The 72089-nt window shown below is 39.6% G+C and overlaps 3 protein-coding genes across 7 annotated transcripts; all 3 read left to right on the top strand.

The window, feature by feature from the left end:
- Positions 1-33060: 33060 nt before the first annotated feature.
- sp8b (sp8 transcription factor b) lies at positions 33061-40165 on the top strand. 3 transcript variants are annotated; one of them, XM_008432475.3, is made up of 2 exons: positions 33061-33880; positions 37853-40165. In XM_008432475.3, the coding sequence occupies exon 2, from the start codon at positions 37886-37888 to the stop codon at positions 39188-39190; it is 1305 nt and encodes a 434-aa protein (XP_008430697.1). In that variant the 5' UTR covers positions 33061-33880; positions 37853-37885; the 3' UTR covers positions 39191-40165. The 3 variants fall into 3 exon arrangements, with proteins under 3 accessions (XP_008430697.1, XP_008430695.1, XP_008430696.1); XM_008432473.3 differs by lacking the exon at positions 33061-33880 and adding an exon at positions 37309-37414; XM_008432474.3 differs by lacking the exon at positions 33061-33880 and adding an exon at positions 37317-37639.
- A 4365-nt stretch (positions 40166-44530) lies between these two features.
- macc1 (MET transcriptional regulator MACC1) lies at positions 44531-51784 on the top strand. 3 transcript variants are annotated; one of them, XM_017309282.2, is made up of 6 exons: positions 44531-45065; positions 45773-45821; positions 47546-47668; positions 47747-49800; positions 49935-50123; positions 51025-51784. In XM_017309282.2, the coding sequence occupies exons 2-6, from the start codon at positions 45809-45811 to the stop codon at positions 51226-51228; spliced, it is 2583 nt and encodes an 860-aa protein (XP_017164771.1). In that variant the 5' UTR covers positions 44531-45065; positions 45773-45808; the 3' UTR covers positions 51229-51784. The 3 variants fall into 3 exon arrangements, with proteins under 3 accessions (XP_017164771.1, XP_008430698.2, XP_017164769.1); XM_017309280.2 differs by lacking the exon at positions 44531-45065 and adding an exon at positions 45072-45666; XM_008432476.3 differs by lacking the exon at positions 45773-45821.
- An 18062-nt stretch (positions 51785-69846) lies between these two features.
- twist1b (twist family bHLH transcription factor 1b) lies at positions 69847-71437 on the top strand. The gene is made up of 2 exons (XM_081597629.1): positions 69847-70608; positions 70786-71437. The coding sequence occupies exon 1, from the start codon at positions 70040-70042 to the stop codon at positions 70547-70549; it is 510 nt and encodes a 169-aa protein (XP_081453755.1). The 5' UTR covers positions 69847-70039; the 3' UTR covers positions 70550-70608; positions 70786-71437.
- Positions 71438-72089: the final 652 nt, after the last annotated feature.

Raw genomic sequence — 72089 nt, 5'->3', positions numbered from 1 at the left:
AGCATTTTCAACGTTATGTCCAAACAAGTTGTTTCTGAATGCCGAAGGCCAGTGCAACGAGCAGCTTGTGACATGACTTTAAATACAGAGTCTCAAGCACAAATTCAACCGATTGTAAAACTAAAAGCAGCTTATATAAAATAAACTATTGAGAATACAATGGTTAGCTTAAACATACAATATGTATGATGAGTCAAAAGAAGGAATGGGGTTTAAATAAGCAAAGGGACACATTTGCTGGGAGTGTTGTGAACTCAAAAGAATTGAGTTCATTTGCCTTCCTGTATTTACTTCACTTTTGTTTGTTTGTATTTCAACATAATATATTTTTTTTCTGTGGAGCACCTTATGATTTTTAAAATCTAAGATCTATTTAATTACTTGTTTGCAATGTTGTCCATTGTGGCACGAGAGATAAACCTCAGACTGACAAGGAGACAAACACTGAGCCACTTACGAGAACACGTCCTGAAGGATCTCTGCACTCGCACAAAAGGTCGAGAAATGCTGGAAGATGAACTTAAAGTGCTTCAGAGACAAGGCTGTCACCAGAGATGTGAAAGGAGGAAACAAAAGGCAAACAGAGGCTGAGAGGCCGACTTTGTCTTTCAGATTAAAACCCGAGCAACAACCGGCAACAAAGACATTTCTGACAGGAGGAGGAAATGAAATGTTTACAGTAGAGGGGGGACTGATAAGTGAGGTCGCACAAGACATTGGAGGGGGACTTGTTTGGATTGTCTATTTTGCTTCAGATTGGGAGTGGTCATTCTTAAAACAGGTGTCACTTCGGGGGCATTGAGAAATGGCAAGTGGTGCACTCCCCCATTTTATTTAGGCCATTTGTATGTCAACCAACCCCCCCCCGCCCCCCAACACTTTCTATTCACCTCAGTGTTCACATCCCCCACATTTGTTTTGTCTTTAGAGAGAAACTGAAATACTGAGAGAGCATGTTAGTGATTATTTTCACATTTACACTGGAGTGGTTTAGCTGCAGCCACAGAGGATGCTTCTATTATGCAAACCTGAGAGACTGGGGGGACTTTTGAATTATTTACGTCGGTTGTCAGAGCCTGGTGTGATTTCAAAGAACATGCACCCCAAGGCCAATTACTCTACACATGTTAGCTAGAGGGAGATGAGATATTTTCTCTGTGAAAGGCTATTTTTTTTCCTGATCCTTCCAGGAAGAAAAACATCATGTTAATTTAATGTTTTCAGGCCAAAACGATAAACCATCCTCAAAAAAAAAAAAAAAAAAAAAGGTTCTAGTCTGCGTAATCACAGCGCAAAGGAGCAGAGGGCACACGTCCCCTGTGCCTCGTTCCAGGGCTAATCTTTCATTTCATAGGCCATCTCTCCATATCAAACAACACAAATGGCTCAATTTGCATGACAGGATTTGTAACATGGCAAATCAGGTGTCAGACTCGATTAAACATTACACCGGCGCACTATCATAATCAGCTGTCTAATGAGTGTGAGAGGCTTGGATGGATCAGGGAGAAGGGCTTCTCCACGCTGCCCAGCGGGGGGCTAGTGGCTAAGGGATTAAATTTAGAGATGCGGTCCCTCCTGATGTGCTGAGGCTAGAGCTGTGTTGTGCTGTCAAGGCACAGAGGACACTGACCACACACACATATCCGTTTGGGAGAGCCTCTGTTAGGATGAAACACACAAGACAGCCATGGAACAACATTTGAGGACCGCTTTTCCTCCGCTTTTCTTGAGCTTTGAATACTAATGCTCTGTTTGTTACAGAGCAGACCACACTGTGGAAATAATCATTAGGATGTAGCAGACACCCTGAGTGATTATTAGTCTTACAACACAGGTTGAGCCATATTATTGAGCACCCTCCTCCTTGCTATCATCTTTAACCCCTTTCTTCAGTTTACAGGTTGCCACCCACATCTTCCAGCACATATTGTTTGCTGCAGAATTTGCTCTGATGCTAATTCAGTTACCAGCCGTGTAGATGTGCTTCATGCGCTGTAGCGACTTCCCTGTAAGCATCAATGCACTCCTCCTCCCACCCCCCTTCCCCGCTTCCCCCACCCACTGCCCTGCTCCCCATTCGGGATGACCCGGGTGCTGTTCCGAGGGTTCCTCACACCCCAGAAGCTGTCAGCGGCCTCCTTCCTTCCCATGAGTGGAACACACAATAGAGAAAGGGCTCCGGCTGAGAGGTTCAGTAGCCATTAACCCCTACCAGCTGTTCCTGCCGAGGGTATTCTGTGCCACAATGCGTGCCCCCCGAGGGGGCCCTCACGTCCACTAATCTAGCCATTGTTGACGAGGAATGCTGACAGAAGAAAAGAAATTTTTCTTGTGTCCATGCAAGCGTGTGTATCCATGTGTGAGAGCCGAGAAACGTAGGGCTAATTTCTATAGTTGCCTGTGACGAAGGGGGACCATGAAGAATACCCTATTTAGCTGCATGACAAAATTCTGCTGCTTCAAATTGCACAAAAAAAATAACAATAGCAATTGTTTTCTAGTGGACTTCTTCTCACTGTCCATGACTCTGAATATAAACAGACCAAAACAGATCCATGTCGTTTGACCAAAAACTTAAAGTAACTTTATATTTTGATGCATGGCCACACAAAGAGTAGGAAGCATCAACAATTTCCAAAGCCAAAGAAGTCTGAGGAAAATTATTCCATTTTGGTTCTTTGGATTGAGAATATATTAACAATTAGTCCATTTCAATTAACATGGAAATTAAAACAGTATTTTCCAGTCAATTTAACCGGGTGCAGCCATTAGGGGCTTCTGGTGTGCTAAGCATGTTTGCTATTCCAGTCTATCAACATGAAAAATGGAGAGAATCATTCCTGCTGAAAAGTGAAAAAAAAAAAGCAGTTTTGATATTCAAGTAAATTTAGCAGTCTACTTTTTATGTGACGTGAACATCAAGAACAAACACAAAACAAATATCAAATTTAAAAAAGCTACCATGGAAAAATTAGAATTGTTGATCACTTGTTTAGATGTGGTTTTTCATTAAACAGTGATAAATGAAAACTGTTCAGTTTGCACACATTTAATCTGGTTGGATTTTAAGAACTAGATATAAGTGGTAACTTTAATAGCAAAAAGAAACCTAAATGAATTACTAAAATGTACTCTCACATCAAAATATTGTTATCCCAAATTGATTTCACTCCATTACATAATTTTACTTACGGATTCAATTTCTTTGATTCTAACTTTTTTTTTTTATTATTCAAATTATTGAAAACAAGGCAATTTTTTTCCCAATTAACAAATGTATTGTTAATCATATAAAGCATGAACATTTGGCACAGTTTATTAGCACCAGAATTATAACACAAGCATGCAAGCATGTTCAACGTTAGCAGTAGTATTAAATAATTAAAGCCTGACAAAAACATAAACTCTCTCCAAACAGAAACTTTGTCAAACAGAACTTGCATAAATTTCTAACAATTTTTTTAATACTTCAACATCTATAAAACGGTCCGGTTTGGTACATTTAATGCTTCTTTCAGACCACTGTAATGCAAATTGAATGAATGATGAGAAAAGTCAAGTTTACATTAAAAACTTTATAACTCAATAACTTAGTTAGCTACTTAGAAATTGTTAGTCACACATGCTTTTGCTATTAAGCTGCAAACAGTTTTTAACATGGTAAGTCATACAATATGCCATTAATATAATTGTCAAGGTATTTTAGTTAAAATCTGTGTTTTACCAACTGGACCTATTTTAAATTAGCACTCTGCTGAAGAAGCTAATGGATAAAGTCAACAAGAATGTTTTAACAAGAATGTGCCTTTGTGTTTCTGCACCCTACCATAGACTACTCTTAGGAAATAGCTATATGACTCTAATAAATTAGAATAATGCTTGAATTACCCAACATCATAAGCTGCCCTCACTTCTAATTACATGTATGATTTTTTTATTTTTTTACCAAAACAAAAAAATTATTCTTCTCATAATTTATCCACTGTCTGGAAAATAACATTACATCTTCAGTTTTTTTGTTCTGTTGTTAGACCCGTCCCTCTTTGGTTCCATTAATACATTTTCAGTGAAAATGTTTTTAAAAAAGCATGTAACTTTAATTAAATGGTGCAAACCTATGCTTGGGATGCTTTCGTATTTTATTTACGGTATTTTCTGAACAGTGAAATTCAGGAAGATACAAGATTTCTGTCAGACAGTGACGACTTGCAAACTTCTCTAGTTGATTTTGATGGAAGTCATTTTAAGACCAATATTTGACTCCTTCATGCTGTCTGTGTAAGCTTATAAGAGAGAATGTCAGATTGTCATTCGCTCCCTACTGTGTAAAGTCAACAGCTGCGATATCAGCACCGTTGACAGGAACAGGAAGCAGAACTCCATAGCTGTCGGCAGCCTGTGGGATGCAACGTTTGCATGAGGTAAAGTAAACACAACAACACCCAAAGGCAGGAGGAGGGACGCTTTTAAAAAGAAGGTCTGTTAGGTACGTTTAAAAGAGAGTAGGTATTTTTCTTTGCCTGCACCCTGCTCCACAGTTTGCACTGTGTTGTGACAGCCGGGGAATCCGCGTCAGTCAATTATACGTCCCAACAGACTTTTGTGCTAATGAGTTGGTGCGGCTATCGGCAGACTTCCCCTGTCCTCCAGAAAAGATCACTTTCATTGCTTGCAGAACTAATTCAGAGCACAAAAGTGGGAGCTTCACCATTGCAGCCTCTTTTACTGCTCCTTTTGTGGGGGCTTTAGAAGTGCGCTGAAGAGAGGGCCCAGCGCTCAGGCCTCTTCATCTCCAGTCCATTGCCTGTCATTAACATACATATCCATATGAAAAGTGTGGTAAGGCAGGAACAGCTGTCCAGTAAAGAGGCAGTGATTCCCTCTCCCAAAACGCTGACAGAAGCCTTTAGCCTTCCTTGGGCAATAATAAACCAAACCATTTAAACAGTCATTCAGACAGTGAGAAAGAGTTTGGGCCCTTAGAGGTTCATTCACAGGCAGCAGTGGCTCTCACTGGCCTACAACAAATTCAGCAAACCTTAGAGAATAATTGGAGGAAATGAATAAATGTAAATAGGCTGACAGCAGATAAAAAAACCCTGCTTTTAAAGAAGGGCTGATGCTTATAAGTTCTGGATAAAAAAGCCAAAAATGTTTGTGAAACTGTTGCAGGTTCAGTAGCTTCTGTTTGCTGTGCTGTGAGCGGCTGAGTACTCGTATAAAAATGGTGCATTTGTTTGCAGAGGGAGCTTTGTGTTGAGGGCTTTTCACCCTGGGCAAAGTGACTTGGTCTGAAGGCGGTCTTAAAGAGCAAACTGAGCAATCCTCCTGTTTAAAGTCGAGCAGTGGGCATGGAGACAGAGGTTAAGTGGCTTGCCCCAGGTCACATGCGAAGTCATTTACTTGAGGTGGATTTTCTCATCTAAACCCTCATCCACTTAGACCAGGAGGTTTTTCAACATTTGCTTGGTCCCTTTACTGAATTATTTTTATGGTGCGCTGTGTGTAAAAAGATTTTTTTTTTAAATTATGTTCACTTATCCTTTTCTTTTCTCCTTAAAATATCTCAAAATTACTCTTGACAGATATTTCCTGATGTTAAGAATATTTAGAATATTATTCAAGCTGGGGAAAAAAATCATACATAAAAAAAAACAAAAAAACAAATGTGAGAACAAGATGTAAAAAGAAGATGAATGAAAAATAATTTATGGTTTTACTACATATTCTTATTTAGCTGGTGGATTCTGGTTTGATAAAACTGTATTATGAATGTAATTAAATCCTGTTTTTTATGTATTATCAGACTTTCCCATACATTTTTCTTTTCCAAAGTAAAATGTAGAAATTATTTCCTAAACAAAATGTATGCTTCTGAATTTGTGTTTGGCTGTGCTTGCAGAATTTGTTAAACTATGTTTTTTTATTTTATTTTTTATTTTAAAAATGACTTTCCCTGAGTGTTGGTGGGCTTTGAGGACCTTTTTTTTTTTTTTTTTTTTTACAATTTGCGTCCTTCCACTGAGTGATTTTCTATGCTTGAGGTGCTTCGTCCTCTGCTGAAGAAAGTTAAGGAAGAAGCCAAATCTAATGAATAAGAAAGGCCTTTCGGTTAAAAGGGATCTGGTTTGTCTCCATGGATCGTTTTTTCATTCAGCTTTAGAAAGAGGAGGAATCCTGATTGATAAATCCCCTCTCTCGCCCCCCTGGTGCCTGTGACCCCAGAGTCATCACATACAATGCATCGCACGTTAGGTTTCCAAATCTGCAATAGGAAAATAGAAGAAGCAAATTTGTGTCCAATGAGGGAGCCTCGACGCCCTTTTGCTGCGACAATTATTCAGAGGCTGCGTGCCTCCCTTACTACACCACCTCCCGTGTGTGGATCAGCACCATCCGAGGACTATACAGTAATGGCACTTGTTGCAAGTGCTTAAAGCCATCAGAAGTGATTTTTTTGTTCTTCTGGAATAGCAGCCAACACCTCAGGCCTTTACCTATAACACTCGTCTTTATGGTCTGTCCTTTATTTATCACAGTTCCGTTGTTTGTTGTTTCTGTAAACTCCCACTATTCATTAAAAAAAAGGAAAAGGGGGTAGGGAGCAGAGAAAAGCGGAGCGACAGAGTATGAAGAAGCAGATCCAGCCAGGGGCTGTTGTGAGGGAGCAGGGGGTAAAGGGGAGGGATTAGGATGACTTCTTGAACACATTTTCTCCCTTTTGCTGCAATTAAACAAAGTAGGCCTGTGATTAGTGCAGCGCGGGGAGCACAGAAAAAGACACCCTTGAATCCCAATGGAGGGACCTGACTGAGCATTATTTCCTGACAATGCCTGAGTTTATTGCTGAAACCTGCTTACTCTCCTGCATGGCAAACCATGGGAACTCCAGTCAGGTGGAAACTTCTTCTCCTTTTCTTTTCCCGCTCTCGGTCCCCCCATCTCCCCACCTCCGATCGTGGAAGCCCTCTAGGAGCTCACAGTATGGCTGAAGCCACACAGCTCCCCCCTAGTAACTGAGATGTTTAGGATAAGCTCTGCCCGGGTTTTGTGCATGAGCTCACACTTGTCTGCTGTTGTTCGTACACAGTTAATGATGAGCTTCCTCTGTTTTTTCCACACCCCTTCCCTCTCTCCTGTCCTCCTCCTCCTCCACCTCCTCTCTCTGCTCCTTTTCTTCTTTCTTATTTGAGGCTAAGCGGCTGTTTAAGTGGAGTGCCTCCTCCCTCTGGCTCTTGGGAATGCTCTCAAGGGGCCCTTGCCTGGCACTGTGTGCATGACACATAATGAAAACAATTTTACGCTGCAGAGGGAAGTATGAGGCAATTACGGATGTGACAGCCACCTGCAGATTTACCCCCCTGCAGGCTCCCAACTGCACTCTCTCCCAACCACCACAGCATTGCTACAACCACTGCACAGTGTCACCGCACTGGTACACCCTCCTCTTCCCCCCACTGCTTCATGAATATGTGATGGCTTGATGATGTTGTGAATGGCTGGGGCAGGTGAGGAGGGGCCGAGAGAGAAACTGGGGCTGTAATAAGTTGCCCAGCTGGAGATGGTGTTGCGGCTCTGTCGCCCTGTGGCAGTCCATAGAGGCATCTCTCCACAAGCTCTGACCCCGGGATCAGCCTCCTGAGGGGAGCCAAGAGATGACGTGACAGGAGTGTGCAAAGCGTTCCCCCAAATCTCTTGTTGACCAATTTTACACATGAAGCCAGGCCCAAAAGCCCAAGTGGCAGGCCTAACAGAGCCCCTGATTTAATTTGATAACCTGCTTAGTGAATGTGAATTAAATGAGTATTTCAAATACAAATTATCTCCTTTCACCGCCACGGTTTAAAGAATTACTCTTTTGGTGTGCAAAACACGTGTCTCTGGGCTGCTTCCTTATTTCACGTTGGCTTTGTTTTACACCTCCGGCTACGCAAATCTGAGCTAGTTATTCCTATCTCACTCAAATGTAGTCACAAACGAGATGATATCCAACGCCCTCACCAAAATGTTTCGGTTCAAACTTTTAAAATTGTACCAGCTGAGCCAATTATGTAATGTATGCTTATTTTTAGTCAGGTTTTGGCGCATTTTCTGCCTCGCACTGACCTCGCATGTGGTTCACATATTACTGATCCCTTTGGTACTTAAATAGATGGACACATATAACTGGTTGCTTTGGTGTTGAAAAGCATATTAAAAAGAGAAAAAATATATTGCTGTCTCCTTGTACTGCCAAACGTAGTTTGCACAACAATCAACAAACCCAACTGTTTTTTTTCCCACTTTCAAATAGACACTAGCCTTCCATGAGAAATCACACTCGCCATTAGCAGCACTCTAATTTGCTTGTGCCTTCAGAGGACTCTAGTTGTTTTACAGCCCAAAGCTCCGGGACACGCACCTTTGACCTGCAGATTATTCAGTGAGGCCAAAGGGAGTGTTTAATGTCTACCAGTCCCCCTGTGAACTGTGTCTTGAAAGCCTGATGTGTCATTAATAGTCATGGTTTACAGCAGAGACAGCAGCATGATGAGTGGATCCCCTGCAACATCTGACACACAGGACGCCGGCTGATAACAGCCGCGCAGCGCGCAGGCGAGGATGTCTTACATGACACAGAGCACAAGGGTATGAACAAAGACACCTGCTGGAGATGTAAACACAAAGCAAATCATGAGTGCTGATCACATGAAACACAGGTGGGAGCATGGTGAAAAATGGCCCGCTGAGAGTTGACATTATGCAATGGTTTCTGTAACCATCAATCCAATAAGGAATGGGGACTTTATCCCTCCAGCGCTCGGAAGTAGTGTAATGTAATAGATGAGAGGATCAAGGTGAAACTGGAATGAATGAGTGAAAACAGCATATCTAAGCACGAGAGATATCATGGGAGACAGTGCAGACGGTAAACTAAGGAGCAAAGAGATGAGAAGTGGTAAATTAATCTCGGAGCAATATCTCACGGAAGAGAAAAGTGCACCGGTCTTTATTTCTTATAACAACTCAAGACAAATGACCGCCGCCGGTGCATTAGTTCTAAGGGACATGCAAGAAAGACAATGGCTTTCAATTCCTGATTTAATCAACCCCTGGCATGATGTACTTCTGGAAATAACAACACAAATTAATCAGGAATCAAGACATGGAGAGAAGGGGGTGCAAGGGCAAGTGCCTGACTGCTCTGCATGGCTGTGTGATGAAATATACATAGTGCAATAAAGGGTCCGCTGCTGGCAGCACAGCCTGCCACGGGGATCGGCACCTGTGAGATTGAAGCCGTGGACAGCGTATCGCCAAAATCCCGACTGTACTGAATTAATGAGGCCAAAGCATCAGTGTGCGCACGTTTGATCCGGGGAGTCCTAATTTATTTTCCCTTTCCAGCTCATCCTTTACAAAAATGACAGTGTCCTCTTATCGATTTTACACTCAGAGATCAATCAACCTTGCCCTGACTCAGAGAAAATTTACGCGCCCCCCCCCCAACAACCCCCAACCTCGATATTCCCATTCAGAGGAAGAGCTGTAGAAGACCCCCACCACACACAATCACTCAGATATGCACACAAAAACCGCTCCCTCCTTCCTTGGATAGGAACCTAGTGTATTTAAAATGAGCTAATCTACAGTGGAGGAGTTCCGGCTGATTTGAGTCCTTTTCATAACTTGCTGTCTGTACCACACTCCCTCACCTCGGGCGAAGCACAAAAGAAATCAGAGGGAGAGCTCTTTATGTATACGAGTAACTGCACACTGACAGCTGCCAGAGGATAGCATGACTGGACTAAAAAAATAAAGTATCTCGGAGCCTCCAGACTGTCACTTTTATATTTCATACGCTGCTAAAAGATCCTTTGACATGCTGATGAAGATGGCAACGGTGCCAGGGGCCGCTGCTCCTTGTGATCCCGGCTCAGTGGGATGGTGGGATATTACCCCTGCCTGTCGGCCTGGCACTGGTACCCAAACGCCAGCTGTACAGAGATAGCTGTGCTGACATACTGCCCCTCAGATAGGAAGAACTGTGCCAGAGATTCAGTGGTACTGGCACTGGGCAGCCATTAGCCATGACCATTGCTTCGCATTGGGTTAATCCAGGGTTAATTCTATTGGCTTGTCCAGCACAGGAGAGATGGACAGACCAACAGCTATTCAGCTAATTCACAAACTAAAGGCCAGGTATGCCTGGCATTATCACGCCTGAGGAAAAAAAAACAAAAAAACAGACATTTCTGGTTGTCAATTACATATAAAAAAAACCTTAAAAGAAACAGAAACCTGTCATTTCAATTAAGTCAGGTGGAAGCAAAGTGACAGGTGCAACAGACTGTACATTAGTGACCAGGTTTGGGAAGCACTATTCTATACTCATACAGACAACCTGTGTTCCATTTGGCCATTGAAAAAAGTCACAATTGAAGATAGTAATTTCCGGTACAACAGTCAGTTTACAAATAAAATTATGCCTGGCAGCAGTGAACAGTAACACGTGTTGCACAAGCTTGATGTCAGTGCTGTGAAAATCTGCATTGTAAGTCCCCACATTTAATAGTTTTCAAAAACATTACGTCCAGTAATCTTTTTCTTAGTCAAGCAAATGTTTCAAAGTTTTGATGTATATATCACCTTCCTACTCTTCTTGTTGGAAATTATTTCTAGGTCTTTTTAGTGTTCATAAGCTTTAGCGATGATATATATATATATATATCATCACTACATCTCTAAATCTGTGATAATTGTCCCAGCACAAGTCAGGAGATGTGGGCCTGTGACTCATGGGTGTAACAGAGACAAGCTGACTGCTCCTGCTACTAGCATCATGACTTCATCCCTTTCTCAAAACACAAGTCACCTTAATCACTCATTGAGGTGTTTTGCGAAACAAACTGATAAAATGTCATGATGTTTGAGCTTGCTGCCTTTTTTCTCTTCCAGAGTGTCCTGTCCTTTAGATTCACTTCAGTTACTTAGCAATATCAAAAATTACAAGCTCCTGTGTTTTCTAGGTTTTGTTGTTAATTGAAATCTGAACGGCCTGATGATCAGCTTTCCACCAAACTGGTTGATGAGGCAAATTGATATATCCCACATCTGACTACTGTTATTAGTGTCTGCCACCATCGAAGCTGTACTTCATTTTCTCATATAAACTTTTGTGATTTGATGTCTTTCTACACGGAACAGAAACTACTGCAGATATTACCTTCACAGAACGTCTCTTTGGGAAATATCAATTGACTTTATAACAGCAGGTATACAAATAACTATGGCACTGGTTTTTCTTTTTCTCAAACTGGGATTTTTTTTTACTGAATATTCCACTCAAATTTGAAAGGTTTGATTTTCCCACATTTTTCTGGACAGGTTATTGTGGTTAAGACTATGTATAATTCCTGTGACACCAAAATACATTGCATGTAATATGAGACTTACATGCAAAGTGAATTCTAACATCAGAAATAATTCAGTCCACAGGCAGTTGTTGTCATGCTTGCAGCTGGCATAAATGTAAAAACAACCACATTCAATGCTTCACAAAGCTTAAACAGTAGTTAAATGCTCATGATTGATAGTGTGACAAAATATTTCTATATCTAACAAGTCTCTCACATGGACGAGGTTATTATGCGCTTATTACTGTCACACGTGTCCAGGGCATTACTAAAACAGTCTGTCTTTCAGCAGCACTTTCCACACACAAGAAAAAAAAGGGAGAACACATTCAACATCAACATCATATCAAACAAATGACACTTTATTCTGCGAAACCAGAAAGTTCATTTACAAAGAACTAGCTGCTGCAATCACTGGTCTAATGTAGTAGTGCGGTGTAAAAAAAAAAAGGGTAATTGGTTTGGTAAAGATCGTTTTCCATCGCACCATAAAGCACTACACAATAGAAAAGGTCGCCAATTAAGCAATCATGAATACCAAGTACCATAGCTGATGAAAATAGGCCAGTGGTTTAAATAGATTTGCAAGCAATTTACCTTTTCACAATGTTGGCAATCTGATGCAATTTGCTTGCAATTTTGTCCGCTTTCAGGAGCACTCTGCGCTGACACTGAACGGTGCAAATGGCAAAGAGGACCACATAGAAAATGTAAAACTATCTTGGCCACATCAAGGTATCAGAACGGCGCTTCATCAGGAAAATTACAACAATTAGCATAAGTGCTCCAAAATCAACACTTTAAATGTCAGCGCCAAAGGTTGGTGCCACAGATGAGCAAGGGGTCCTCCAGGATGGACTTGCCATGGAACGCGAAGCAATCACCCATCATCTCTTGCTAGTGATGGCCCCACAATTGCTGTGACATTCTCTCAGGCCTGTCATTCTCGGTCACGGATGGGTTTATTTTTTATTTTTTTCCCACTCTGCCTTGATTTGCTTGCTGCTAGAATTGCCTTGCTCAGGCTTTTTTTTCCCTCACAACTTTCTTTGCATAGTGGGGAACATCTATATATCTAAGAGTTTTGTAAAGAATACATTGCTTCTGAGTACATTTTTTTATGTATTTCAGAGAAATCACCAGACACACGTAAAGTTATCGAAATTTTGTACGCACATTTATTTATTGGTATTCATAAGCAAACTACCAGTAACTGTAGAGCAATTTGTAGAATTTGACAATGCTGAAATTATTCAAATGTGAAATTTTAAGTGCTGTTTTTTTTTTTTAACAAGGTTTCTTCTGCAACCTGTGGCTCTGAAGTCACATCTGACTCTTTGGATCCTTCACTGCGGCTCTTAATTCATCTGTCCAGTGACTTAAGATATAAAAGTAATAAAAATGTGACTTTTCTGTTTTCGTGCAGTGCCTTTGTTGAATTTGTGTATTTTCATTCATCTCTGTTTTGAAACAAAATCTGAAATCAATTGTTTAAGGGACACTGTAGTCTAATTTAGTAGGAGTGACAGAAAAATAGTGGTATGGATTGTGCAGATTGCTTACCCCTCGGCAAGTTATGGAAGGGAATTTATGAATAGATTGATCTTGACTCTCACATTAATAAATATAATTTTTATTTTAAGAACTTGTTATGAGTGTAATAAATAACTCACTCCAGATTTTACTAGCCCATATGCAATTTCTATGACAAGATTTTTATGTGCAGAAACAAAATCTTTTAAATTTAGAGACCACTGCTTAACATTGTTGGACAGGTATATACAACAATTTTAAAATTTTAAAGTTTGACTATATCCCCTATTAATGTGTAACAGTTTGTAAATCCATCTTAATGAAAATGAATCAATAAGGCTACACAAACTAAATAAGAACGACAGCGACTCATATCTGCTGAATTTTAATCAGAGACTTTGGGATGCTTTTGTATAGTAGAAAAAAAATGACAAGTACTGACCAATTTGTTTCTCTCAGTGCTGGGGAATCTGAATTAATAATTATTGATCAGCTGCTGAAATGAAATATCTGACAGATTTTGTGACTTAGACCAGCATTCACAGTCAGCGATGAAAGAAAATAAATTGAGACTGTCTCCGCAGTATCATATTATAGTATTCTATTCTATTTTTTATAATTATTTATTCTCCAAAAATTAAAGCCTTAGTGTAGTGAAAATATGGACGTTATGCGGTATTTAGAATAAACATGGAACTGTGTGAATGAAAACACCATCAGTTGTGGTTGCCTGTCTGACACTTTCCTGTGTTTGTTAATTTGTCCGTATGGATTTCAGCTCATTCCATCCCTCTAATGTTGTGTTTTGTCAATATCTGGTCGCAGTGTTGTCTATTCCTCACTGCAGCGTATTTAATATTTACCAGCATCTAAGCCTTGTTAAAGCAAGATGAATTAGCCGGCTGCCGATGGATTTCCTTTCAGCTCGGGATGCACAACAGTGGAGTGACCAAGAGAAATCAAGGCAGGTGTAGGAGGAAGTGGTGGAGGAAGTTTGTGGACACTGACCTACATTTGAAAATAAAACAAGGGGTTTCTGTGTAAAGCTTAAAATAATAAAAGATAAAAATGATAAAAATGAAAGATGGACATATTTACCTTCATTGTAAAAAATATGGATGCACAATTTTTTTTCCCCTCACCATCTGTCATGAAATTCCACTGAACTTTATCGTTTTGTGCTGTCTTAGATTCTTTTTTAAAGATGAGTGTAACAAACTTTAGATGTTTACATAACATTTCTTCAGAATTTTGTAGAATTCCCTTATAATTTTATGAGTTGGGTGAAATATCATGAGTATCCTTTCAGATACTCAAAATATGTCATATGTGTTACAATGAATTGTAAAAAATTTTGGCTCATTCCTTCAGACGGAAGTGGTGCGACTGATGAAGGTTCGTAGTTGACTTTGCTTGCACACATTTTAATATCTATCATTACATTTTCTAGAGGGCTGAGATTTGGATTCTGTGATCCCTACTCCAAAACATGAACTTTTTGATCATTTAACATCTTTGTAACTATTTTGGCCACATTGGGTCTATTTGTAAGACCCATCTGAGTTGAACCTATCATTTCCTGGGAGAGATTTTCCATGTTCTTGGCACATTTTCAGTCTTCAGTTCCTTCTGCAGGAAAAACACAACTTGATGCTGCCAGCCTTGGTCTTCACAGTTGAGGTCAAGATAAGCAAGCCATAGACATAGACAGAGTTTATTGTCATTCCATTGTCCATTTGTACATTTACAAATTGAAAGAAATTTAATTGCACATGTAGAACCATGAAAGTCTTCATCTGTGAGGGCATTGGCAAACTGTAATCTGTGTTTTCACCGTCGCTTTTGATGTAATGGCTTTTTCCTTTCTAAGTGGCTTGGACATTTCTCTTTGATAGATATGATTGTCTTATACATTTTTGTTTTTTTAACAGATGAAAGTGGTATCAGGAAATCATACCAAGTGATGAACCAGACTAATGGAGGTCTCTTGCTGATTATCTCATGGTAGCTGATTACCTTAGATTTTTGTTCTCCATGATTTCACACCAGGAAACTGTATTTGAGATGTTGCCTTAAAATACATCAACAGGTGTGTTTCCAGTTAACTCGTATGCTGCAAATTATACACTAAGCTTATAAAATTCAGCACATCGTCACACTGAGATTTCCCAAATAGTTTAAAGCAATTTAAACAATATCTTAGCATAATTAGGACATTGTATGCATATGGTGTCGGTTTTCCTTAAACATAAACAAAATGAGCTTATTAGATGTGAAATTGAAAAGTACTTACAAAATTTTATACCTATTTTCTTTCCGTGCATGAGCCAGTGTATTTTTCATTAGTGGGGGCCCCCGACTCAGGAGCGGCCCCCAGCGTTAGAGGAGTTTGTGAGCTCGGCTGATGATGAGGCTGCACAGATGGGTTCAAGCCTGGCTCCCTGCTCACTCTTTTGTATGGACCCAGGTCTCTAATTACAGCTGATGAGTGTGTATGTGAGGGGGGAGAGGGGTGGGGTGGGGAAGATGGAGTAGAGTAGACATGGGGGTGAGGGGGTGGAGGGGTTGCACAAGCAGGTGACAGGACGAGGAGAGGAACCTGTGGCAGATCCTCGGCACCATCAGGCACAACGTATCCGCAGCCTGACAGCTAATTAGAAACGACACGGATTTCTCCCAATGTAACAGATGTTGCCTAATCAGTCCAGCTCGGGAGAACCCTGCGCCAGCAACATTTCATGCACAATTTAACCATCTAAAAGGGATGAAATACTTAATGCATTGTAAGGCCAGCACAGCTGTTTCTCTCGTCTGCGAATCTCCCAGTCAAAAAATATGCATGTTTTATGTAACTCTAACCGAGTGTTTCTAATGCCATAATAGCTAAGGAAAAAAAAATTGCTGCTACACATCTGCCAAAGATTTCAGCTCTGTTGATTTCTATAACTTTCATCAGAGGAACCGGATAGGTCGCAGCATTTTGGCAATCAGTAAAAACACATGAAGAAAAAAAATAACAAAAATGTATCAAAGAATTAATGCACAAAAATAATACAAACTCGACTATGTCACAATATAATATAGTGTTGTAAAGTGTCGGTTCTCACACCTCATAGTTTCATGGTGTTTGCTATTTTAGCGAGTTGCAATCTCAGTTTTGAATCAAGGTATTCTTTGAAGAGCAAGCTGCTAATTATATCTATATGCAAACGGTATAAAAAAAACCAAACAAAAAAACATCCCAATTCTCAAAAAACATGAAACTGTGATGGTAATAACATGTTTTATTTGCCTCCAAATCAGATAAATGTAAATTTGTATCCCCACTGTTTCTTTCCAATCTAGCATTCTCAATCAAAATCCCCCCTTCCTCCCTCCTGTCTGCTGCAGTGTTGGCTGTATCTCCACAACGCTGCTGCTGCATTTTTATCTGATGCACTAGATGACAGGTAATCTAGTAATCTAGCTCAAAGTTCCAACAATTGCACACATAGAAAAGAAAAGAAAAAAAAACGGAGTAAAAAAAAACCCTGGCTGATGAAATCTGAGCAGTTATCACACTAACCATTACCTGTCAAGCCCTCCGCTTCAATTTAAGGGTGCATCAATTTTCTGAAGAGGAAATCAAGGGCGAGGAAGAAAAGCGGTGCAGATAAACAGTGACAAAGGCCTCTTTTCTGCTGCTTTTATTTATGATGGGATGTTGTGTGTGGGGACCCGGAGCCAGAGCTTTATCAGACCAACTGATACATCTCTTGATAGCCGGAGGGGGGAGTCTTCACCCTTGATGAAGTGTTGCGCTCGCCAGAGAAGATTTCAAACTTAAAATGACTTTCCCTGCTCAAACGTGCTGCGAAAGACAGGAGGGAGTCCCTGAACGGCGTCTCGTTGAGGTGACACACTGAGCAAACAAAGACACAAGCTGCGGGTCTGTGAAGCTTTCTCCACTGATGATGTGTAACAGTTGTTTTTCTCTCCTTTCTTTACTGTCTATAAATATATGGAACTTTTGCTTTATTTCCTCATCCCTAAAATACTTTTTCATGCATATTTAATCCAGGTTAACAACATCATTATCTTTATCTTTTTTTTATCATTATTATAATTATGGAGCACTTGTATGTTTGCAGGATTTTCTTAGTCTAATAGCCACTTTTTAAAATAAGACTATATTGGGGGGGGGCTCCATCCCCAACAAGCCCCGCCCCCAAAAATGGATCGATCTTAATTCTAATTAAATTATTTTAAACTGATCAAATTTATTTGATCTTTTTGGTTAAACAAAAAGTTAACTTAGCATCATTTCGTTCTCTCTCAACCTTTACTTCTTTAAAAATAGAAATAAAACCAAATATGTAAAGCAATTGTGGACCACTAAATATTTGTGAAAAGAACCAAATCAATAAAAACTCAGTATTTTATAGTTGACTACACGGGACCAAATGTTGTACATGTAAACACCACTGACGTTCTTTGGTAGGACTGTCTTCACCTTCACTGGTGAGTTGCCTATGTTTCTGTCACTGTTTCAAGGTTCAGGTATTAATATTTTATCCTTGAGTGTTTTTGATGAAGGTATCATCTGGACATTGGAAAAACTTAGTGACTTTTGTCAAGTCCAGGTTCAAAAGGTGCGCTAAATTTTTAATCTTATCCTGCCAGACACAGGCAAGCAGGTTTCAGATGATTCCCTACCATTCAACAGCAAAACATGTCATTATGTCTTGACTTGTGTTTTCATCCGTTTCTGTCCTGCTTTCATAGACTTTGTATTGTGACACACTTCCTGTTGCTTGGTGCAACACGATCAAGGAAATTATCTTCTCCCACGGCGATTGTCATACTGTGATGTCCTTTCTTCATTCAAAGCTGTTTGTGTAATACACTGCTTACAATAGCTCAGCGTCCAAAAAGTAACTAAATAAACAACAGGAAATGCTCTCACTTATCTTAATGACCTTTGTTATCGTTAAGGGACCAGGAGAGAGTGGCAGACAAAAAAACGGATCACTGCAAGATAAAAAATAAAACACATTGATTAATAAGTAAACAAATGAATGTTGTATCTCAAAGTTTTTTTTTTCTTTTTTAAATTAATGCATACAAATATTCTAGTATGAGACCAGAATAGAAACATCAATTTTATAGGGCTAAAATACTGGTGTCACTTGTGTATAAATATGTCTATTTCTCATCACTATGTACTGTAAGTAAGCCACTTATGCCTTCTTAAATAGCTTTTTGTCAATGGCAGACAAAAAAATAAAAGACAAAACAAATGCATGCTGCATTTTGTGAGTAATAAAAGCACCTTTAAATAAAAATAGATTACTGGCAGCAAGAAGCGCCAATTTGCTGCGTTGGGAAACGTACGAGACGCTTGTTCTCTCTCTCGTGGGTCTCATGGTTTATTGGTGGTATGTTAAGTGGGAGGTGGGACTCTAAACCCAGTGCGCTAATGCTTTGAAAGCTCTGGGTGGATCTGTGAGCTCATGTTGGACATATACAGACGAAGGGCTCCCATGCTGACAGTTAACGGAGAACACAAACAGTGACCATAATTAGATCCATCTACTGTTATCGACAGGTGTGCTGAGACTCCGGGCCGGATCAATACACACACTCACCATATTGTTCCCAATAACCAGTAACCGTAAAAATCCATCTTATCATTAGTTACAGAAAAATAATTAAATGTAACCTTCGTGTTAACTTCACGATGAAGAACAAAATCCTTCAGTTATGTTGAAAACTCTGATTGGGCCAATTTGGATTGGATCTTGTTTACAGGGAACACTCAGTAGAAAATAAGAAGAAAAGCAATTTATTACAGTAGATAGGAAGATCACCTGTTGTTGAGCTTAATCATGTGTTTCTGCTGCTTTATCTCACGTACAATATATAGGCGCTCTTGCATGAATGACTGGCCCACCACATCCCGCCCACCAAATGCTTTTCCCCCACTGAATAGCCCACCCTCAAAACACTGAATCCATTATGGACAATACCAAGCACTCTCCCTCTCTCTGCCATTGACGTTTGACCCCCTCAATATCTTTCTCCCCATTCAGGATCACTGATAGCTTTTTGTTTGCCATAACTGCTCCACTTATATTTCCACGGATGCGACCCTGGCCGTCTCTGTGTCTGGATGCAGTGCAGATGGCCAACTCCTTTTGAATATTTGACAATAAAAACCAGCACAACAATGGCATCTTCACTGCAGAAAGCGTGGCGGTACACTGTTTTTTGTTTTTTTTTGTAAGTTCAGGCCAAGCTTAATGAGAGACACACATCATAATTGATACCAATCAACCCAGTGACAAGCAGAGTGAGGTTTGTGTTGCATATTGTCATGTCCGCGTCTCGGCTAATGACAGAGATGTGCAGGAGCACATGAAAGCTCACGGTGCTGAAAGGATCTGTTCCTTTGCTGCTTTTCACTGAGTCACTCTTACTTAAACAAGAAGCTCTTCGAAAACTTCCAAAACGTAATGAAAAGAATTAGCTGCGCACAACGCACGCCGGAGGGTGGTGTGAACATGTACGGGTTTAGCTGCTGGGAAGTACGGTGGAAGTTATATAAAGAGAAAAGATTAGAGTGTTAAACTGAGCAAAAACTGAGCGGGAACATTGCTTGAAGTGTTGGCTTTTTGTCTTTGTGACAGACAGGCGCAAAGTAGCACATAAAGCAAAAGGAAAGTGATATGTGATGTTTGAAAACTTTAGCACATATAAAAAAGTATCTAAAAGAGATTAGGTACGTGTTTTTCCTTTAGTTTTTCTATTAGCCACCCTGGTTCGGATCTGAAGCTAGATGAAGCTAACCTCAGAGGGCTGTTCTGTGAAGGTCGCCAATCAGCATCATGAAACCAAGAAAAAAAAGCAGATGGGGACATAGACAGAACTCAATTCAGGTCAATGAGGAAGAAAATATTTCAGACTGGGGTGGAGGTTCACGTTCCAGCGGGACATCGATGTATGCTTCGGGTTGTTGCCACAATAGGATAATTTAGATCAAAGCATATTCATTAGGTTGATCTTTACTACTGGTTTGCATATGCTTCCCATAAAACCTCACTAAGCTTGATTATTTTCCACATTCTAGACATGAAAGTCAGTGGAGATAGAAATCCAGAAGACTCACAGCTATCATTGCAAAGTACTGACTCAGAGGGACGATACGATGGAAACGCATGCAACAATTTAAAGATTTTTACATGCAAAACGTTTTAGAAAACCATTTGTCATGTCATTCAACTTTACAATTTAACTCTGCTATGCAACAGTAGATCAACAAACGTCCTAAAATGTAACCTTCCTGTCAACTTCACGATGAAGAACAAAATCCTTTAGTTATGTTGAAAACTCTGATTGGGTAGTTGCTTAACTTTGTTGGGTTCAGCCTCAGATAGCGGACACAGGACATGATGAACGGATTTTAATATTTCTGTCCTTTAACCCGTAGGACCAGCTAATGTCTTTTGGGCCACCCCCTCAGGACCTGCTCTCTCTCTCACACACACACACGCAAACACACCCACACACACACACACACACACACACACACACACACACACACACACACACACACACACGCACACACACACACACACACTGTATCCTTGGTTTTTCTATCTGAAACACCCATGCTCACTCACAAGCGCACACACACCAGGAGAGAGAGAGGGCTGCAGGAGTCACAGTTAATGGGATTACCCCGGCAGTCCCGAGGCAGCCCTAACTTCACCTCCAGGTCCCAGTGTGGCAATCAGAGGCATCAGCATCCTTAACGCATCATGGAGAGTGCTTGTGATACCACGCTGTGGGGACCTCTGCTCTCTAACCTCTTAACACAGCAGCACTCTAACTGGAGTGACCTCTGCGGCTTTAAAGAGCTACCCCCAGAGGAGACCTAAAAGCAGCATCCACCAGGTCACATTATAAGACGCCATTAACCCAAAACCTCTCGCCTGGACTCGGTGCGTTTAAAAATCTCTCCTCCGACAATCACAGCGGCATCAACACTTCGCAGGCTGACCCCATCGCGCAGGAGTCAGGATGCTTGATCTTTAATGCGAGGGTCACATCTCTAATGGATCTGTGCTTGTGTACGCGTAGGTGACAATGGGGAGAAATCCCAATTTTTATGCTGCTTTGATACTGAAAACAGGAGAACTGGTACACATTCCTTCCTATCCACACTCCCAACACGATTACTTAGAAATGAAGCGGAAAATGGAAGCGATTTATTAACGAGACATTAGAGGCGCTTTTAATAACCTTTCCATCCTGCTCAGCGGGGAGCTGCGGATTACACCACACAGGTTTCGGTGACACCAGAAAGGAAGTCCCCCGCCGGGTGTGTGAAGAGCGCAGAGGGACACAATGCCCAGCCTGGGGTTCTCACATCCCGCTCTGGGCCCTCACCCTGGGGGGAAGGACAATGGGTTAAAAAGGCATGAATGTCCTGCCTATCCAGGATATAATGTAGGTGGCTGCCACTGGGTCTGAAAGGCCTGACAGAGCAGCGGAGGGAGAGGCACAAAGAGGCCGTAATAAAAGAGATTCCTCGGGTCAGTAAAGCATTGCATTCACTGTGGCCTCCATAGCTCGCACCCTCTCCGCTCACATTCATCGTCAGACTGCAACAGCTATAGGAGATATTCAAAACAGCAAAACTGATCAGTGAAGTGTAAGTATTGTTCCGTTGTCTGGGAATAAATCTAATTAAAAAGTCAACAAAGGCGTGCGCTTTCAGCCACGTATTCATATCTGCCGCCTTTTCGATGAAGATTAAAGAACAAAATGTCCAGAAGACCTGAGCAGCACCCGCACTCGTTAAACTGTTTCCTTATTTGTGACACAACAAACACAGATTTCAATATATTTCATCATGATGTTATGTGATAGACTGACACAATTAGCCTATTATTGGGAAGAGGAAACAAATGACGTGATGTTTTCATTTTTTTTCCTACAAACTGTGATCTGAAAAGTGTTTAAATTTGTAATCGTGCCCTTAGTAAAGTTTGTGGAAACTCCTTCCACTGCAAAGACAGGAGGAAAAGTTTTGGGGTACGGCTCTGTTCATCTGCTGAGAGACATTTCTGCCCTTTTTTCATGTCTGCCGTCTTCCTTGGTCTTCATGTTGCTGTTATTCGCTGATGTTTTCTAACAAACCTTAGAGGTTTTTCCAGAACAGCTGGATTCATGTTGTGATTAAATCAAACACTTGTTGACTCTTTTTCTTAATAGCTGACTGAAAGACATTTGGACATATTGGTTTTTATTTTAGAGTAAAAGGGTGGTAAATAAAAAGACAAAAGAAGTATTTTCATTTGCTAACAAAATGTAAAATCCACATAACATTTCCTTTCCACTTTACCTTTATGAAATAGCATGCATCAATGTGAAATAAAAAAAAATGCAGACTGTGTGAATTCTTCTCCAAGTCAGTGCATATTTAAGGAGAACATTATGTCTGCTAGAGCTAGTAATGCACTCGATAAGTTTTAAGGATGAAATGTAAGGCGTTGATTGGAGCTTATCTGAGTGCACACAAGACAAACAACAAAAAGGAGAGTTTAGACTGAGAAGTGTCACTCCCCCTAAAAGTAGAGGGAAGGATTAGAGGAATTCCTCGGTATCAGGTGACACATGTTCGTGCAGAGCTGTGAGAAATCCACAGCTTGATCAGGTTCTTTTAAGCAGCTCCTGTAATCACAAACTAACCTTTTTTATTGACTTTAGCAGTTTGCAATTAGCCCCAAATCTAAGAACTGCTGGACAGACTTGCTTCTGACAAATCCAAAACATCAATCAGTCCAATTCATCAGCTGGGACAATCAGATAATGCAGCGCAAGGAGACAAAGGGTGATGTCCACATTGACACATGCCTTTACTGCTTCCTTAATCTAATTAAGGCAAATAAACTTATAACGGATCTCCTCGGTGACCAAACTGCCAGTGAGGAAGCTAATTTGCTTTCCTTGTTGTGGCTCCACAAACAGATAATGCTGTTTTATTACACAAAGGTCACCAGGGAAATTAACTTCTGGGGCCAGCAAATAAAAGAAAGGCCCCAGCACTCAGAATAACAAGTACACACTGATTACATTCAATCACGAGAGTCCCCACTTAGGACGAGACTCTGACCTTTCTGGCGTCTCGTCGCGATATAAACGGCAGGTTGAGGCCGCTTGAATGGGACCATCCACCGTGTTGTATTGCGGAGACAATCCAGCAAGGCAGCTCATCCGATCGTCCGTACGACAGGAGAAGTTTGATCTCAACAGCTGGATACAAATTCATGACCAGGCTCAGAGAATTGGACTGGTGGAAACTCAGGTGAATTCCCAACGAGTGAAAACTTTTAGCTAAAGGCCAAACTCTGCTTTTCGAAATCTTTTCAAGAAATCAAATCAAGCAATCATCTGCTGATAATCTACATTCAGTTCCTGTATTGTTTATCGTTTCAGGTTCTCCAACAAGCACCAAGCTGGATGTTTCTTTTATTATACACTTTCATTTCATTTCGCTCCCCTCTTGCCAGTGCAGTTAGTCACTGCCAGCCCTCTTTGTTCATGATTGATGTTTACAGGTCATAGCAATGCTCTTAACTCATTACTTAGAAAGGGAAAGATGGGAGCACTTGCTGGAGTGAGATATTGCCGAGGAACACAGGGAGCTGCTTCAATGAAGAGACAGGGAAACTTAGCGTCAGTGTGATAATGGCCGCTGAACTATTGCATGTTTCAATCAATGGAGACAGAAGTAAATAAAAAACCAGAGGGGGAAGATTCGCCGGCATCGATCCCGCCTCAACACAGACCTTGCGGACAATCTATGGTTTGGGCCGGTGATGCTCCCAGTCATCCACAAAATCAATGAAACCCATCCTTTCAATAGCATCCAATTATTAGCACAAAGTAAAGGCAGCCTGCAAAGATAAATCAGAAAACTTTATAGAAAAACGACGCAGACGAGACAAATGCTAATTGGAATGTGACTAATGGGTGATCCTAAAACAATACTATTAAAATCAACAACTCTCTGTCCAGAGTTTGTGTATCAGCAATACTTGTCCGATAGAATTAAAAATGTGCATGTTACTATATTTTCTGAAGAAAAATGTACTTTTTGTAATTTTTTTGCAATACTTAAAGTTTTGGCTTATTCCAACAGAAAGAAAACCTTAATGTAAATAGAATAAATCATTAATTTATTTAGAATTTTACCTGGAAAAGTATAATACAAATTTTCTATGCATCAGCAAACTCAACGAAGAAAGACCACTGTTCTTTTTTTCCATCTAATCTTAAATCTGAATAATTTTTTTAAACAAGGGAAAAAAAGGCCACATTGACAATTTATTTTTAACAAAAAAAACTCCAAAAAACTGTGGCACAGTTATTGGCACCTACAATATAGAATTAATTACAGAATGAATCCATCCATGAAGCATCTCTTATTTAAACTTTATATGTTGTATAGAGTTTCCATGATTTCTGTCTTCACGGAGTGAAGCTTGTTGTGACAGAGAGGTCTACGCGCTTCAACACAGAAAAGACAAGAGAACAGGCCATTTAGGTAGAAGTAGGAAAAGTGTTTAATTTGTCACCATGAGAAAAATCTCCAGAGTTGCAAACTGTTGTAATGAGTGGCTCCTCCATCCATCCATCCATCCATTGTGTTCTGCATTTTCAAAGTTTGGCTTGCAGAGCTAAATCACACCAACTTTAATTTTAATACATTTCAGCTTGTAACATCTTAAGGTTCAGTAGACTGACGTGAATCTAGATCTGAACATAATTGTCCCGATTGAAGCAACGAATGAACTGTAACTTTCACTTACAATGAATCTATGTTTATGTAAAACATACAAAGTTTGATTTTTTTTTTTTGTGTGTGTGCAAATTTCCAGCTTCCTATTTAAAAAACTAAAATATTTAGCTGGTAAACTAGTTCCTAATTGGACCTCTTTGGGTTGGAAACATTAGCATTGGAGAGTCTGTTCCATGCTACATACTGTATTACAACAATCTAAATTACATGGAAAAAAATGACAAAAACATTATTGATAATCAAATCAGGGGATTAATTTATATAGCTAGGAAATGGACCAAATTTCCATTAAGAGGTCAAGTGTAAAAGCTTCCAAACTGATATAAACGACCATGTCCTGCCTCCTTATGTTGCCTACAACAGGTTGGTGATTTGAGCTGAAGACAATAATAAAAAAAGTAACTTTTTGAGCAGATGATTTAACCTGGGGAGCTTTGGTGTGAGCGCTACTTGTGGTGTGACTCGCAGCTGCTGAGTGATGTTTAACATTTCCTTCGTCTGGCCTCTGAGCAATAATCCTCATTAATTTCCCATCATAGTTTGCGTTAATTAAAAAAGCTACGAGTCTAATTGCCGTTTAATGTAATGATGCTAAATCTCATGTTCATGTTCATGTGTTCAGCTCCACCCATCAGCAGCTCGTTACTCGGACTTGCCGGGTTTAATCAGATGGAGAAGGAAGACTAGTCTCTAATTATCTGCTCCGCTTCATCATTTAATCTTCCTGAAAAAGCTCTTCACATGTGCTGCAGCCTTAACTCATAATACATCTTCGCCGAAACAAGCAGCTTGGCCAGAAACTGCTCCACCAACGTAATTATTTATGTGAATATCAGTTTATTGAAATTGCAGATAGAATGACTAATTGCTTCGTCTATTTTGAAAACAATTTTTTAAAATCTTTTCTTACAAAAACTGTGAAACACTCAGGCAAGAGATAGCATATAAGGATTTCATTGTTGATGTTAAAAACTTACAGTACTACACAAAAACTTTTACAAGGCCTTTTACAATCACTTTTGGTTGAGTTTTAGCTCTTCATCCACTAAAAATAAGATGTGTAGTTGGTTCAAACTGAGACAATGCTTGTTTGTTCTTTAACTAAGCTAAAGGTACAGTCTTCTTTTCCAGTAACAACATTCATTGTACGTATGTGTCCATATGTACCATACAATATTTTTATATATTTACTATACAAAATAAGGTAGGACCAGGATTACCTTAACTTTTTTCCCCCCTCTTTATTAAATTAGAAAGTACTCCAAGTTCTGCTGGAGGCAACTCCATGTTAAAGGAGAGTTTTTCCTCTCCACTGTTGCTGTATGCATGTTCAGTAACTGTAAACTCAACGACCACCAAGCAATTGTTCACTCTCTCTACATGCCTGTCCAGGAAGAATGGATGCTGCAGGTCAAGGAATCAATGCAGTCCTGCTAAAGGTTTCCACAGATAGAGTACTTTTTGAACTAATTTGGATAATTAACAGAGCTCAATGTGGTTTTTTTTTTATAACTAGGATTAATTTGAATGTACGTGGGATTCAATTGACATTTTTGTAAAGTGCCTCAAGGTGACGTTTGCTGTGAACCGGTGCTCATTTGTGAGTTCACTTTAATGGTAATTTGTCATATCACAACATTTAGTCTGGTTTTTATTTTTACTATCTTCAAATATGTATTCTATATAAGTAAGTTTTTTCTTTATATGTTTTATAATAAGACAAATTTAAAATATTTAACAACAAATTCTCAAACAGTCTGAAACCAAGAGCACAAGGAGTAATTTTTTTTTCTCTCCATTGCCTGAAGGGCAAGTGCAGTGCACATGCTTGCACCATGGAGGGAGGGCATAAAAGAAATCTGATTAAACAATTAGTGTCAATTAGCCCCGACCAAATCATTCCGCAAACAATTGGTCTCTAGTGCCCGGCTTAATTACGGGCGACTTTCAACTCCTTATCAGAAGCCACGTCGCCCATGATTCATGTCCGACTCGTGACTGTCCCTCAAGCACCATCAATTACCCACAAGTAAACAAAACACAAGGAGAGAGGGGAAAAAAAAGAGGAACTGAAGGAAACCAGAGCACAGGCTCCCAGGTCTGATTAGCATACCTCTGTGTATGTTCATCAGCTGCTACACAGAAGGGAAATCAAACCAGGGTGGAAGAGATAAGATGAGATATGATTCTGCAAGGGAAGATTTGCATAAATGTTGAAAAAAATAAACTGATACCAACGTTGCTACTTCCGGACGACCTCCAATGTTGCTTTTTGTGACTCTTTAATTCAATTCAAGTTCAATTCAAAATACTTTATTAATCCCAAAGAGAAATTAAACGTTGTTGGAACTCATTAATTTAGATTCTTCAAAGAGTTACTGAGGATCATGATGGCTGTTGGCAGTAAAGATCTTCTGCAGCAGTCTGTATGGCACTGACTCTGAAAAAGCCTCTGACTGAAGATGCTCTGCCTTCCCAAGATAGTCTGAAGTTAAATGTTTCAGATGAAACACATTTTAAGATCTGACAAAGATAACCCAAGTAAATGTACTTTCACATCATGATTCTATTTATTAAAGGACATTGTAATCCAAAGCAGTGCAAGAAATCACTTAAACAGAACCTGTCTGTTAAACCATGCAGGTGGTAAGAGATTTGGCAACAATGACAACTGTGGCAGAGTTCCTAAAATAATACAAAATACCTGTGTTATATTTGCCTAAAGACATGTTGATAATTCTCCAAAAAAAAGGGGAAAATGTTCTGTGGACTTACATGTCATAAGTCCACAGAACTTATGACATGTATATTTATCTCATTTCATGGTATTTGTCTTATTTCATCTGGTATAAAAGTAACATTATTTTGAAAAAAAAAACATTATATGTGCAGACAAACATGAATTCAGTTCTCTACCAAAAAATCCTGGAGGAGGATGTCTGCTTATCAGTTTAGGACTTTATCAGCAAGTTCACCTACAGTATAGATCCAAACTCAAACTTTTGCTTTGACCTAGTCAAGATTGAACAGAAATTTAACCGGGATGCTGTACCTTTGTCTTCAATAGGTTATTCTTGTTTTAAAATCCTCAAAGGTGACTGAATTAAAACATTTAATGCTTATAATATCGGGTTACAATTCCTCCACAGCAATCTGAAAGGCTCATAGTTAGTTACCAGGGTGAGGTAGTTGGTTTGGTTAGCTGTGAAAATCAGGAAAAAAACAAAACAAGTGTAGACATACTTTTTCACATCACTGTGTATTGTCACCTGGCAAATAAAAGTTTCATTAGATTTCCTCTGTTGTTGGATATCCTGTGATAAACCATTTTAACATGAAGTTTTGAGGTGTGCCAGCGGAAACCCGTCTCGAAACGTGAGGTTAGAGATTTTAATGCACCAACACTCACACACATCCCGAATGCACAGAACGTGTGAAGGAGAACGACAGCAGGCACTATGACATGTTAAATTACCCCGGTGATGTATAGCTTAATGAACCCCTTGTGTTGATCACGCTCCACATTAATCAACAGCCATGAACAGATTCCCTTATTTTCTCAATGCTGCCCTGATAAACTGCAATTTCATTTAACCTTGGACAGCAACTTTAATAGCTTCCACAGGACAACTGTCAATACTTCCCTGGGTATACAGTGATTAAATTGCAAGGCGAGAAGTGTGCCCAGGCTCTCTGCTCATCCTGTGAGCCACCCCCCCACCCGCCGGCCCCCTTCCTGCTTCAAGCTGCCCCCGACGACTTCGTTATCCTAAATCACAACTCGTATTTCCACACCTGCTGGAATCACTTCAAATCATGTGCAAACTTGGTTACAAAAAAAAAACAAACTTCTATGCAATTTATAAAACATCGCTCTTGAATCCTTCGTTATTTCCATCACATTTGCCACCTGTTTTGAAGTTTGTTGTTGACTATGAGCTGAGTGGACAGGATAAAACGAGCCAGTGACAGGGAGTGACCCGAGCCCTGTCATAATGATTTTCCATGATATCCTCCACCCTTGTCAATTTGGCATAAATTACCAGCCATGAAAGGCCTGCTGGCTGATTAAAACCAATTGTCTGGGTAGGAAAGGACAAGGCAACCTCTTTATTATATGATAAACTAAGTTAATGGAAGAAGACAATCTCCCCTCAGGGAAATCGGACAGACTCTTAATTAAAGCATTGTGTTTTCTCAACAAGACGGGGAGATCTTTCCATTATCCTTGCATGCAACAGAGTGAAAACTTCCAGAAACCAAAATGTGATAATGCGAGGCAGCCCCGCCAAGAGCAAATACATTCTTCCTGTGTGAATACCCGACGAGAAAGCAATGACAGAACAAGGATCCTGTAAAGATTGTGCATCAGGTAAATTAAATCACCCTAAACAAATGATGCAAGCATGTGTTTTTAACAGATTTGTTTATCAAAATGAAACGTGCGACGCCTTATAATTACGCTTGAACACATTATCACTTCCAGAGAACATGTTTCATTATCACTTCGGCAGAAGAGAAAAAAATATATATCACTGTTTCGACTTTGATTGCGAGCAAAGAGCAAAACAAGTTTGCCTCTCTCTCGATGACATAACAGCAGAAGCAAACATTTCTCTGCTCCTCGACACTCGCCGGCTTCCTCCACCCACACTTGAGTGGTGACAGGCATACACCCGCACTTCCATTATTATCCAACACAACAAGAATGCCTCCAGGAGGATAATTACTGAAACTTGAAGAGTCGGGGCTAATCCTAAGTACTTCACTTTGTATGACGGCCTTGCTCGCCTTGTCTCTTAGCCTGCCGCTCACGCTGACAAAGTGCAACGCCGGGCTGAGAGTCAACAAGAAGACCCCACGGCCCACGGATGCAACAGTCGAGCCAAAATACGCCATTATCTTGATTTGTTGTAAAGAGCTTGAGCTCGAAACTTACTTATCTATAACCTCGGGCAACTAAACAAGCATTCGGAGACGATGCATTATAAAGATCCTTGTTCATAACCTATACAGGGAGTATTGTAGTAATGAAGAAAAGAGGAAGTATAAAAGAAGCTATTTACAATCCCTTCTAATAGTATTAATACTCAACTTTTTGTCAATGTACTACTATACATACTGTATACTATTTAGGATATTATGTGACAGACCAACGTAAAAAGACTAAAAAAATTACATCTGCTTGTGTTTTGCAGAATGTCTCAATCTGTTTTGCACATCCAGTCATTTATGTCTAATATTCTCAAAATAACTCAGTCAGACAGGATTAAGGTTTTTTTTTTTTTTTTTATAGTTCTGGACTTTGACTGGACCATTCTAATACATGAATGTGGTTTATTCTAAAACCTTGCACAGGAGCTATGATTATACTCTGCGTCTTAGTCCTGCCTGAAGGTCAACTTCCACACCAGTGTCATTTCATTTCGCATGAAAGCTAAAACATTGAAGTTTAGTCTCGTGGGATTAGACCATCTTCTGTCACATACTTGTTACAATCCCAATGGGGGAGTATTTGTCCAGCAATTTTGAAGGTTATAGGTTAAGTTCAAACTTCCTCCTGTCACATGTCTTAACCCCACGTTTCCTACCAGTCTGTGTGCTGGTGTAGTGCAAATGGGAGAAGGAGTCTGTTCAAAGTGTTTTGAGTGGTCAGTATGACTGGAGAGTTGCTGTATAAACGTAGTTCATTTCTTCTGCATTGCTTTTGGCAAACAAAATGTCCCTTTGCTTCTTTTCAGCAATGACTTTCTTCTAGCCTATTTTCTGTAAAAGCTGGAAAATGTGAGCCATGAATATCTGTTGCTCCTCCAATGTCATCTCTTAGCAGTCTCTGTTAATAATGTTCTCCTTGCCGTTTTTGGTCACATTTCCCAATTTTTGGGAAAATTTGCAGCGCTACTGTAACTCCTTCCATTTTCGGATGACGGATTGAGATGATTAAGATGAGATGCTCAAAGTTAAGGATGCTGTTTTCTACCCTAACCTCACTTTACACCACTCCACAACTTTATCCCTGAACTGTCTGCTGCATCCCTTGGTGTTCATTATGCTGTTCTGTCCCTCCGGCAACCACTGAGGCCTTCACTCATCAGTTGCATTATTATTTAAAAATTTGTTGATTCTGAATGGAATTGGTTGCAGCAAATTTTATTTAGGAGTATTAAGCTAAAATAGATGAACACAAGGGCATACCAGGCTGTGTAGATTTTTACCAATGAAAACTATCAGTCCACTTCCTTCCACTTAATAATTCTACACTGATTTGTTTTGTTTTTTTTTAATATCACATGAACTCCTACAAAATATTCACTGAAGTGTGTGGTTGTGATGTGACAAAACCTTAAAATATTCAAGGGGTGTACATATTTCTGCTGTCAAACCTACCTTGACTGATGGCTGTTTAGACGGATCATTAACAGTCTTTCCTGACATATTCCCGTGAAAAGACCCATCACACAGCACCCACTGTAATTTTGAAGATCTTTGATATTTAACATACAATTATCCTAATATAGGGGGAGAAATTATGCCCATATGCACCACCACTGACATGGTTTCCATGCAAACCATCAACATGGCAGCTGTGAACAAAGAAGCCACTGCCAGGGGTTGTCAGACATAACAAGCAACTTTAAATTAAAGCCTTTAAACAGCCTCAAGAGGGTAACAAGCTGGTGGGGGATTTTTTTTCTTTTTATTTTCTTTTTTTTTTTATGACAATATTTTAAATTTTAATTTTGACCTGTGGGAGGCAATGATCAGTTTGCGCAGTTTTGGTTTGACTTAAAGTTGAAAGGCAGGAAAAAGTTTTTCACCGGCTGCGTCTATTCATCTCAGGAGGACGGGGTGGGATGGGGTGGGGACCAGAGCCTCCCTATTCTGCCACACAAAGCAAGGAACAGCTGGCTGATCGATACCCGACAAAGGCTCAGAGGTTAGAGCAGTCAAAAGATTGTTAACTAGCCAATTTATTTGCCAGACGTTTATATCATTGCTTACGGTTCAGTGCACCCCTTCAGCGGGGCCGTGCTGCCCACCTGTGCTTGGAACAGTTTCAGAGCCTCTTCAGACACTTCCGTGACCTCATGGGCAGCCAAACACAGAGAGACAGAAAAAGATACAAGTGGCTCTGACTGGACTTTAAGTGTAGATTCCCTGCAAGTGCATGTGAATCTGCGGTACGTCTATGTGAGCACAACACGAGCCACCCCGGGGCCGGTACCACATGGCTCTGCAGTCAGCGCTCATGGCTGGCTCATGTTGTGAGATGGCCCAACAGGCTGGCAGAGAGGGGAGACCCTTTCTGTGGCTCACCCAGGCGGAGAGAGGGGCTTCCTGCACATCTTTTGTCACACCATTTGGGCCCTTGTGTCTGAGGCTGCCCTGCGCCTCCGGACCCACTTGGCAGCCGCTCCGCAGACGGACATCTGCTCTCTGCAACCTCCTGGCGAAAAGAGAAAACAACAACATGCAAACCCTGCTCCACTCTGGCTATTTACAGTGGCTTGAAAAAGTATTTAGACCCTAAAAAAATGTGTCACATTGTGTTTGATTGCAACCCCAAACCTCAGTGAATTGTATGTAACAGACTAACACAAAGTAGGGTGTAACAGTGTAGAGAAAACTAAATATGCTCTTCAAAAAAAAAAAATTTTTTTTTCAAATCAAATCTGCATTTGTGTCCATCCCCCTTTACTCAGCTACCATTAAATAAAAGCCTGTGAAAATCCCTGATTTAAAAGCCTCATCGGCAAGCAAAACACACCACGTTTAATATCAGTAACCAATCTCAGCTGCTTTTTGGAGCAAACACATACAAGATGTTGCTACAGTCAGATGAAACCGCTGTGTGGCTGTTTTTCAGCAACAAGTAAAACGCTGTGAGCGCATGGTGAAATATTAACGCCAAGCAGCATCTCTACTGTGAAGCATGACGGTGGCAGCATCATGCTGAGTGAAAAATGATGGGTTGTTCAGGAGATCTATCTATCTATCTATCTATCTATCTATCTATCTATCTATCTATCTATCTATCTATCTAGATGTACATATTTCTGTACATCTAGATAGATCTATCTATCTAGATAGATTCAGATTATGGAACGTCTTTGAAAATCTCCACGAGGAAAAAGTCGTATAGTCAGTTCTCCATTCATGACCATGACTCCTGTTTTCTCTCTCTCTCTCTCTCTCTCTCTCTCTCTCTCTCTCTCTCTCTGTCTGTCTTTCTCTTAACTGCGCAGTGATTCTTCAGCACGCAATATTGAACAGACTTTGTTCGTGCTCAGCGGCCCAGAATAACTCGGTCATTATGGTAGCGAAAGGGACAGGTTTTGAGTTTGATTTCATGATGGTAATATAGCCCCTGCATGCGCGCAAAAGGAGAAAGCCCTTCAATGGGGACATCTGTTCAAGTGCGGCTTACAGTTACAGCCGCGCGCTTAAAGGGGAACAACCTGTGCGCACCAGACGAGCTGAAAAGCGGCTCCTGCTGAAATGCAACAGGCGACTCAAGAAGTTTTGATGCAAGTGTTGATAAAGAATAACATGCAAACCTTACTTTATCTAATCTGTGCATATTGAGCAGCGGTGTGTGGCTTCAGCAGCTATGCTGCCTGTCTGGGGTTATCGCAGTGACCAATGATATTACTATTTCTTGTTAGACCGCTTAGTAATTTGTCACCAGCGGCCAACATGTGAGCTGTGGTGCGAACATCGCTCTCCAAATGCGCGAAACCACAAAAGTGCACACGGTTGGAAAGTGTCGATTTATTAAAAGAATACCAACTATAAAAAGAAGCAAATAAAATAAAACGAATGACATGGCTGGTGTTGAGTTGTCGATAATAGCATTCATTTATAAAAAAACAAATATCAAAATATAAATTTAGGTATATGAGTTCAGGAGTATGAGTAAGAAACTGGGTTCAGCTCAATATCCCCCCGCCGAGTTATTCCTAATTGAATTGCCAGTGTAACATTTATCTGGCACCGTTTCACGATCACACCGGAGAGCAGGAGATGCTGGTGTTTTTCCTCCGCCTGACAGCCAACGTCGAGGGTCAATCAATGCGCTGCAAAGGAGCGGTGGAGCGCGGTATGTAGGTTTTATTTCTCACCATCACTTTTTATTCGCTTTTTTATAACGCTGGGACAAATTATTCGCCGCTTGATTTTTATACCTTGGCTTAGTTTTACAAATAAAATAAAAATAAATAATAATAATAAAAAATACGTCGCAGTTTGATGTAGCTAATTTATGCCCAGTGATAATAAAACAAGCGGAGATCTATTTTTTTACAAAGTCAAAATATAGACGTAATTGTATGCAAATTAGTGTCGTTTCCCTTTTATTTAATTTCACATGTTGTAAATATTGTATGTCTAATGTTTGATAGCGTTTGCAATTAAATAAGATGCGTAATCCAAAATGATCAAGTCGCTGTGGTGGTTTCGCACCAGAAACAATCTTTACATTATTCACTCCATATTTTTCCTCGCACCTAAAGGAAATTCAGGGTGAACCCGACACACACACACACATACACACACACGCACACGCACGCACGCACACACACACACACACACACAATAAAAAAAAAACAGCGGTTGTCCAGTCCTAGAAACACAGGAATTAATCAGATTGTCCATCTATCACGCTGCGCAATAAAGGAAGCGACACGGGTTAGGGCAGATGATGTGATGAATAATCCCTGGTCGTTTTAATTAACTTTTCCCTGTCCCGTAATGACCAAGCTGGTCAACAGACCCGGTCAATAAGCATGTTAATATCAAACAAATAAAACTGCGGATGATTAAAAACCTCCCGCGTTATTAAATTTGAAATTCAAATGAAATTTATGCCCCCAGCTCACACTGCATGCTAATGACCACAAACGCGCGTTGCCTTCAAGATCTTATTATGTAACACGAGCTTCTTACAGTTTTTCATTATTATTATTTTACCAAATGTCAGTGGAGAGAGTGACGAACCAATTTAATTTAACAGGATTGCTCTATTTTCAAGCACAGATTGGGAGTCACTTATTCTAACAAATTCCTAAAACCAAAACCCGTCTTGGAATTAGAAAGAAAATGTATACTTCTTTTTTTTTTCTTTTTTTTTTTTGTCATGTATAATGGTTGTAAATCGTCTAAAGTCAACCACGCCGACCTCTCATCTTCTTCATCTGCTGCTTCAGATGAACATGGTTTATAATGAAATGAATAATCTCCCCCAACACACACGCACGCCCACACACACACACACGCATACGCACACACGCACACACACACACACGCGCGCGCGCAAACGTTCGCACCACCCCGGAATGCACCGTCTATAACAGTTTTAATCAAAACTGTCAAGGTAATTGGACACAATTACAGTGATGTGAAAGTTTGAGACGATGCAATATAAGTGCACGAGCAGAACAATGCAGCCTTTATATCTTCTGTAATGCTCTGTGTATATTAAGTCTATAGAAGTTAAAACATGCAAATTCCCCTTTGAGGCAGAATAATTGTATGATTTAAATAAATAATAAAAACAAAGTAGAATAGAGTAAAAGATCCAAAACAACTTTAGACTTGGTTGGATTGAAGCAAACACCTGCCGTCCTCACAACCTTCTTTTGGTGAAAAAAGAGAATCTACAACTTTCTTCTGAGGATGATCTTAATTTCAAAATAGAAACTTTCAACTTTATTTTCTACACTGACTAAAAGAAACTCGTACAATAAAAGAGTGAAAACCGATTCAAAAATGTGTCAACAATTGATTCGAAAAGTTTAATTTATATTTCTGAGTATAAATTATATCAGTTTAACAGCTAAGTGACACTAGGCTTAATTGGGTACATTTTAAAATTTTGATCATCTGTTTTGTTTCTCCTCAAAACTGAACAAATATAAGAACTCGGTTGTTATTATTGCATAAAATGTTACAGAAATCGTGAGAGAGCGTAAATAAATCTAGACCACAAAGGCATGTAGATCTTATTCCTGACTACCACAACTAAGATGTCCTGCTGAGTAACAAGGATTGGATCAAGTTTATAAAGTTTAGCTTGTTAGAAAGTTTGGTTTTGGCCTTAATATTAGCTCTGTCACTAAAATAGTTAAAGCAATACAATGTTTCCAAAATGTAAAAACAACTTCTAAAACTTCTATTTCAAGAAATCAGATTAAAACACCCTTTTTCATGGAAAGCACAGTTCAAGATGTAATACGCTCTGGTAGGAACTGCCTCCAGGTTATTGATGTCACTAGCAGGTTTGGCTTTAGCATTATCGCTTAATGATTGAAATGCCTTTGAAAATGTTAGAACCTGCTTTGAAAAAGTAGCATCTAATCTTTACTTATTGAAAACTGCAACTTAGATGTCATTGACAAAAAAAAACTACCTCGAGATGTTTAGTTTACATTTCTGAGTTTAACATAGTTGCTGTCACTGAACTAGTTAAAGCTGGAAAACAAATCTAAATTGTTGCTCCAACACCAAAGTTCTCTGAATCACAAACATTTTTGAAAGTGTATATTTTTTACTTCTATAATATATTCATTCATGGTGCAAAAATGAGAAAGATATCATTTTACTACCTTCTGACTGGACATACTGAACTGAATAATCCAACATCTTCAGTTATGTTCATATGAAGATATTTAATATATTTGTCACCAAAATAATGTGTTTCATCTTGTTAGAATTTAACCAATATTGAATATTAACTTTACAAATGATTATTTTTGGTTAACAATGTTAACCAAAAACATTATTTTTTTGGTTAACATTGTTTTTTGGTTAACCCAAAACATTGTTTTTAACCAAAAACATTGTTTTTGGTTAAGGTTAGAGGGTTTAAATATTCCCTCTAAGCTCTAATACCCGTCTAAGTCAGACTAAAGAAAATAAAAAATAATACCAAATGAAATTTTTTTTCTATAGGTTTTCCAGAAATGTTAGAATTTAAGTTATTGAACATTACAAAATGCTTGATTTAATCTCTTTTTAATGGCCAAAATCAAATGTAACACAGAGTTCATTTTTATAGTGTAAACTGTCACTTTTTTTTTGCATGCTGGCTTCAGTACAGCTTCAGTATGGCCTGTTGCCGAACTCCGCAGGCATGTTTGATTGACCCCATATCATGATCACTCCTCCTTCTTTTTCAAATTTATGTTATGAGATCTGTTCTGTAAATTTTCAATAAGTGCTGTTCCCCCTCCCTTAATTCCTCCTTCCTAATTCACTCTCATTTAACTTTACCTTCCTTCCGCTGTCTTTTATTATGGCGGGGGTGTGTTGGGGGGTGGAGAGCTGTCTGGGTAGGGGAGGGAGGGGGCTCTTCTATCGATGACCTCACGGTTAGTATGTGGCAGTGCGGCGGGGAAGGGGGCAGCTGATTGGTCGCCCGTGTCACACAGCGCCACTTCAAAGCCAGAGAGGAGCCTACAATTGTGGAAGAATGGGCGGAACGCATCATTGTATTGCACACCTCTAAAAAAAAAAAAAAAAAAGTAGAAGAAGAAGAGGGGGGGGGGCGAGAAAAGCAGCGCTCCTGATTCATAAATATAAAAAGATCCTCTGAGGAGGGCAGTGTTTTTGTGTGATGGCAACTTCACTTCTAGGGGTGAGTCGAAAAAAGGGACTTTCTTTCTGCTTTTAATTAGTTCTTGTCATTGTCCTGCCGTTTGGAGGGGGATTAAACTTACTGCAGCAGAGCCAGAGCGGTGGTTATACTTTTCAGCAGCAAGTTCGTGGAAGTTCTGCTTTATAGAGCTAAACAAAAAACACGCATGGTTTCGCTCGTGTTCAGGTTGGAATTTGTCTGCACTTTGACGTTGTTCTCGATCAGGTAGGAAGTGATGAGAATCTTAGACTAGAACTTTAAGTAAACTGCCGCCAAATATTAAAAAAATAATAATTTGAAACATTGTGAGCAGTCCTTTTCTGAAATAATGCCAGAAACATCTGCGTTTAACCTGTTAAAGTTTTAAACTTTGCACAGTATGATTTAGATTTTTGTTTGTTTGTTTGTGTGTGTGTGTGTGTGTGTGCGCCCTTTTAGGAGGAGCCGAGGTTAGGATCGACTCCTTTAGCCATGTTGGCTGCAACATGCAACAAAATAGGGAGTCCGAGCCCTTCACCGTCCGCTATATCGGATAATTCCTCGTCTTTTGGGAAAGGTTTCCACCCGTGGAAGAGAGCCGCCGCCAGCAGCTGCAGCCTCGGCTCCGGCCTGTCCACCTTCGGGGTGTCCCGGAACGGATCTGGCATTGCCTCGGACTCTTTCGGCAATAACGGCTCCAGCGGATCCAGTGCCTTCTCTCTCACGTCTGGGACGTCCTCCGGCTCCCATTTCGGAAACGATTACTCCGTTTTCCAAGCCTCGGGCAACTCTCAAGAGTCCAGCCATCAGCCGGTCTTCATCTCCAAGGTGCACACTTCGGTGGACAGCTTGCAAGGCATTTATCCGAGGATGAGCGTTGCGCACCCGTACGAGTCCTGGTTCAAGTCATCCCACCCCGGGATCCCGGCGGGAGAGGTCGGCACCACCGGAGCTTCTGCCTGGTGGGACGTGGGAGCAGCGGGGTGGATTGACGTTCAGAACCCGAATGGAGCAGCACTACAATCGTCCTTACACTCCGGTGGACTGCAGACCTCCTTACACTCTCCCCTCGGAGGATATAATTCTGACTACTCCAGTTTAAGTCACTCTGCTTTCAGCACGAGCCCCTCTCCACACCTGTTGACAACCGGCCAACACCTGATGGACGGTTTCAAGCCGGTGTTGCCCTCTTATCCGGACACGAGCCCCTCGCCGTTAACTGGAGCAGGTGGGACTATGCTCTCGGGGGGTCCCCCTGCAGCATTAGCGGGCTCCCCGAGGTCCTCCGCTCGACGGTACTCGGGCAGAGCCACCTGCGACTGCCCGAACTGCCAAGAGGCGGAGAGACTGGGACCGGCGGGCGCCAGCCTGCGGCGGAAAGGCCTACACAGCTGCCACATCCCCGGCTGTGGGAAGGTGTACGGCAAAACGTCGCACCTGAAGGCACACCTGCGGTGGCACACCGGCGAGAGGCCGTTCGTGTGCAACTGGCTGTTCTGCGGGAAGAGGTTTACGCGCTCCGACGAGCTTCAGAGGCACTTGCGCACGCACACCGGCGAGAAGCGCTTTGCGTGTCCGGTGTGCAACAAGAGGTTCATGCGCAGCGACCACCTGAGCAAGCACGTAAAAACTCACAGCGCCGGGGGGTCCGCTGGCTCCGGCTCCGGGGGCAGCGGGGGGAAGAGGGGTAGCGACACCGATAGCGAGCACAGCGCGCCGGGGAGCCCTCCGTGCCATTCCCCCGACTTGTTGCACCCACCTGAATCCACCCAGGGAGTGGGCATGAATGGCCTCTAAAACTACATCATGTTAGGTAAAAATAAAATTGAAGAAGAAAAAAAAAAGGCAAACGAGTGGACATATTTCAGTGTATGCGATCAGCTCTATCTTGACTTGTCAAATAAGTGTTTAAAGTCTGCAAACTGCGTCATTTCAGCTGTGCCATCAAAAGCGTTAAAATTAGTGACTTCAGGCGTGAAAGTGAAAATAATCTCTTTAATTTCTCAGTATGACATGAAAAAAAACGCTTTGAAATATGGAGGCCTTGGAAAAGTTGCGCTCCTGCTGTCAAAACTGTCCTAAAAAAAAAAAAAAAACACTGGCACTTTAATATCGAGCAAAAATGTGTGTGTGTGTTTTTTTCCTTTGCCACTGCTCGGTTGGAACAAATATATTCAGATTTTGTGTAGAATGGTGAAATTATGAACATTTTCTCTGTTTAACATGTTCACTCAACAGCCTGCAGATTAGTGCGCTAAGTTTTCTAGGCCAGTAAAAGGTAACTTACACTTTACTCTGCTGCAGAAATGTTCTGTACATAAATGTAGGTTAGAATAATTACAACCCAAATGTAAAGGTGAGCAATGTATTTGTCCAGGAGACGATTTTTGTATAGGTATTTCTAGTTGTATATGGACTCTAGTAAATATTTGAAAAAAAAAAAATTATACGGATATGTACTTGGATTTTTTTTTTTTGACCTGGTATGAAATGTATTTGTGGGGAAATATTTAACCACGGTTTTTCCTTATTTGTCTTTTGTTTGTTTGCCTTGTATTTAGGGGATTTCTCATTAGGCGCACTTTGAATTTATTTGTATGGTTTGAAAATCATTTACTGTTTACCCGCTCGTTTAATTTAAGTAAGCATGTTGTAAAGTGATTTTTAATTTTACAATGATGATTTTCCTCTTTTTCTCTCGCTCTCTTTCTCTCACTGAGAATGGCTTTTTATGTGAGCCACTCAATAAAGTCAGTATGAATTCAGAAGCAACTTTATCGACTCGGTTTTCTTTTTTCCATTGAGTCGATAAAAATCATTTTTTTCTAAAAAAAAGACTCTAAAATGACGATTTATCATTTTAAATGTGCAAATATTAATGTTGAAATATTGTATGTGTCAGACTTTGTGACGTTCAACTGGTTGCATTAGCTGTTTTCTTTTTCTTTTGTATGTTTTGCTCAAACCAAAACAGGAAAAGTTCTGCAGCGAAAAACAATTATTTGACTTCTAAAGAGGAAGTAAATACTTGGCATCTATTCAGTATTTGAATTAGACAGAAAACGATTATCTGTGTAAATATTTGAATCAGACAGAAATTTTATCGGTTTTAAACTTTTAATCGACTCACTATATATAAACCTAAAACCCTTGCAGTTTAATCACTCCACTCAATGCGGAAAACAAGATTTTGCCACTTTAACTCAAAATCTTTATTTAATATTGCATTTTGCTCTTATTATAATTTCTCTCTTTGTTACATTTTCCTTTTTTTTTTTTTAACATGTTTTTTTAAGCGCACAGCAGATTCAAATAAAACATTCAATTTTGTTAATCACGTTCAGCTGCCAGCAACTATGGAGACGGTTTTAGTTTTTATGAGTAAATATTTAAATTGTTTAACACAGCCTATATCCCTAAAAAAACTTACATGAAGACTTTACTAAAACTGTTCTTTTTTCTTACTTGTTATTAGCCCAATGCTATTAATTGTGAGCTACAATAAACTCTACGAAACTAAGCGTAACTCCACCATCTTTTTAGAGAACGAAACGGTCTATTGATAAATGTATAAAATGCATTTAGCCAATTTGATTATTTCGATCTTATGCTGTGTCGTACTCTGGTTTATTTTCAATGCAAAATTAGAGGTGTGTGTGTTCAAAACGTTCCTTTTCATTTAGTATGATTTCTGTTTTCTGTAATAACCTTTAGAAGAGATGTCTCCTGTTTAAATTAAATGGTTTTGTTGTTCCTGGATTTAGTTAAATGCACAACGCGGATGTTTACAGGACGCAGCATCCCTCCTTTAAACTGTAAAACCATAAAATATACCTGAAGTGAGGTATAACATTGTAAACAAATATTCAATTTTTTTTTCTTATTGGGTCTAATATTGTTTTTGAATCTTTAGTCTTACAGTGAATAGTAAAATAGTGTCAGTATCTTTCAAACTTCTGCTTTCTGCGGATTCCTATCAACACATTTGCAGCGCCATCTAGCGGTTGTCTAACCTGCCAGCATGTCTATTGGTCATTGTGTGAAACGCAAAAGAGAAACTTTGAAGAGCGGAAGCAGTTTGTAAAATTCCTGCATGTAGTAACTTTTGATCAACTTTTTGCAATACAAGCTAAGACAAAATTAGTTGAAAGTAATAGTTTTGATTTAAATAGATTTCAAGCTGAAGCCCGAGCAGCAGTCGGTCTGTATTTGGCTCTGTGGTTGGTTGTCACACATGTCAAGGTCTTAAAACAGGCATGAAATGTGAAATATGTTCCCTGCTCTTTTTCTAACTTTGATTATTGATCCACTATTAAGGCAAAACTAAATGATCTACTTCTCACACATTAAACAATTCACAATAATTTGCTCATCTTGCTCAAATTTATTATTCAAAGTCACTCAGCTGTATACATTTCTGACCCTGTTGATGTTTTTAGGTGGAAAAAAAGGCCACAAATGACAATAAAACAATTGCAATAATTTTGTGAAATCCTCATTGAAAGCTACAGAGACAACTGATCCTGCTGTGAAGCTGTTTGTCACTGCTGCAGAGTGTTTACTCTTTGCTGTAATTAACAACAACAACAACAAAAATAACTGAATGCCAATTTTGATCCGCCACAGTAAGATTTGATTTAATAAAGTGCAGCCTGCTGTAGGATGACTCAGTGATGGACAATTTATGCAAAAGTAGGTAACAATCCAACCTTGGTCCTCCCTTAAATTTTGTGGCGCGATCTAGATATTTTAACTGCCATAAAAATCTGTAATTAAAATGAATCTGTCTAGTTCTTTTAGGACAGTTACTCAAACTGTTTCTATATTTGACTTTATCTCTCAAATTACTTTGAAATACTTAATAATTTAGCAATGAAAGACAGTAAACGTCATATTACCAGATTTTCCTCGGTATTTCTTCTTGTCAGCAAAAAAATAAAAAAATAAATAAAAAACCACTGAAAAGTAGAATGCTTTAAATTTGTGTAAATTTCTTCAGATTTTTCTTTGTCAGTCTTGTATTGCGATGCACAAGTTTCCAAACAACAGTTTTGTTCTGATCTCTTTAGAGAAAGCGAGTGATTCTAAGATTCAAATCACAGAAGTTACATTTTGGCTAATTATATTTTTTATTTTTTATTTTTTTATAGTGATATGCTAAAATGGCACCATATAAAATTACTTTCCACTTGTATCCTCAAGAGCCTGATTAAAATAAATTTAAAAAATCTACAAAGCAGTTTTTAAATATAAAAGAAAAAATGAAGGTGATAAAACAAAATTGTTTATTTTCATCCAAATATGACAGAAAAACGTATTTTCCTCCCTTACTTGAATAGCTTTAATTTGATTTTTCCTATTCATTTAAAAAGTTTCCCTTCAAAACAAAAATAAATCAAGTTGAAAGCTGTTTCAATTTAAAACAACACACACACACACACACACACACATGCACACACACACACACACACAGGGAAAGCGATCAGATTTAATCTGAAGACTCATTTGCCCCGCATGTTGTGTTTTCTGCCCTGTGTTGTTGCGTTATTATCACCTTCCCAGACTGTTGTGGTGTCAGTTAGTCTTCAGAGGAACGTCCAACCACAGGCCTGATTTAAATTAAGATGGCCTCAGGAAGTGCCCGAGTGCCAGGAAAAGGAAAAAGGAAGGAAAACAGCCAAGTGGGGACGGGGGAGACCACAAGAAAAACCTCCCAGCTTTGATTCAGTCTCTTGGAAAACAGGATGGTTATAAAGCCAAACTGGATGAAAGCATTAGTGATTCTAATGATGTATCCTGTTGAATAAAGCTTCAGCTGAATCTTATGATACGGTGCATTTTTTATTTTTTATTTTTAATCCCTGTGGTGTTCTTGCACACCTCTCTGTGATGATGCATCTGGGGCCAATTTTGTGGTTTGAACCGCCAACCACACTGTCATCAAGCCAGCGAGTCTCCTGGGAAAAGCAGTTGGACACGTTCCAGAGGTTAGTCCAAATAATTAACAGTAAATTCAGCAAGACTGCCAAGGCTGTGTTTGTACAGGATGTTGAACAGTTTAAAATTAATTTACATGACAGCCGGGAGTGGAATATAACCTCAGAGTGAAAGGCTCCTAACATGGATTTAACAACATTATTTCATGACTCAGTAAAACAAATATTAGGCCACTTCAGCTTCAAGTGTATAAATAATGAAAAAAAAAAAAACACTTCAACCAGAGACAAATTATTTTTTTTTTTTTTACATATATGCAAATTAAGAGCCTTCAAAATTCTAACCGTTAACCCAGATGAAAAAAAATGTCACTCATGTGAAAGGAAACAGGGTGAAAATGAAAATAAAAATAAAAGCCTAAGCTATGCAAATTTTCTGTGCAAAGGTTATTCATGGTACCAACCACAAACAATAAACTCAGCAGGTAGGTTAACCACGCCTCTCAGAGTGCCACTAACAGACAGCAGCATGTCAAGAATAGTTGGTCGTACAGCAGCACAGCTTGTGTTCTTCTTCAGTTATAAATTAGCACATTTGATAAGCCTTCAGGGGGATATATAAAAAATTAAAATCTAGCCTTCAGTCCCGTACACCAACATTTTCAGTCACAAATGCTTGGCTTAATAAAAGATGCGGATAAGTTTGGAAACCAAATGCAATTTCGCCTCAAGAGTTATGCACCGGAAGAACAGTGAAATGGCGCCATCAAGTGGTCACTATGAGTAACTAACATTTCTTACTTCCGTCAGCGATTACCTGGACATGCAAATATCCCTGAGAGTAAAATAAAACCCACAAAACACCATGCATTTGTGAATAAACAAATATACCTATGTTAACGAAAAAATAATAACTCACCACAATACTACTGTGGTTTATCCTATTTTTTAGAGAACACTGTACAAATAGCAGCACTGATTAACATGCAGCAATAAAAGAAATTATGTTAGAAAAGTTATTTTTTTCAGTATCGCAGGACTTAGACAAAAACAGTTTTCTTCAGACAGCGGAGTAATAACTTGAAAGGAGATAATCTACTTAGAAATACTTAGCTGCATTCCTTAAGAACTGCTTATAGCTGAACAAGGCTTTCACTTCTAGACAATACAAACAACTGAAACCTGGATATTTGGGGTTTTTTTTTTTTTTTTGGTCGTATAAAGACCAAGCACTGTTTGCAATCAATGTAGCACAGAGTATACTAAACCCTGTAGTGAGATTAAATTGTTACTGAAACTGTTCCTGGCTGTGATAAAAGGAGATGAAAATCTGTTCAAGCGGGACAGTAGTTTCTACGCTTGGATAATTTACTTCAAACATTAGAAAACTAGCCCAGTATATGTCAGGCTAAATGTCTGTGGAACCTGTCAGAGAACAATATCCCTACTGCATGCTTATCACCAATCTCTCGCTCTTGTCGAAACTGAAGTGAACACACAGTTTCAGGTGTTCATGGACGTAAACACGGTGTTGCACTCTGGGTAATGTAGTTACCGCGCGCGGAAAGCCACTCCTCAGGCATGCGTCCCTGTGATTGTTTAAACTTCCAGTCCCAAAATGCTCTCTGCGTGGGAGAGCAAACAGAGCCGAGGAGGGCTTGGTGATCTTCTTTGAAGCTCAGAGTTAATGAGTGGAGACAGGTCTCTTTAAGCCAATAAAACATCTGGTGTTGGCGGTAAGATCCAGCTTTCATTTTTTTTTATTCCAAGTAAATGTGATTTTTTTTTTTTGGAGTTGAATAATAGGAAGCGTGGGTTTTAATGGCAGGCTTTATTAATCTGTAACTACTCAGTGGGTTGTTCACCTGCTCAGACTTTACAGTGACATTTAGTGTAAAAATTAGTACAAGATCAGTGACCCTGCCTTTTTTTGTCATATAATGTAGCAAGCAAAACATGTTTATGGTCATATTAATTGGATTACTCATTTTAGAATAAACGTGGTTCTGTCAGTCTTCCTAATAGACTGTTTCCAAGTAGTTCTGATGTTCTTTGGAGCTCAGTGAGAAGCAACTTCTGTGTCCTGTGCTCAACAAGACCGACCTGTTTTTGTGCATTGATGTAAGAAAACACATAATTAATGACTGACTCACTATGCCAAGTGTTCAAAAGGCTGTGTTATTTTACACAAGCGAGTGACACAGTGAAGAGCTAAGGCTTTATTCTGGGGTTTGAAACACTTTCCTACTAGACAAACAGAGAGGAACATCTGAGACTTCAACAATAACTCAAGTCAGAAGGAAAACATTTTAAAGCCTATAAACAAGCAAATAGCTGGTAAGCAAGTACAACTGATTATTATTCTTGATATGATCCTACTTGAATCAAGGGGTTTGGCAGCCGAGGTTAATTTGAATCTACTTTTTGTCGTTACTTCATACAGGAAAACCCTATGTGAACCGGTCCAACAAGAATTGAAATGTGCGATGAATGTAAGAGACTAAGAGACTAAAAACAAGGCTTTATTGTACTGTGCAAAAGTTTTAGTTCACTGTTTGTGTGTGTGTGTATGTGTGCGTGTGCGTGTGTGTGTGTGTGTCTATATATATATATATATATATATATATATATATATATATATATATATATATATATATATATATATATAATAAAACTACCAGATTTGTTTTATACAAAAATAAATTATTTTTGATTAACAGTTGTTTTAGCCCTTCTAAAGGTATTTCAAATGTTTTCCTTTGACTTTGGCTAGTTTTTCTATGATTCTCTGTTCAGTACTTGATAATAGAATTTGAACTGTGTACTTTAGACAAGGGGTGGGGTGTGGGGCAAATGAAGAGGTAACAGGCTGAAGGCTGTCTAAATGTTCTGTCATTGAGAAAAGAGACAAACTTCCTGAACTTCCTGAACAGGTCCTGTGTCACAGCCACAGGACCTGAAAGATTTATCATCCTTTTGGTTAAGCATCCAGTAATGCAATAGGTTTTTTTTCCAATAACTGTCATGATGTAGTTATTTGAGGGACCCAATTGCAGCAGGCTTGAAATGTTGAGTTGTGTGGAATATTTAATAAGAAAACGAAGAACAAAAAAAAATCCTCACAAGAAAACAAGGAACCCCAAAAAGAACATAAACCATAAATCCAGGGGGAGCAGACGAGAAAATAAGCTGAAGTAGATGAGAGAATCCGGAGAGGAGTGACTGACAATGACAGGCTTACATACTTTTGGAGGTTGAATGCTGAACAAAAGGTCTGGGCTGATTAACTAACTGATTGCAGAAGTATTGAACTAAAGGAAAACAAGAACAAGACAAACCTAAAGAAAGTAAGAATGTAACAGAATGAAATCAAACTACCAAAACAACTCAACAACCTGGAATCCTAACAACAATAGGAGTGACACTGTTAAGAATAAAGTCTTATTTCAGGCCTGTCAAACTGTATTTTGTTTAGTTCTTTCTACAAATGACAACAAATTAGCAGCTTCTCTATTGTCAAGTTTCACTAACCAATTAATGTCTGGTTTGACTGTGTCTTTGAGACAATTTACTGGTAACAGAGTTCCTTGAAACCTCATGTTGTCTGCTATGGATTGACTGGGTTGACTGGAGAAACCCCTTTTCAGTGAATGGATTATTCATAAATTAGACTAAGATATCATAAACAAACAAAATACATTTTTGTTCTGATCATTGTTTATCATTATCCATCCATTCATTTTCTTGACACCCTTGTCCCTCAGTGGGGTCGGGAGGGTTGCCAGTGCCTATCTCCAGCTAATGTTCTGGGTGAGAGGTGGGGTACACCCTGGACAGGTCACCAGTCTGTCGCAGGGCAACACAGAGACAGACAGGACAAACAACCATGCACACACACACATCTAGGGGCAATTTAGACAGACCAATTAACCTGACAGTCATGTTTTTGGACTGTGGAAGGAAACCAGAGTACCTGGAGAAAACCCACACATGCACAGGGAGAACATGCAAACTCTATGCAGAAAAACCGGGGCTGGGAATCGAACCCAGAACCTTCTTGCTGCAAGGCAACAGCTCTACCAACTGCGCCACTGTGCAGCCCCTTGTTTATCATTAGTTTTCTCAAATTTTATGATTCCTCACATACACTTGTGTCTTGCCAGGCTAACTGTATCTGAGGACAAACATTAAGTTAATGCAGTTCTCCTGTTTACAGATGACAACATGGCAGCTGAAAGGAATATGTCATTTCGTCGGGTTGGAAGTATCATGAGGAGTAGATCTGAGGGCACATTAATTGATCTCGGTGATGATACATCATCCAGTGATAACTTGAATGGTAAATATCTAGACAAAAATACTCAAAGATGTTTCAATATCCTAAAAGACGTACTGACCGAGCTCTCCTCTCTTAAAGGTGGCTTTGTACCGGGAAGAAAGCAGACATCAGACTGGCAGTTTTCACGTCCAGAAAAATCAATGTCCTCTCAAACCAAAAACCCGTTTTGGAAAAATCTATATGGATCCAATCCATTCCTTGACGATATTGTTCACAGTGACACATGTAAACCAACTTCCAATGGGTCAGAAGTAAAACAAGGAGAAACAGCACATCCAGATGATGGCAATGATGACGGCACAAGCATATCTTCTGATGAAGGCAGCATTGGGAACTTTAGTGTGAACAGACTCAAAACCAGCAACCAGTCTGGGAGATGGAGGAGTGCTTCAGACATTCTCAGTGATCTGGAGAAAAAGGAGCCACAATTTAGGAACGACTCCAGACCGCCTGGGCCTGTACTGAGCCCAGACTTTGAGTGGCTGAAGAATGACAGAGAGGCCTATAAGATGGCCTGGCTGAGCCACCGGCAGCTGACCCGCTCCTGCCTGGACTTAAATGTGATGAGCCAGAGCCCTGGGTGGGCCCAGACCCAGGGCACACATTTTCAGGTTATTAGCAAGATTGACCACAGCGGCGGCTCGATACAGTTACCCGAATCCAAAATCAGCATTCATGTCCCACAAGGGCACGTTTTGCCTGGAGAAGTTCAGGAAGTGACCCTGAAAGCCATGCTGGACCCTCCTCCTGGCCTCAACAATAACTGCATAACAACCATGAGCCCACTTCTCGAGGTGCTTCTGAGCAACATCAACACAAAGGAGTGCTTGTCCTTGGATATGAAACTCTCAGGGGAGGTAAAGGACAACCCCCAAAGTCAGGTGATGACCACCGTGTTTGGAATGGTGTCTAACAAACGACAGGGCCCGTACACCAAAATGAACGACTGCTATGTTGACAAGAACTGGATTCGGATGAAACTCCAGGATCTGAAGACTCATTTTTTTGTGATAGCAGTGGCAGAGGCTTCTGCTCTGCAGCCACCCACCACATCAGTTTGGGATTACCTCAGTCGGCAAATCACCGTTGCGGTCTATGGCCCAAGGTTCATCCATCCATCATTTAAGGTTGTAATAGTCGTCTGCTGTCACGAAGATGTTCCACCTAAGCTTCCTTTCTCAGATGTATGCAAAGGTAATAAAAACCTGCCCCCGCTTGTGCTGCAACTTTGGGGGAAACACTCATTCAAACCAGACAAGTTGAAGGACTTTACTGTAGGGGTGGATGTCAAGGGCTCGAACTTTGGAATCAACTCTGAGGACAAAGTGAAACACGTCAGGCAAAGTCAGCTCAAGATTGGGACAGTTTTGCATCTACCAGTATCAGTATCTTGCCCTAGGAAAGCAGAGATGACTCCTTTTCAGTTAGACATACAAGTGGTAGAATCAAACTCGTCGTCAACGACAGCTGACTTTCAGGTTTCTTCCCCTCCTGCACCACCCATCAGGTCAGAGAAGAGGCAACCAAAGAATGTGGAAAGAAAGACTGATATTGCAACAACATTTTCCATTCCAGAGGAAAGCGATTCAGATTTACCCAAATTCAAAGACACGCCACTGACCCTGCAGTGGTACGGGGTAGCCCTAAAGACGGTTTTACGTCAGCCACGCGTTGAATACCTCCTGGAGTATTTTAAGGGTGAAACCGTGGCTCTGCTTTCTAGAGAGACCGTCAGGTCAGTCGGTAATTTGAAGGTGAAAGAGTGGTACATCGGATCCCTCAGAGGCAGAATTGGCTTGGTCCACTGCAGAAACGTCAAACTCATAGCAGTGGAGCAGGTGATGGACTTCAGTGATGCTCAAGTGACCACAGCAGTACTTTTGAACAACATGACGCTGCCCTTCAGGAAGCTCACGTACATGTATTCTGCCATCCAGACATTGGTCACTCAGCACATCACAAGCTGGAGAGGTTTCGCAGATGCTTTGGAATACAAAAGCGAACCTCTGGAAACAATTAAGAGAAGATATGCAGAAACTGACACCGACAAGGTGGCTTGCGTCCTGGAAAAGCTGAAGGAGGACTGCCACAGTGAGAGGTCAAGGAAAAAGTTCCTGCATGAGCTAATGGTGGTACGTGCATAAAAAGGGCTTTCAGTCAAATTCATCAAACTCATGTCTGTCCATGCTGCGTTAGTAAAGCCTTTCTGTACCCTTGTAAAAATATTGTTTGTGTTTTTTTTGTTGTTGTTTTTTTCATCATCAAGGGGCTACTGAAGATGAACAATGTGAATCTAGTGGCTCAGCTCATTCAGAACACAGTAATTCTGTCGACAGCTGTGGAGCTGGGGATTCGATGGCGGGAGCTTGCAGAGAAGATGGGAAAACTAACCAGCACTCAGATAGCTGCTTATGAAGCTCCACACCGAGGGAAGGACGATGAAGTCAGTCAGCAGGTCAGTTTAACAGTCACCATTATTCTTTCCTGGATTTATCATGTATCACCTATGTGTACATCTCAATTAACTAAAACATGAGAAGTGAATTTGTTTCATTAATTAAATTCATTCTTCTACCACTTATTGTACAGAGGTACAACCCTGGGCTTTGATTTAGCCATTGGAGGACTTTCCTTTTTTTTTTTTTTTTTTTTTTGAATCCTCAGCCAGTGCTTGGTGGATTTATTTGACATGGTTTTAGGTTATTGTCTGGTTTCGGGATCCAGTTTTTCCTCAGCTTACTTATTCTCAGGTTCAAACAACCTGCAACATTCAAACATCACGCAAAAAGGAGAAAGACAAGAGAGTTTTAGATTTACATGCAAGGAGAACGGACAGATATGTACTTCAGTTACAATCTCCTACCGCTCTAAAGCACGTTCTGCCGTACCCTCTCTTTTTAGGGTGGTCCCCAGTTATGTAGCTTATTCTGTTATCTTGTGTTAATTACATAGTGTCACTGTTCTGTTGTTTTATCTTGAGTCACAGTCTTGATGCACCTCATCCAAGCTGAGTAGTGCAGAGTGTGAGTGCTGAATTCAGTCCCTGTTTGTTTCCTCCTGTAGCTGCAATGCAGGAACTGATGTACTCACAAAACAATGGTGATATGCAGCACCATTAAATCAACTTCACACATCAAAAACAGCAAACATACGATAAAATACTAAATATTTCTAACACTTATTTTGTTATTTTTATGTTTATTTTTACAGATAGTCTGACATTTTTTTATTCTGTTTCATGATTGACTTGTTCTTGCATTAGGATGAATGTTTCTTTTACTTCAAAACATTTTTTATAATTGTTAACATTTAACATTTCTGATCATTATTACATCTTAAATCGTGTTCTTTGACAGTCCATGTGGAAGCCTGCCTATGACTTCCTGTACGCCTGGAGCCTTCGTTATGGAGACAGCTACAAGGACATGATCCAGGAGCTTCACCTGGCCCTGGACAAAATGAAAAGCCCCATCACCAGGCAGTGGAGGCATCTGACCGGTGTGCTCATCACAGTGAACTGCTTTGACATCTTTCAAGAAACAGCTTTCCCAGAACCCTGAATGTTTTACGCTGCTGTTCTGAAACAGGCTTTGTGTGAAAAGCACTAAACATGTTACGTTCCGACGTCTTCGCTTGAGACACAGGACTCTCAGAGAATTTCACTTTAGCTGAAATTTTCCGAAACACCATAACTAACAAGTCCAGGCAGGCAGTGATTTAAAAGTGTTGAAGATGTCTGTGCAAATGTCGAATATGTGCAGAGGAAATTGTAATTTTGCTCGTGTTTATGATGTCAGTAGTGTCTTACTGATGTCCTTTTTATTAATAATTTCAACTGGTGTAGGACCCTTTGTGTTATTTTTTAAACATAGTAGAAATTGCTCTGTAAACATTTTCCCATTCAAAGTGCACTTTATTTCTACAAATCTTCAATAATTAAACAGCAGTCTCATAATTTTAATCCACTGCATTTGAGATTATTCATGCATCAAATCAATAGTGGAATCTTTTGACTTTTAAATGATATTATGGCCTGCATCTTTTATTGCACTTGTGGACATGTTTTTTTTTTTAAATACATTTTAAGTAAATTGTAAAAAAAAAAAAAAAAAAAAAGACACTGTTAAAGTAAAAGTCTGAATTTCTTTTTTTTTTTTTTAGGTTTGTGGTGAAAATAAGACTGTTTACCAAAGGAAAAGTTACATAAGATGCTTAAACAAAAGAAGGTGCCTTCTGTGTGTCACAGGTTGCGTTTTTTACATATATATGTGATTTTTTTACTATGATATTTTAGATAAGTAGGAATATTATAATTTAATAAAGGAAATAAATGACACAGTGGCTGTATCTTCATTTAATTAAGTTTGTCCTAAACAATAGTGTGATCTAATGTAATGTGCAGACAAACCAACTTTTATTTTCATCATTCACACGGGGTGGTGGAAATGAAATGAGAATGAATATATGTCTGTATAGGTTGTAGGACCAATTTTTTATTTGTTAACCACAAATAGAACTTCAAAAATCAAGAAGGATTACTATATTAAAAATATCTCCATAATAAAAATTGGATTACAAAACCTTTGAATCTACGATTGTAATGAAATAGGGTGAAATGTGGAGCTAGAAAAACTTCTGAGAAATTTTTTTTCAGGTGCAGTGAGGCGGTAAATATTTTGATTAATGCAATGTGACTGGCTTTGTTTGGAGACCTTTTTATAGCAGCGGCAGCAATAAGAGAGTGCAACAGTTATCTATAATGAATATTGTAACCTGTCAGAAAGTTTTCATGTTTTCAAGCTGACTGGTGTGTGTGTGTGTGTGTGTGTGTGTGTGTGTGTGTGTGTGTGTGTGTGTGTGTGTGTGTGTGTGTGTGTGTGTGTGTGTGTGTGTGTGTGTGTGTGTGTGCGTGTGTGTGTATGTGTGTGTGTGTGTGTGTGCATGCGTGCGTGCGTGAGTGTGTGTGCGTGTGCATGCGTGTGTGTGTGTGTGTAACTGTGACTATATGTTTTTAAAAATGTCCAAACGGCAAAAATATCCTAAGGGCTAATGAAATATGGATTCAACTTTAAGAATTAACCCTTTCATGCATGCATTATGATCCTTTGTGTCAGGATTTGTTTCCATTATTTTTTTGGATTTTCTTAAGGCATAAAAAAAAGGTTGGAAAAAGATTTTGTCAAAAACTTTTTTTTATATTACTTTTTTAGGTGATCAATTGTAATTTTCTCCAAATACAAAGTTGTTATTTGAAAAATGCATCAGTAGTATTGTTCTTTAGGGTTTATCTGATGTCACAATATTTTATTTTACCTGCAAGAGTCGTCTACAGTAGAAGGAGGGACCGGGTCGGTTGGCATGTTTTTTAGTCTGTCGGCCATATTGGATTTAACAAAAATAATTTATTGCATTTGCAGCTAATGGCCAGTAGTTGATATTGTATTTTATGATGCATTAGTGTCCACTTCAGTGGTCTGTGCGCATTTATAACATAAAAATCCACAAGAAGCACAAGATAGCTGTCGACTGTAGTGACCACTATGCATGAAAGGGTTAATTTCTGAAAAAAAAAATATGAGAAAAACAGCAGAACCAGGCAATGAACAAGAATCTGGAAAAATGGTTTTATTGTAAAACTCTGTTCCGTCACTGACATGTTGTGCTAATTTTACATCATTCTTTATTCATATTCTGGGCTTTATTGAAGTAAAACAGATTAAGCATCCAAGAGCGTCCTACAAAGGTCCTATTCATTATGAGGATGACAGATATAGTGACAACTCCAAACATAAAGCTGCTCTGTCTAATTTGATGATCTTGGAGGGATTAAGTTGGACTTGACACAATATCGTTTCTATTTGAGAACAACTACGCTGCCAACATCTAAGTTACCTTCAAAATATAAACGGATAAACCCTTTCCAACATAAATTAACATGATGTAGTAACTGGTAATTGAGAAGGCACAGACACTGATGAGAGATGTATTTTACTGCTCCCAGAGTAAAAGTGCATTTCTATCACATTTCACTCTTAGCACATCCAAAGTTAACTGACTACTTTCTGCATGCGTTCAATTCCAAATCTTGTGTTAAATAATATCATATTTTATTACATTTTCTAAATATGATTAAAAAAATTTTAATGGGGTTATTAAAAACATCATAGTATTTTGGAAGTAAAAATAATATACACTGCTCAAAAAAATAAAGGGAACACTTAAACAACACAATATAACTCCAAGTAAATCAAACTTCTGTGAAATCAAACTGTCCACTATAGGAAGCAACACTGATTGACAACGGGGACCCTCGTCGGGTCAATCAGTGTTGCTTCCTAAGTGGACAGTTATTTACCTTTATTTTTTTTAGCAGTATATACATATTTTATTGAATATATGTTTTTTTATGCTTTCGAGTATTGAAAAATATGTATGAATAATATCTGACGTGAAAGAAGAATTTTAAAGACTTTTTTCCCTCCTTCACAATTTTCATTATGAATGATGAATGAATGAATCTTGATCTAATGCCAGAGTTGGTGGAAATAAAGAAAACCCAATATTAAAAATAAATAAATAAATAAATCCAGGTCACACTCAAATTCAAGATAAACTAAACATCTTGCATCACTGACAAAACCTCGAAATAATATTTCCTCCACCAGCAGAGATTTAAATGTCAAAAGTAGTTTGAAAGACACACTCTTCTTCTTCTAGCACACTCACTTACGTTAATGAAAAAATGTCTGACATGTTTTCTAACATACACATTTACACTTATATCAAACATTTATGAATTTTTGGCTCGCTAGTGCGAACAACAGAAAAGATGACTGTTATTTGGAATCTAAAGAAAACCTATATTGTTTTTAGACAAATCCACAAAATGGACGCCGCACATTTACTCCACTAGGTGGCGCAATTGCATTGTGCAAGGTGGCAGAAATTAAGGCCGTTAGTTTCTGTTACGTCTCAGGAGTCAAAACGTTTCACTTCAGAAACAAATAAAGGCTTCAGGAATGCTATGACATTATTACATTTTAATTGTCTTATTTTATTTAATTTTATTTTATTTTATTTTACACTGGTGTTTCCAAAATATTTATGAATATATACCAACATAAGTTTAATTTTGGATCTCGCTTAATGAACATTTTGTATCACACTCATATTAGTAAAATAATGATATGAAATTATATCTAGTTAGTGCACATCAGTGCTGCTATGAGTAGGAAAGCTCAGATTTTGCCTCCAGTTTCAGAAACCCACAGTCACAAGGGTCCATCTACAAATCACTATTATGAACAGAAGCATTCCTCTGTCCTCTGGGGTATATAGAACTTCATTTGGTTTGCCTTCATGATATATGTTTAGGCCAAGAAGTCATTTAGTGCTTAATTTATTAGCCTGCTGATTTATGCCTGCTGCAAACATACTAAAGGTGGTATCTCCCAGCCCCACTGCAGCTCTGCTCGTTATTCCATCCTCTAGCACTTTCAAAATGCACTCTCATAATCTGGTTATAGATGATGTGAATGTGGAGAAAGCATAGCAGTGAGGAAAAAAAAAACACATACCTTTTCCATTTCTGCACTTCATTTGTTACTGTTGCTTCAGTGAATTTAAGGAGGATTGAATGCAGAGAAAGTTGAAAATGTCTCAACTTAGAGCAGAGGTTCCCAAACTGTGGGACGCGCCCCCTACGGGGGGCGCCGTGCCATTGCAGGTGGGCGCAGAAAGCCGTCTGGATGAAAAAACAAAACATGAACGCTGTATGCGCTGGGTTTTTACCTTAGAATGGCCAACTCTCTGTTATTCCTATGTCAATTTGATACAGTAGAGGCTTCCACACTTCCCATATATGTCTCCTCTGTCACTTTTATCAGCAGTTAAAACTGTTAAATCCGTTGTTAACATGTGGTAGCCTGTTTTTCAGAGCCGCCTTTAAACGCAACATGAGCGCTACGACGCTCGCGCTGGGTTTACACCTGTGCGGCAGTGAAGGAGACCTGCTGCTGCTGTGCAGAGCTACGCAGGTGTGTTTTAGTCATGGCAGCAAACCAGCAAAATGCAAAGAACTTTTCACAGTTTTTCCCCAAAACTAACAGACTGTTGAGTAAAGCTGTTGGATGCAGGTAAAGTTAGCTAAAAGATGACTAGCTAATATCAATACATCACCTTAAGCTTAACAAGTAGCCTGTAGGTTACTGATGTTGTTGTCTATGCTCAGCTACGTATATTCATTTTGCCCCTCCCCCCCCCCTCTCCTCTCCTCCTCCTCCAACGTCTTTGGGGGGCGCAGAAGAAAAGGTTTGGGAACCACTGACTTAGAGCTTGATTTATTTAGGAAAATGAAGCCTGGTCACGACTATGCACCAATAGCAGGAATCTTGACATGGGTTTAGTTGTCTGAGCATCAGTACAAAGCAATGTGACTCATCTGTCCTTGTTCAGAGGAGAGGCTCTTTAATAAAATCATTTCAGGATCAGTTGCATTTACAATGCCAAGGCCAGCCTGTAAAAATAAAATCCAGGTTTCTAATGTGATGTCAGGACTGGTCACAAAAACTGTAGAGGCAGCTGTAGTTTGGTAACCCTGCAGGGATTCATAATTTCCACTTTACACAAGAATTTGTTTGTGTGTTGCAGGTTATAGGGTGTTGATTGTTGCCCAGAGATCAGTGTTTTTCTTACGTCTACCAGCCTGCACGGAGCCTCTCCCCATGGCCACCGCTGGGAAGGAGGAAGTTCTTTACAGAATGACTCACAGAAAGGGAGAGGGAGAGAGAGTGAGAGAGAGAGAAACTACTTGCAGCATTTGGCAGCAGCATAGAGAGAGTTTGTGAGTAATAGGCCATCCACATCCTTGGACACCTCACTTTACTCGCACTCTCTTTTTCCATTAGCCAGCCTCAAATTATCTGACTTTTGTAATAGTGAAACACGGCGGTTATAAAGATTTGAGACAATTAAAAGACATATACCGATGCTTTTTCACTTCTTACGGCATCTGAACCTTCAAAAGGTTTTCATTGACTAACAAAATTTGATATTCACATGGGATGATGATACATGTACAATAGGTTTTATTTTCTGATAGTTGAATGATTTATTGTTGTTCAAGTTATTCAAAATAATCTCACAGTACCAAATTTTTCTTGGCGAACTTGACATGTGGAGGCAGATTTAATATATCTACAATGACAAAGTTCATGTCCTGCTATTTTTATACTTTACTGATTGTGTTATGTCTAAAACGGTGAGCTTTACGTGGGACTAAATGCTAAGAATGAGTCTTGTTTTGGTCTTACTCCATATTTAACAGTTGCCTGATCATCTTGGGATGAAAGCTCAATTTGCTATGCACAGTTTCTGATTGACCCAAACTTTTCAAATAATTATGACCTGACCTTCTTGAAAAATAAGGTAAAGTTCTACTTTAGGCAGTTTTTTTCAGGTGTTAGGAGAGAACTTGCTGGTGTGATTTGGATCATTGTCTTGCTGCATTACCTAATAGTGCTTGAGTTTAAGGTCATGGCTGGAGATTCTCCTTCGGGATTTTCTTTTCTGCTTGTCAATATTCATTTTTATCAAGATGTGTAGGCCCTGAAAAAGCAAAAGAAGCAACCACCAGTGTTGACTTTTGGCATGATGTACTTTCTCTGTCCATTAGGTTCACCAGGAGTGCTGATGCCTACAGTCAGTGTGCACTGGAGGGACTTTTCACCAGTCCATCGCAGGGCAACATTGAAAAACAACCATGCCTAAGGAGAATTCAGAGAGTCAATCAACCTGACAGCCATGTTTTTGGACTGTGTGAGTACCTGGAGAGAACCCACGCAAGCAGAGTGAGAACATGCAAACTCCATGCAGAAAGACCGGGGCTCGAACCCAGAACCTTCTTGCTGCAAGGCAACAGCTCTACCAACTGCGCCACTGTGCAGCCTTGATTGTAAACATCTGGCAGCAATCTCTCCTGAGTGTGGCTTGTGAAAATGAACCAAATGATGTGATGAATCAGAGTTCATTTTTGATTTTACAAGACGGTCTATTATGCGTTCACATGGGGCCAGGATGGTTTTGATAGCTTTTTCTCTTTATAAATTAAATCATCATTTGAAAATTAGTTGTTTCTTTTTTCCATTTACTCAAGTTGTCTTTGTCAAATGCAAACATTTGTTTGATCCTCACACAAATGTAAATTCTACAAAAAAAAAAAAAAAAGGAGAAATATGACAAAGGTTTTTCTGGCAGTGTATTAATAGAAACCAATTTTTTGACAGTTTTAAGATAAATATATTTGCCAGTTTTTTGTTATATAGTTTACCTCAGTCTTAGGAAGTGGTGGTTTAAATAAAAAGGTAAACAGACTTTTGTGTGTCATTGAACAAAACTGAACTCTGTCCGTTGCGAAATAGACAAAAATAACAACATCCTCAAATAATAAACCTGATTGTTGCCTAAAGAGTTTGCAGCTACTGATCTGAGTATGTGGCATCATACTGTATTTTACTGTTGCTGATTCAGGTGTGAATTGCCTCGACTACAGTGCTGTATTTTTAGTTTAGTAATTTAGTGCAATGGTTCCCAAATGGAAAATACAGCTAATTCAAATAGAAATTTGAGCTGTGTGAAAAGAAAAATGCCAAACTGTTTGTGAGATAATTAATGGGGTTGGGACAGAAGAAAAAACAAAGTTTAGATCTGCACAAGTGTTTTTCTTGACTCAAATAATATTTAAATCTGAGTAGATCACAAGGGGGGACCAGACCTGCTAGCATTTATTAATCTATCAAACTTTACTTGTGAAACACTCTGTGGTTACTGCAGTCCAGTCAACTTTAAGAACAACTGACTAGTTAATTGATCCAACATCTCTCTGAAATCTAAAGTATTCCAAGTACTCATGACAAACCACATCCTAAAAGTTATTATATTGGCCAATCAAGTGTGTGAAAATACAATATTTGGACATTTTATGAGCTTTAGATGCTTTCTGAGATCTTCAGTTGCAAAAAAAACCCAACAACAAAAAAAAAAAAAAGATCTCCTTAAAATGCAGCACTTCAATCTGAGTATCAATGATTTTCATCATAACCACTGCTGCTTAGTCTTATTTTATGGACATATGCTTTCAGAAGCTTTCAGCAGATGGTAAAAACAGGCATACGCTGCAGGTGTCCACACTTTCTGGCAACAACTCTGTGAAAGGCGTAAGCCCTCCGTGTCTCGACACAACTTCGCCCTCCACTGAGAATGAAATTGGTAAAAAATCTTTTGGTCGCGCAGAAGAGTAAAACGGGCAATTGGTTGGACGGCGATGATCACGCGTCATCCAATTCGATTGAGAAACACTACAGATCTGCGGTGGACTGAGATGTGGTGCGGTGATAAATCTGTCAGAGAAGAGTGTCTCTTTGGTTTATTTCTGTCGACCGAGGGGGAGAACAGGCAGGGCTGCAGGTTTTCCATTCCAAAAACAACAGAGCTGGAGAGGTAGGCTCATTGTGTCGTGACTGATTGCTCTAACTGTAGGAAGAGGAGGAGGAGGAGGATGCCTCAAACTGACACTCAGGGAGGAGTAAAGGTGAACCAAAATGTGGGGGAGATGGGAACACAGCTGCAGTTCAGAGGAGAGGTAGTTTGTATACGACATGTCATTTAGCTGTGACTTCCTGTAAAAAGGTCTAACTACTTATCCATCCATCCATCTATCTATCGGACGATGTGTGATCGGCGTGTGATCGATCCATGAGCGGCCCGCGTGATGCTTTTCACTCGTCCTCTGTTGCTTTTGGCTGCATATTGGGGTCCTCCCTCTCCTATGTCTCCTCTGCCCTCATCGCTCCCCAGGTACTCCATCCCCCACCCCCACACCTCTGCCCATTATTCCCTCGAACACTATTCATCCTCATGTGCAGCTGCAGCACTCTGTTTGACCTCCCCTCTCCTCACGGAGTCCTTATTAACAGGGACTGTGGTGGGAGTCCTCCCAGCACGTGTGGTTGGAGTGACGAACCACACTGGACTACCGTTGTCAAGCCCGTCACATGAAGTCTGCCGTAATGTAGCAAGGCACGCTTTAGCAGATTTTGTTTTGTCTCGCTAACATTTTCGGCTGAGATCATGGTCAAGGCTTTTTCCTGAAACCTTTGTCTTATGAAATTTGAATTAGTCTTGTAAAAAATGAACTTTTTTCTAACGTTGTCAAAGTAATTGTTTACCTTCAGGGAATGTTTAATCATGGGTGTTATCCTTCTGAAACATGCTGTCAAATGACCGTAGGTCACGATATAAACAAAGACAGAGCTTCATTTTTTGGTTTATCTTATTCTTCACCAGGAGCAGTCAGATGAAGCCCTAATCCATAATCTAGATGGAGTAGTCTATATTTACTGCTGAGAATCAAGCAAATTACATTTATACTTTGTCCCTCTGGTTTTTGCTGGAGTGATGGTGAGCGTATAAACCAATGGTTACCAATCCTTGTCCACAAAGTCCTTCGACAAACGATTGCATTTCCTCTCTAGGATACAATCAAGTGCTACAGAAGCTATTTAAATCACTCATGTCTTTATTTTAGGTGTGTGGCAGCAGGAGCAAACCTAAAACTTGTAGGACAGTGAATCCTGAAGACCAGGATTCAGAACCACAGGCATAGATAACAGATGAAATTATGGTGGGTCTAAGAGACTCTTCTCACAAAATGATGTAAGTTTGAAGATATCAGAAGATAATAATATTACAAAATGTTCAAAGATATCGAATAACACATAGATTCATTCAAAGGTCTTTTTGTTTGTGACCTGGTGGTCACAAACAAAAAGACGCCACACAAGTTTATTTTTTATTTTATGCTTTAATATCTTTATGACAGTAGCACAACAGCATCCTAACCATCAGTAGGCGTGAGGTGGAGAGGACCAACAGTTTTACGATCCTTTCTGATCATGTCAGGATCCCATCTGGTAACACAGCAATGCCCAGCAGGTCTACAAAGCTCAGCAGCAGCTGAGTCGACACGCCTACATACATGAGACACATGTCATAAATACTCTGCCACTCCTGCAATAAAGTCCATCCATGCAACATCCCACGCCCCTAAATAATACATAACAGCAATTTCACAATGAAAGTTTTGACTCAGTTCTGAACAGTTTGGTAATTATCATGCGTCATTGATTGTTACAGAGGAATATTAGGGCCACTTATATTAGGAAAGAAATCTGCATGTTTTCCGATTGGTTTTATTTTATTTTCCACTATAGAATAAAATTTTAAATATTGAAAATAAAGTCAAATAATGGCTCAAGAAATGAAGCTGAAATGTTGAGAAAATGTTTTTCGTAATTCATTTTGAGAATGCTGAAACTGGTGCGTTCTTCCCAAACAGCATTGCACATTGCTCATTGCACATGAAGATTTCCGTTAATTCAATGTTTACATGCTGAAATTACGTCTCACTTACTGAATCTGTTAAGAATTATGAAGTTTCAAGCTCATCTTGTTACTGAGGTATCATTTCAACTTTTTATTAACAAACAAACTTTATTGTCTAACTAATTTTTTACAGCTTCTCTTATCATTTTTGACTTTTTCTGGTCATTTCGAGTTTATTGTTAATTTACCTTTTCCACAATTTTCTCATCAGTTCAACTTTTTTAAATCATATCAATATGATTTCACTACTTGATTGTAATAATTATAGATTATAATCAGGAGCACAGGAGGCCAACCATGTTCTGGTGTTGTTTTTTTATGTGGTGAAGCTTCTGCAATAAACCCTCCCAAGTGACGAACAATGGAAATCAATCATATGGATTATATAGGTTTATATTTTCGTTCATATTTTTGTTTGTTCAAAATGTTCATTAGTGCTCAATGGCCCTCTTGAGCACAAAATAATAATATTAAACATTGCAAAAAATCTGAAATGAATGACTGGCAAGTGTTTCATCAATTTGATGTTACTTGCATACGAAACTGTTGATGTGTATGTACGCAAATAGAAAAAATACATGATTGATATTGTATATTAAGCTTAATAATGTCCCTTTGCATTTTAGAAACTAGAAAGGTTATTCGTTATCAGTGACATCATTTTATTCTTCTTATTTATGATAGTGAGTTTCCCTCATACGTCTATAGATCTTCAGTCTTAGACTAATTTGACTAGGTTAGGGTTATCACAGGGATAGTGTATGAGAGAAACAGTGTTGAATCTGTGTATTCAAAAGGCAACATTTCAGTAGCACCTCCCACAAAAAATGATAAAGTTACTAATTCTCCATTAACAGATATTTTCAGTGCATAGGTCAGTGTGTTGGTCTTTCCTCTGTAATCTGGTTGAATGTGTGTGGTCTGCTGCATGGCATCCCGACATTCAAAGGCAGTAGAAAATGTATGGCACTGAACATACATTATAGCTTCAAGAGGAGAAGAAATACTATGTCAAGTTTGCTTAGTGGAGTGAATCCTGTGTTTTTCTTCAATTCTTGGGTTGTGTTTTTGTTCTTTTGTGTAAAATTTGGTCAGTGAAACTCTTCTTCAAACCTGTGGAGGAGGGTCTCTTGTTTGTTTTGTGTGTGTGTGTGTGTGTGTGTGTGTGTGTGTGTGTGTGTGTGTGTGTGTGTGTGTGTGTGTGTGCGTGTGTGTGCGTGTGTGTGTGTGTGTGTGTGTGCGTGTGCGTGTGTGTGTGTGAGTGTGCGTGTGTGTGCGTGTGTGGGGGGGTGTGCGTGTGTGTGTGTATGTGTGTGGCAATGCACTGCTGAGATGCCAGGTCTTCCACAGACCCTTCGTCACGCTGAGCTGCCAAGCTGTGAAAACATACTTCACGTTTGTTGGTTTCCAGCGGCTAATAAGGTGTCGTTGTGCGGCCGAGCCGTCTGATGTGCCACAGAGCCATTATAATCACATGTGCACTTCTGAAAGATCTATTACACTTGTGCAAATGCACATATCCGCCTCTGCGTGCACAGACAGAATCAGCCCTTCATTCCACAGAAATCTCCACTTTTCGCGAGATAAGGCTGCGGGACCGAGCAGCCTTCTCTGTTTTTTCTCAGACAAAGTTAAACTGTACTCTTAACAGAAATGCCTTCTTGAGGCCACGATTAGAACCTGCAACATCAAAGCACTTGGCTTTCAAAGGCTTTCTTTTTACAGCTAACTTCGGGAGTCCTGGCTCCTGTGTGTCCAGACAGCTTTTATAAAGGACTGTTTTCATCATCACCTCCCAATTCAACACCCCAAATCCTCCTCCACCACCACCGCACCTCAACCATCAGAAAAAAATCATGTTACTCTCTCTGGATTTGTCTTGAGTGAGACATTCTGAGACTGTTGTTGAGGAAAAAATAAAACCTCCAGCTCTGGTACTTGATCTTGTTAGTCTGAAAGGGGTTGATTAGGAGCTATCTGCAGCTCCTTTTTAGAAGAACGCACTTCTGTCTTTTCTCATCCCGCTCAGTTGATCCGTCTCGGCGAGCTGGCACCGGACCCGAGGCGGCTCGGCTTTTTAATGGAGTGAACATGACTATTGCTGTCAATTGTGGGGGGGAGACTCATACACGCGGAGGACCTCGGTTTGTTATTTCAATAGATATGAGAAGGCCGATAAAGAAAGGCGGCCCTCCGAGGGCTTGAGCTGAAAAAATAAGACGGGGGTCTCTGCGGATCTGGAACTGACTCGGTGAGTGAGAGCCAGAGTCGGCTCTGCCTTGACGTGACCTCTGGGAGGGGCACCTCATGACGCCTGGGGGTCACTCCTGACTGCTGTGTCAAATTGCATGAGTCAGTCATTTACACTAGCCTTTACAATAACACCCCCTCAACGCAAAGCGATAAGGATGAAAAATGTCTTCACCAGTTATTTTGCCACTGCTGCAGGAAGAGGGGGAAAAAAAGCCTCTATCGTCGCATGGTAGTACAGTGTATGTCGTTTATCGCTTCCTTTTGCACTTGTACTTGTCATTCCGAGAGCGTCTCTGTAAGTGACCGATGAAGGTTTACTCTTTATTAAAGATCAACACTGGAGGAGATGTCCTGTGATGACATCATGTTTTCTGGAAGCAGCTGTGTTTTCTCATGGTTACTTCAGCAGAAGGTCGAATTCTGCAGAAAAACATAAACCTACTGTGCACGTCTATTCTAGTTTAAGACTTGTTTCATTTAAAAGCGCCAAAAACTGACTTTATTGTGTAATGCACAAACCAGCTGCAGGTGGGACAGCTTTAACAGTCAGGTCATTCAAACAGTGCTTTTCACAAGTATTCACACCCTTTAAACTTTTTCCCCATAGTGCGACAACTACAAACTTGAATGTGTTTTTAGGAATAGACCAAAACAGAGACGTGTCTAATTATTTTTTCAAAATGTTTCTCAAATAAAAATCTGAAAAGTGTACCATGCATATTTATTAGGGCCCTGTGAGTCAATACTTTTTGGAACCCCTTTCTCCTGCAAGTTTAAAATCATTTCAGTATAAATTCATAAACTTTACTTATCTAGAGACAGAACTTGTAATCATTGTTCTTGGCAAGCTCAGAATGATGTCAGTGCTAGCTTTCCACCAAAATAGCCATTATAATATTGGACAATTTGTACCTTCTTCCACGACCTGGCTGAAAGACCTGCATTGCTTTTGGTGAACTACTTATGGCTTTTGTTCTTGACTCTCTTCTTACTTCTCTTCTTCCATAAAACCATCTGAGAGTAGAGCGGCTGGCTGAATGTGAGTCCCTGGATGTGGACTTTGGTGTCACAATATGACAAAATGGAAGGAGCGAATTAGGCAGACTTCCATGTAATTATTAGAATGATAAAAGTGTGTTCTAATAATAATAATCAATCCATCCGTTTTCTACACCCATTTATCCCTGGCAGAGTCGTGGGGAGGGGGATTGATTCTTATCTTCAGCAGTTGGTTGTTGAGATGCTGGTTTCTCTTGGAACAACCTGTCAGTCCATTAAAGTTCAACACAGAGACACAAAAGGCAAACAACTATGTGTTTTCCCAATTCAGAGGAACCAGTAACCCAGCATATTTTTAGACAGTGGAAGGACGCAAGAGAACCTGGAGCGAATCCACACAGAAGAAGAGAACACATAAACTCCAGAGTCAGTTTTCCAACCTAGGAAATGCTCCAGTAATTTGTTGATTTTGCTTTTTTTTTTCCTGGATGAGTGACAGCAAGCTTGATTTCAAGAGTGAATTAATCAAAAGAACACAGACTCTAATTGTTGTATCATCATCTTAAATGCTTCAAGTCACTAGCGTCTTTGTTCTTCTTCTCCAGTCTGCTTACTATGATCCCAGTCAGAAATAGAAATGCTAATACAACCACCGGCATGTTTCTGGTTTAAACTTTACCTCACTGATTACTGTTCTTTATACAACTGTATTTTTTTTAACAATACAACATTTGTCTAAAAGTCTGTGACGCTTTTTCAGTCTATTTCTCAGTCCATTCCACTCTGCTCCCCTGGTTAAAAGAAGATTCTCTTTGTAAGATTTTACTTAATATTCAGTCTGAAATGTATTTTCTTACTAGCTACCTTTTTTTGTGTCAAAGTAGGTAACATTCACTGTCATCGCGATTGTTTTTCTTATGGTCAGAGGATTTCAAAACTGTCTTAAGTTATTGGGTGTGGTCTCTGGTAGCCGATGTATTAGGACAAAAAAAGGAAAATGTAACAAGAAAAACAATTTGTTAAGAACCATGTAAGACCTGACGATTCTGACAATATGTTAATTTATGTGTTTCTGACTTTGGATTTTTTTTTCTTTGTAATTATCAGGCATTTAGGTTTGGCTGGTGCTGCATTGAATACAAATACAGGAATTTGCAACAATATAATATTCCTCCCTCCTTATCTTGCACATTGTAAGAAAGTCTACGAAAGGGCTTTTGTAGACTTATATCCTTAGTTGGGATTTTGGCTACCGTTGGTTGCAACACAGCACACTGAAAAAGTAAAAGATGTGCACATCATATACTATGTGATAGTAGTTTTGCGTTCTGCCATACAGGTCTAGTGAGAAATTTGTATTTATCCATTATGGGAGTGGATGCCTTGCGTATCCTGGGATTTTAACAACAAGTGATCAAATAATGAGTTAAATTATGTGGAAAACAGTACAGAAACATTAGTACACTAAATTTAAAAAATGGACAAGTTGCTTCACTGAACGACTGCAGTGAAGCAGTCATTTAGCATAATGCTGCCGCCACCATGCTTGACAGCTGGTACATTGTTCTTAAGTTTGAAACTCTCACTTTGACGTTCACACGTTCTTGCTATCGCTGTGGATAAAAAGCAAAATCTTTGTATCATTTAACAGGCAACAGGTGGGTTTATTTCCTTTCTTCACAAAGTGACCTTTCAACATATTACCAAAGTCTGAGCCTGGTGCATTGTTGTGCCTTTGTGTGGATTAAAGAAATGCATAAGTTAGATTAAAGAATCGAGTATCCTTAAGGAGCAATAATTAAGTACAACCCATCCTCAAGTATTTGTACTTACCAATGCTAATGGTTATAAATTTGCTTTGCTTATGAGCCAATTTTAAAGGACGATTACTCCTAAAATACTTCAAGTGACACGTTTATGTGCAAGACTAAAACTTTGTCTCTGCTTTCCATTTTAATTTAAGGAGCAGGCTCATCAATCTGTCCTATAAACCTTCAGCTTAAATCTCCTGTGTTATCTGTTCTTTTGCTGAGAGCACTCCAGATAAGAGAGAGGTCATGGTTACGCAAGTTAGTTGAAAAATCTCTTTCCTTACCTGTGTTGCAGGTAGAGCATAATGAGATCAGCACCATGGACAGAGGCACAGGACAGGTGTAGTCACCTGAAACAGACTCAAGCTGCTCCGTTTAGTCATCATAAACAACGAACGATTGCAAGTTTAAAACATTCAAAGATTACATTTAGAATTTAGTTTGCAGAGAAGGAATTTTGATAAAAATCAACAAGAAATGAGGTGAAGTGATCGTCTGTTCTTGTAAAAATGTGAAAATTTAAATCTAAAAAAAAAGAAAAAAAAAAAAAGCTCAATCCACACTTAAACAAGCCTGTGCTCCCCTTAGAACAATACCTCACTCTGAGGCCTCCAACAAGATGTAAATGGATGTTTCACTGGTGTTGTGACCTCTGACCCCGAATGCCCCCTGCTTCCTGAGCCAGATGCTGCTCCTGTGGACCACAGTCTTCTCAAACCTAAACAAAGTAATCCTCCACTAAACAAGATGGATATTGTATCACCAGCCCTGTTAGTGCTGCAGAGCCAAGCACACAGAGTTTCCCTTTTCTCTGTTCCGAATCAGAAAACCTGAGCCGCTTCCACTGTGGATGCACAAACACAAATTGTATGGCAATGTATTGTATGCTACTACATATTTAACGTACTTTCTGTTATTGAAATTGTTTTGCTGAATGGAAACAAATGTTTCAGGAAAGTTATTATTAAAAAAAATATATATATATGTTGTATTCAATGCCATTCATAAGCCTTGAACTGCTAAAATATAAATATTTTTTGATGAGGGTTAATGTGATAGACCAACAGAAAATAGTGTAAATTTGTGATTATGGAAACAAGACTATGTTTTTCTCTTTTTAATTAAATTTTAGAGTGTGACATGGATACATTCGTCTTCGCTAAACAGCTCAAGGTTGATCAGATTGGCGCAAAAAGGATGTTTGAACAGCGATCTTTACAACTCTGGCCACAGACTGATTTTATTGTAGCTCTCACTTTATGCTTAGGGTCATTGACCTGTTGGAATCTGAACGTCCACGGGCGTCTAAAATCTTTTGTCCCTACTGGGTTTTCGTGATGGATTGCCCTGTATTTAGCGCCATCAATCTTCCTATCAACTCTGCTTGTCTTTCGCAGAGGAAAAGCATCGCAATGGCATGATGCTGCCAACGGGATGTTTCACCTGGGTGTTCATGGTGATGTGCAGCAGACCACTACATTTAACATATTTGCTGTGCCCCCTGCATGGCCAGTGGAAACCATTATTTCTTATGGCTTCCTTTTTACAGTGGCTTTCTTTGGCCACTCTTTTCATTCACTCTGTTTTTGCTCAGTCTGTCACTTCAGGTGGATCGAGGTCGTGTCTTGGTAGGTTTGCAGTGGTGCTATGCACTTTCCAGTACGCTCCAGAAAATGCTCTGTGAGACGTTCAAAGTTTTTAGTTTTCTTTTTTAAAACCTAAACCTGCTTTAAACTTCTCCTCCAAATTTTTGTTTACATTTCTGATGGATTACTTGGTCTTCACAATGCTTTTTTTTTTTCACTAAATCTACTTTAACAAACATCTGAGGCCGTCACAGAGCAGCTGCTTCATCGCAACTAGACTTCTGAAAGCAGCTGGACTGGAGATGATTCAAGGGTGTCAAAGTGAAGGGTGCTGAATACAAATGCTTGCCACAATTTTCAGATTTTTGAAAACCATGTATAGACATAATTACTCTTCCGAATCGCGCATTACCTCACATTGGTCTATTGTACAATATATCAACGACTGCCACTAAAGTTTGTGGATTTTTGATAACAAAATCTGGTTTTTTTTTCTAGAGGGTGTAAAAACGTTTGGAAACCATTCTGGTAAAAATTTGTTTAACCCTGAAATGTCAATGTCAAGATTTATGAGAGTAAGTCCTAAAATCAAAACATATTTTAAAAACCTTTGATTTCATTAATTCAGCTTAAAAAGTGTGACTACAATATTGCACAAAAATATTACAGACATCCCAACTTTTATTTCTGTAAATTTAGATTATTATGAACCACAGCTAATGAAAATCCCAATTCAGGTTTTCAGTTTTCCGTTAAACAAATACAAAGTATTTTTACGTAAAAGCATGTTCTACACAATCATGCAAAAACCTGCATGGCCGTTATCCATTGAACAGTCACTGACAATCTTCACAAGGGGGACAAGTCACAAAAGGTAATTGGTAAAGAAGCTTGCTCTTAGCAAAGTGCTGTGTGCAAGCATGCCATTAGAAAATTGAGTGAAAGGAAAAAGTATGCTGGAAAAATGCCCACAAGCAACAGGAATAAATAAAGCTTTGAGATGATTGTGAATCAAACATCATTTAAGGAACTTGAGGAGATCTGGATTGGAGCTAGATTCAGTGCTTAAAGGGCCACCACACACAGACTTATCCAAAACAGACTACTACTACGAGACTACTACTAGTGCTACTACTACTACTACTGCTTTTACTATTAGTCCATGCCTATTCCTGTGCAGGAAAATATTGATTTCCTTTTTCACACCACCCCGTGTCCTTGAACGCGTCCCCTATCGTTTAAAAGGTTAGGTGGGCTAAAACGGTTATGTTCCTTGTGTTAAGCTGCTCCTGAATCAGGAACAACAAAGAGTGGTCACTGAAAAAAGTGTCAGAACATGAATATGTAACCATGGCATTAGGGTATTTGATTCTCCAGCAAACTTGCTAATATAACTTCATGGATAATCTATTGGGTAGGCTATTGTCAAGATAAGATGATTAAAAAAAAGACAGGCATCATCAACATCTCAGCAGTGCCACACCTCCCTGCCACGCTGCATGGATCCATTTATTCATATAACAGATCTGACCAACTTTGCATTTCCAGTAGCTCTGCAGTTATCCCTATTGCTTGCCCATCCATTTTTTTAACTACACTTTTTCCTTCCACTCAACTTTCCATGAATATCTATGCAATGTGTGCATGTCCAGCTTTGCTAGTAATGCCCTTTTGTTGTTTACCCATAGGGCTTCAATGACTATCTGCTGGACAGCTGTCCAGTCAGCAGTCTTCACCATGATTGCACAACACATACTATATAATCTATGTTTGTTTACTCCTCTGGTTTGATTTCCATTAGCTGTAAACTATAATCATCTAAATGAACCTAAATAAAGGCTTGAAACACATCACGTTGTGTGGAATGAACTCATCAAACACACAAGATTCATTTTGTCAATTAATTTTTTTCCCCCCTCTAAATTTGTATTTTTGCCACATTCAAATTTAAGATGCATTTCTAAAAAGTTTAACAAAGAAACCTGAGCTTTGTGCAGAGCTTCTCAAACAGTTTCTCGGATGTTCCCGCCCCTCAATTCGCGTATTTCAACTTCTCAGCCAATCATGTTCGCCCAAACAACAAAAAAAGTTTACTACATGTAGCCTATAAGAAGTTCTTAAGTTTCTCAACTAACAGAAGAGGGGTTTTTTTTTTTCCTCCAAGGAACCTATTTATGGATTGTTTTGCGGTGGATCTTCAGGTGGACCATCTCCCAGACTTCTCATGAGAGGGGAGTGAATTCTCGGACCCCTCTCTGGCCCTACGTCTTCTCAGGTGGGAGATGTCTGAGGAAAATCTGGGGGAAGAGTCGGGAAGCTCCCCCGTCTCTCCTGTGGACAGCCTGAGCAACAGCGAGGGGGAGCCGGACAGACAGCCGAAGAGAGCCGGCGGGAGGAAGCGGAGGACGAGCAGAAAAAGCGGGGACGACTCGGACAGCCCGACACCGGGGAAAAGAGGGAAGAAGTCCGGCAGCAGCAGCCCCCAGTCCTTCGAGGAGCTCCAGTCGCAGCGGGTGATGGCCAACGTCCGGGAGCGACAGAGGACCCAGTCCCTAAACGAGGCGTTCGCGGCCCTGCGGAAGATTATCCCCACGCTGCCCTCGGACAAACTGAGCAAAATACAGACCTTAAAACTCGCTGCCAGGTACATCGACTTCCTCTGCCAGGTGTTGCAGAGCGACGAGCTGGACTCCAAGATGTCAAGCTGCAGCTATGTGGCTCATGAGAGGCTGAGCTATGCCTTCTCCGTGTGGAGGATGGAGGGAGCTTGGTCCATGTCTACATCTCACTAACATCTGGAGACTTTTTTTATTTTTTATTTTTATTATTATTATTATTTTTGCCCAAAATGGTATGTTTAAGTTTTGTTCTACTAATATGCATGACTCATAACTAAAAAAAAAGAAATAAATAAAAAGTGCTGCCAAATATTCTGAAAATATTATGCAACCTAATAATCCAGTAGTTCAAAGCTTAGTTTGCCTCTCTGCAAAGTTTCATGGCAAATAACTCGTTGTCTAACCTACAGGTGACTGCTGAATCTACTTATCAAATTCTGAAGGGACATTCTGGAGGAGTCCAATGCTGGAAACATGGGATCAACCAAACCAAAGACGACTCTGTGGCTCTGCATGCATGAGGACTATATATATATATATATATATATATATATATATATATATATATATATATATATATATATATATATATATATATATATATATATATGTGTGTGTGTGTGGAGAGAGCAAGAGGCCCCCATTGCTGGGGCCCCATTTGAATGAGCTTTCATGTTGTTGGCGAATGTTACAAATATATGTCGTTTTTATTTCTTTCTTCACCTTGTTGAATGCATACGTTTGGACTTATTTCTGTGGAGATCAAATTACATGACTCACGGCTGACTTTGTGGAATTAACCTGTGCAAAAAAAAAAAAAAAGAAAACAAAAAAAAAGAAAGAGAGAGAAAGAAAGAGAGAGAGAAGGAGAACTTTCAGAATGCAATTATTTATTTATTGGTGAAACCTGTTGCCTTGAGAAATAAATCCTGTGTCTGGAATGGAAAAAGAAATGAAAAAATAAATAAATAAATAAACTCATTCCATTTTTTATATTACCTTGTTTACTGTAAATGTTTGTATATGTTTTTGCAATAAAGAAAAAGACGATGGGAAATATCACTTTGACTTTTTTTCCCCCCTTACAAGTTTTATCATGTTAATTTGTATGATAATTCTCTGAAAAACGGTATGTAAATTAAGAAGATTCCATGCATGCCTGATGTGAAATGTGCTAATAATTGCGTACTTGGATAAAAATGAATGACACAACATGAGCTGTATGGTAAACATCCCTGGGTTTGCACTTGGTTGCTTTCCAGTGCAAAATAGTTAGAAAGAAACCTATCTATTAATGGCGCAGGATTTGAAAATAAGTAAAAAAAAATTGATAGGTTCCTCGTAGCTTTTTCTTCTTCTTAAAAAAAAAGATTAAATTTAGGAGGCGTTTTATTAAAGTATTGGCAGACTGCAGCTAAAAAAAAAAATCCCTGCTTTTACAGAATTACATTTTAATTAAATATCTAAAAGCGTTCCCAGTCTCTCTTTTCCTCGCTGTGTTTACAGTTGGATTAAAGTCTGTGCCTGCAGCTCTCTTTTATAAGTAAGTTATACTGAGGTCATGTCAGCTTGTTAGTGACTCCTTCAGCCTCTTGCTGAACGTTCAGGAGCTTTATTTTATCCTGCGTGTAAGTTTTAAGCAGCACCAAGTATTTATTTATTTATTTATTTTTTTTTTTTGTGCGTGAACCTGGCGATCCGCATGCGCAAACAC

The sequence above is a fragment of the Poecilia reticulata genome, chromosome 16 (assembly GCF_904066995.2).
Source record: "Poecilia reticulata chromosome 16, P_reticulata-male-v2, whole genome shotgun sequence".
Taxonomy (NCBI): Eukaryota; Metazoa; Chordata; class Actinopteri; order Cyprinodontiformes; family Poeciliidae; genus Poecilia; species Poecilia reticulata.
Note: the sequence above shows the minus strand (reverse complement) of the source record. Positions and strands in the feature narration are given on the sequence as shown.

Coding starts and splice junctions, on each gene's coding strand:
- twist1b (XM_081597629.1), top strand. CDS start 70,040: ATGTCTGAGGAAAATCTGGGGGAAGAGTCGGGAAGCTCCCCCGTCTCT.
- sp8b (XM_008432473.3), top strand. CDS start 37,394: ATGGCAACTTCACTTCTAGGG. Junction 37,415..37,852: donor TGGCAACTTCACTTCTAGGG/GTGAGTCGAAAA, acceptor GCGCCCTTTTAG/GAGGAGCCGAGGTTAGGATC.
- macc1 (XM_017309282.2), top strand. Junction 47,669..47,746: donor ATCCAGTGATAACTTGAATG/GTAAATATCTAG, acceptor CCTCTCTTAAAG/GTGGCTTTGTACCGGGAAGA. Junction 50,124..51,024: donor ACGATGAAGTCAGTCAGCAG/GTCAGTTTAACA, acceptor GTTCTTTGACAG/TCCATGTGGAAGCCTGCCTA.